This window comes from Gordionus sp. m RMFG-2023, chromosome 2 (assembly GCF_954871325.1).
Source record: "Gordionus sp. m RMFG-2023 chromosome 2, tfGorSpeb1-WG-v2, whole genome shotgun sequence".
Taxonomy (NCBI): Eukaryota; Metazoa; Nematomorpha; class Gordioida; order Chordodea; family Parachordodidae; genus Gordionus; species Gordionus sp. m RMFG-2023.
Genome location: NC_088776.1, coordinates 49,259,602 through 49,331,690, shown reverse-complemented (window position 1 = coordinate 49,331,690; position 72,089 = coordinate 49,259,602). Strand labels below are relative to the sequence as shown.

Here is a 72,089-nt window from a genome sequence, read left to right as displayed (position 1 = left end):
TAAAAATGCTAAAATTATACTCTTCAAAAGGTTCCTTCCAAGCTCCTTTGTAATAAAAAGAATTCACTGACATGAGATCTGTGTTAAGATCTACTGCTGAAGCCTTGATAAAATTCTTTATAAGTCCATTCGTGTTCCTAGATATTTTATCATTTATCATACGCACTACTTCTTCCATCTTATTTCTAAAATCTACTGATTCCAGAGTAGCCCCGAAAATATTTTCCACAACTCTCGCATAGATATCATTTATTGGTGTTCCGTCTTTGATATACAAATCATTATCCATTTTTAGGGTCGAATTCGCAGCCTTCATTCTTTTAAATTCTGGACCACTGTCCTGAGAGGTAAGTAATTTGTTTTACTTGTTAAACCCGGTATCAGCATGCTGCAACTATTAGTTGCAATGTTTATTATACCCAAAGCCATTTCTATATTGAACGGCGAAAAAAATGTAGTTCGATGTCTGATTTATGCCATCTAAGCTAGATAAATAGCTAGCAAATTCCATCTATTGCGAAATCATATTGCAATCAATGATGGAAAACATGCTCAACAAGCCCATTAAAGCCAAAAGTGTAACCATGAAGCTAATTTGCGAACCCATATCTGTAGGTATATATTATATTTTTAATTTCCTAAGAAAATCGTATAAATGAAAAATATTTATATTACTATATGAAATTTATCCAATTACCTTTTTAAAAATATTTTTCGTCTAAAAGATAAAATAATTAAAATGATAAAAACTGAATTATGATAAATTTAGTGAATATTCCAGGTGCATCCTATCATTATGAACCTTAAATTGAATTATTTCATTAATTATTTTCTTTAGATGTATAATGTTTATGTACACATGTGTTGTATTTCTTACTTCGAAAAATTACCTGATTCAATATCTCACTTCAGGTTTGAAAGTTTTTTAAAAAAAAATAATTAAGTTTTATTGGTAAAAAAAAATTAGAGGTTGAATGGGAAATGATAATTGATCAGGGTTACCGAATTTGTAATTTAGAGGAACACCCTAAGAAAAATATGATTAAATTAAAGCTGATTTTATATTTGCACTTCATTATTCAAAATAATATATAATTTGCAGGGTGTTTGAACTGAACCCAAATTAGGGGCTTTTAAAACATTTTTTGTTTCGAACATATACCGAAGACAGAACAAAGAAAGAACCCGAATTCGAGCCTGTTTTTATCCGTCCAAACGTTAAGGTATTAATTTCATAAATGATGTTATAAGATATTCAAATTAGTGATCGGCATCGGGCTTAATTTTTAAAGCCTGATCCGATTTTTTTTTATTTGCATGAAAAGGACAACCCAAAATAAAAAAAATTTTTTGTCTCGACCCGACTGGAATTTAACTAAATATAGACAAATAAAAAATATGGGTGCCTTATTTCTTGCAAAAGTTGAAATATATCAATTTATACCACTAAATTGACTGATATCATTATTTAAAAATCCAGCCCGATCCAGCCATGCCCGATTTTTTTTTGAATATTATGCCTAATCCAGCCCGAATCCTATTATTTTTCCAGACTCAGGCTGGGTATGGGTCCGACCGGGATTTGCAAATCTCTAATTCTAATTACCAGTATACCCATATCAAATTTGAATGTTATAAAAGTTTAAAATCTGATAACTTAGCCACAAAATTTAGATCCACTAGATGATAAAAACATCCTTGGATGATGATATCTCTACCTAAAAGTTGAAAAAATATAGATTAATTATATAGGTTTTATTTAATATTTACGTCTTTATTAATTTTCATTAATTACTACTCATAAAAAACCGTTTAAAATATTCCTAAAAACAACAGAAAAAGGAAAATAGAATTTAAAAAAATTTCAAGGTCCACGGTCCAAAATACATTTTAAAATCAAGGTCCTAACATATCTCGATAGTATATAGATGTAATTAAATCGTAAAAAGAAACCTAGAGTATTTTCGACGGCATTGATTGCGGCCTTTTCAAAATCCATATAAATTGTTATCGGATCTACGACTAAATTCCGTTCTTGGGTTTTTTCGAGTAAAATTTTAAAAATTTCTTCATACGTTGTATTCGTTTTTCTTTGTAACAAAAAATATGCCGCTGTAATAAACAGTGTTTTAAAGGGTATACTAATTACGTATAGCTGCAAAAATAATTGAGGAGCCAATTTAAAATTCCCGTCTATATACCAAGTTTTCGTTTCGGCTAACATTTTAAGCATATAATCGGTGGCAAATATAATTATTCGTTCATTAGAATCTCCGCCATTATCATGCAAAAGAAATCTCTCATTCGTGGGAGATCCGGTTGTAGCCCAATCCTCTAATATTGAAAGATATTTTCAATTAAAAAGTTATTTATAGACATAAATATGATTTAACCTGAAATGCTTAATTCTTCCAATGTGACCGGAATAGGAGGAAACCTTTTTATTTTGTAATTTCTAAGTGTCCTCTTGATACTATCTTCATTCGGAAGTTTTTTTCTGGATTCTAGAGACAATTTAGACATTTCTTCTGCGTATATTTGGCAAGTATTTTGATTTGTTTCAGAGGCTTTTCTTTTCATCGTGCTTATAGCATTTTCAATTTGATATTCATGTGGGTTTATAGGATGAATATGAGACGTATTATCCAATGTATAGTCATTTTCATTGTAATATTTCAAAATGACTGGGCATTTTTCAGCATTAAATAATGTACATTTGTATCTTTTAAAATTTTTCGTAGTTTTATGATAATTGTAGGAATAGCCCTCATGAAAAATTTTAGCATGCTTATTTAACGGAAGAATAAACATAAAAAATTTATATTTTATAAAAAGTAATAAAAAAACTAAATGAAAATCGTTTGTTTCAAAATTACATAGAATATACCACCCAAATGTATAAATTTATTTATTCTTGAGCATAACTTTCCTTTCAACGTTATAACTAGGCCTACAAAAAACGTATTCGATTCGAAAATTCGAATCGAATAATTGCGCTATTCGTATTCGTACGAATAATAAAATCATTATTCCTTTCGATTCGTCGAATATTCGATTCGATTCGAAAATTTTTCTAAAGCTTATAAAATATTTTGCAAAAAAAATTTTACAGATGTTTAAAGATGACACTTTTAAGGATTCTCTAAACTAATTGTCATTACAATATAAAAATTTATAGAAAATAAACGAAATAAAACCCAATGATTTCATATAACGTTAACCAAACAAATTGACCAAAATATCCGATTTTTAGAATTAGAATTGCTTATAAAAAAATATTTAGTGAAGGTGATTATGACAAAATAAAATTTTTTAAATTATAATCTATTTAAAATATCTATATTTTAAATATTTGCATATAAAATATAACAAAATTTTAGAAAGTATTTCATTATAGATTTTATTTATTAAAAATACTTTAGTAGCATAAATTTCCTTTATTTAATCATGTATTTATTTTTATTATTAATATCATTTTATTAGTTAAAGGTGAAGGTGATTATGACAAAATAAAATTTTTTAAATTATAATCTATTTAAAATATCTACATTTTAAATATTTGCATATAAAATATAACAAAATTTTAGAAAGTATTTCATTATAGATTTTATTTAATATATAAAAATACTATAGTAGCATAAATTTCCTTTATTTAATTATTAATATAATTTTTAGAGGTGATTATGACAATGTAATAGAGGATGAAGATATTATAATGCACTATCTGAATTAGATTGTCTTTAAAATTTGCCAAAAATAAGGTTACTAAATGGGAAAAGGATTTTCCTAATCAAATAATAATAACTAGTCAAAAAATTTTGGTTATTTATCTGTCAGGAGCTCGAGAATATGGGAAAGAGGCATACTCTATAAAAATGTTTTGACTTGTTCAATAACATCAAAAATGATTAAAGAGAAACAATCAAAATAAAATAATTATATTTTACTTTGAAGCTTTCCCAACTTTTTCAGCAAATATAACTTGTTATGATTTGATATTTGATAGTAGGAAATAAAATAAAACGAAATGATATCCACTAGGAAAATTTAATTACTTCTTTTTATTTTACTTGCAATAAAATATTTGCGAATAATTACGAATATTTATATATAAATAATTTCGAATAATTTCGAATAATACGAATAATTTTCCTCATTATTCATATTCGATTCGAAATTTCGAATCGAATAATTGTGTTATTCGTATTCGTAAAATACGAATCGAATCGAATCGAATATCAAATAACAAATAATTCGTTTTAGGCCTAGTTATAACTAATAATAATATCAGGGAACTAACTGGGATTATGTAATAACATTTCCGGAGTTGGAAACTTTCAAATAAAAAAAGTTTCTATTTTAAGATTATAGTCCCTCCTGTGTTTTCTTTGATGAATTAAATATATTAAAAATTATAATATTTATATTTATATTTATAAAAATAAACAAATATTATTTAGAATAAATAGTATATTTTTTGGTAGCGTTCAATTACTTGAGATAGTCTTTGAATTAAATAAGCTTTTGTAATCAGTGATTAGGATCAATACTTTTTTTGAAAATTTATAATCAGATACAATTTTTAAAATCAATAGTATTAAACATAAAAAATTTCTATTATGTTATTTTTGTCCGGGATTCAAACTGATATAAACGAACGGAACAGAATAGTGTCATAATATTTATTTTAATGTTATATATATTTTAACCTTATTGGCGTGTTAGAAATAACCCCCCCCCCTCTTTATGGTAAATATAATGTGGTTTAATTACCTGTTTTCATAATATCTATTCAAGTCTAGATGAAATGTGGATTATGGAAATAACCTTTCTCTTTCTAGGGAAAAATCTGCTTTCACATTTTTCTTTTCAATTTTAAATTGTAAAACCTCTTTCATAATTTTCATATATTTCTATAAAAATCTATCATCACAAATCTATAATTTTTATGCTATCTACTAAATTATAAAATATAAAAGCTACCAACCGATTTATCAATTCTCATTTAAAGATTGCCCTTTTGGAATTAAAATAGAAATACTCTCAACGTTCAGAAAATACTAATATAATTTTTTAGAAATATTTTCGTTATTTTAGCGGCGGGATTATTTTTTGATAATTTTAAAAAAATTATTCGGGGAATTTTTTCCGGTTTTTTTTCCGGGTACTAATTTTCCCCTATATTTAATTTAAAATCTAAAAAAAGAGGAATTTATTTCCGGGGAATTATTTTCTATGGGAATTTTTTTCCGGGGAATTTTTTCCAGGGGAATATTTTTCCGGGTAATTATTTTCCAAGGATTTGTTTTCCGGGGAATTATTTTCCCGGGAATTATCTTCCAGGGGATTTTTTTCCGGGGAATTATTTTCCTGGGGAATTTTTTTCCGGGGAATTATTTCGGGGATTTTTTCCGGTTTTTTTCCGGGGAATTATTTTCCGCTTACCCTTAATGGGCATGGTGTGCAAAGTTTAATCTATTAACTTGAGGTCGGAATTGGTTGTTTCTTATGAGAATTACTGTATTCCACATAATTTGCTACTAAACATGCTGTTTTTGCTTCTGAAATTATACTTAAAATATTTTGGTCATCACCACCTTGTAAAAGGGCTAATTTTTGAATTAAATCACACACTTCATTAAATTCACTACTAGTGAGATGTTCCTCTTGATATTGGGGACCCAAAAAATAAGCAACATTGTTTTCACATGTATTTATATCTTTTTCTCTTTTTTAAACCTATTTTAATTATTTTTCCATTCGATTTTTTTTAGAATATTTGACCTTATTTGACCAGGTCGAATACTCCTCCGGTCAATTGACTGAATTTGACTGGTCAATTAACCTACTTGCCAACCCTGAATTAAATCATCTTTTCTTTATTATGCATAGATTTGCATAGTGCAATCTTATAAAATCACCATTATTCAAGGAAATCCTTCTTTATAATTTTTATAGCTAAACAGAAGTGGTGACAATGCAAAACAATAATAAACTGCTAAATTTATGGAAAACCAACTGACGTTCTGCATAATGTTTTCCTACGAAATTTAGTGACAACCATATCATATACATCTTAAATAGATTTGATATAAGCTTCCCTTATATTGCTATTACTTAGGCTATTATTAGTTAACTGGATATACTCTTTAGAAGATGTTTTCTTGGTAAATAATTTGCATATGCTATAAAAGTCATTTTGTTCCTCTCTAAAAAATTTTTTTATCAATTTCAAAAAGAGTTTGAATCTAGATAATTAATTCGCCTTTTAATTCCAATTTTTTAAAACGATTCATCGGTTCTTATAAATCCAGTTTGAGGTTTCTAGGTTCTGACTCTATTTACAACCATTAATAAGCTTTGAAAAAAATATTCAAAAAATGTAATCACTAAAAGAGAAACCTTCTAAAATTCACAGAATTAAACAAAAGAAATTATAAAGTAGTTGTAAGCTTTTGTAAGAACCAGCCTCGCCTTTAAAATTTTAAAACGGATTACCTGATTTCTACTTTTCGATTATCTTTTCTCATCATTTCAAGGTGATATACTCATCAATTCGATGGCCGGGTAGAAGAGATATACTTAGTTTATTTTTTATTTATGGTCTATAGCCCCCTCTTTTAACGTCGAATTGACCTTAAACAAAATTATTCGATCCTATTCTTTTTTATTTTCTACATAACATGAATTATATATTTTTTAAAATAGATTTTTCTATTTTTCCCTAAATAACTAAACAAACTAAATGTAAATTTTCAAAATTCATTTTACTATGTTTTATATTAAGCAATGGATCATCTAGAATCAACAAAACATAAAATGGCGAATTTAAGGGAAGGTGTCTTATTCCCCTTTCTCCAATAAGTATATGTTTCTGTATATTTCTAAAAAAAAATTTCACTTTTGGGGTTTTTTTTGCTTGGGAATCCCAAATACAAATTTACGAAATCGAATATATTAGTCAGGATCATTTATAAAATATTTTATTTGTATATCAATTTACATACAATTTATAATCACTAGATCTTGATAACAAAGCATGAATATGTCCGAATTCTATATAATATTAACTCTTAAATGGCATTATAACATGTAAAGTCACATATAAATTGGAACCAATTATAAGTTATTCATTAGTTGTATAACGATATAAGGAAAATTAAAATGTAAATTTGGTTGAGGTCGCTTTAAATAATTGTATAAACGCATTATTGCATTTTTTTTTCTTCACTGAGTTTTGTAAATATATTAATTTTTTTTTTGAATCGTAATTCACTTATTTTGAGCAATTTTGTACTAAACAAATCATAATAGGAAATGTTTAATTCGTTTATAAAAGCCTATTAAAGATCGCGAAAAAGAGAATAGGCAGGTGAGCCTATGGGTGAGGGTTTGGATATTTACAAAAGCAATAAGGTTGAACATCGTAGTTTTTAATGCACCAGGATTGAGTACCATAAATGTTTATCCGAGTCACATCCTCAATTAATTTTATGTCTCCGTCGACGATGGACAAAGTACCCTCGAATAAAGCCCCTTGGGGGTTTAGAATTACAGATAAAAGGTAAGTCCCCGATTGTGATTTTTTATTGTATGAGGACTTGACCTTGTCAAATGCTTTCGCATCCATTAGGTTTAGCAAGTTTGTTATATTTTCTTTATTATTTATTGTGTCTCCTTCGATGGTAATATCTAAATCGGATAGCGCCATTTTCGCCGCTTGAACCTTTTTAAAGGTCCATTTAATACATAGATCGCTGTAATTAGCCAACTTTTGGTTTAGGTAATTAGCTATGGCTTTTCCAAATTTTTTGACCATGGGATCCTTAGTAGATAAAATCTTGTTGACGTTACAGGCGCAATGATGGATAGGTATACCGGCATCTTGGCAGCGTCTTTTAGGGCTCAAAGGGATAAATAAACTTTGTCCTAGCGATTCTATTCCTTTCCCTTTTTCGCCTCCTATCTCTTGATCTATATTTTGACTAAATGAACTCAAGTCCGATAAATGCACCAGAGTTTTATACAGATCAAAATGGGATGTCAAACGCTGTGTGTTGGCTTTCAAGGTATCCCATAGTTCGGGGTATTTCATTGGGAACCATCTAGGCATCAAAATTTTGAGGATTGGTAGTCTTTCTTCGAAAGCGCCATAAAAAGTTCTTCTAAAAGAATCTAATCTGCTCCCATGGTCTGAGAACAAGAAAACTACAGTGTTATTTAATACGTTGCCACGGGACATATTAGATATGAGATCGAAGTAAGGCTTATCCATGTAACCTAAGTTGGGAGTTTTCATGTGGGTGATCTTGTTGGTAAACGTGAAGGCAAAATACGGTTTTCCCCAACGGTGCATTTTGTTGCAGAAATCTTGCACCCAGGAGATTAAGTTGACAGGTTCCATTTCTCCATAAGCGCAGAAACTATCGCCATTGGATAATTGCCATTTTCTTATGTGCAACGACATAGGCCTGTAATAGTAATCAACTGGCACTCTTCTAAAGCCCATTCTTTTGAACCTCCTAAACAAGGCTTGCTGGGCTGTATCCTCTCCAAATAGAGTATAAAACCCCTTCTGTTGGAAATATTTCCACACTATATCTCTTCGCTCGTCAAACGTTATTCTAACTCGGGAAGATATGCATTCTTTCGATTTATTATATCCACAAGCTATTTTTTCGAAGTACTCACCAATCAAAAGAACCATCAAATTGGGCAAAGTATTCTCTCCTACTTTGTGGTGGACTTGAAACTCTACAGAGGCAAAATTTTTGATAATGAATTCTTCTGTTTTTATCATTTGTCGGTGATAATTTATCCGTGAAACGGAATCTATTCCCAGCATCAAAACGTTCATCTCGGGTAAAAGCTTAGCCGGATTTAGCTCTTTCGTTCCAAATATTATAGATTCATCGGTTAATTGTGTAGTTACCATATTCGTATCAGGTATTTGTTTCTTATGAGAAATTTTTGGAAAATATTTGGTGTTTTTCGATAATACATTTCCTATGGGAGTAGGTTTGTAAACTATTTGGGACAATATATCTTCGTGCAACAATCCTTCACCACTATCATTACAATACACATATAAAAATTCTTCTTCCTCTCCTATCGAGACCTGGTTGTCTATGAAAACGGGTCTACCTAAATACACGTGATTATCAGGGTCGGTATTATGTTCATCCCGTAGAATAGGCCTGTAAAAGCATCGAATTTGATTTTCGGACGCTAATGCATTGCTTATTATCGCGTCCTGATCAACCTATATATAGATTATAATATTTTTATGAGCTATATAAATATTTAGGTTATTTGCCTGATAAAAAAATATATGTGTTATAATGCGTCATTTCGAAGGGGTTTGGCAAATTCCGTGCTATACTTCATTGACCCATGCTTTTACCACATATTTTAAATTTCAATAATTCATCGCGGGCGTTAATTTTGAGGAGTTATTCTGCCGCAATCGTATTCCAGCTTATAGGCACCTACCCTATGAATTATCGACAATTTCGGCAAGAATATTTGTTTATTTTGAAAAAAAATTTACATTATAAAACTTAATATAAATTAAGAGTTATAGTTCAAAAGTTCACAGGAAAATTGTCTGAAATTCATGTGATAGATACTTTAATCTATTCATCCTGGAATGTGATTCTGTCAAAAACAGGTTCTTAAAAAAAATTCCTAAAAAACGGGAGCTATAAATTTGCTAATTACTCATATTTATTAAACCCGTATGACATTATAATATAAATTATTGTGGTTTGATAAATAAAACACTAATAATTGCTAACGTGATAGATTAAATAGCTTATTTATTTTATTAGAATCCAAAAATATTAACTAATTTTTCAGTTAATTTCTTATAAAAATTTTTACGAATTATGAATAAACATTTTTACTCTAAAAAAAATTTACTACTAATTTTAAAAATTCAACAAGAAAAACCAAATAAATTTTATAACAAATCCTTCTTAATTACAACTCTTGTCTGATTTATTCTCAATGTATCTTATTAACAAAGGTTTATATTACCTACGATTAGACTTCTTTGATAATTCTGGAGCTCGGATTGGTAAATATAGGAAAAACTCATATTTATAAATTTAACTTTTATATTTTAAAGCAATAATAAAAACAAGATGTGTAACAAAAATCAAACTAAAACAGGTAAAAATAATACATATTAATAAATTTGATCTAATAATTTTTTTTTTACATTTTATATAAAAAGAAAATAATATTGAAAAAGAAAGCAAGTTTTATTAAATATGAAATAAGTGAAACACAAAACCAAAAGTTAATATGATAATGATTTAATTTAAAATTTATTTTATGCATTAACACAAATGAAATCAATGATAAATATTATCATATTTTAAATTTATATGGCCATTTTCTTTATTAACTTACAATACTTTTTGAATAAAAATTCCCATATTTTATCAATATATTTTTTCCCCCACCCTGAAAATTTTTTTTCGAACACCTCTGCTAACATAACTATGCATTTATTTATGTTAAATATTAATGTATTTAAAAATTTAGATATTAATAAACGCGAATTGCTTTCACGAATTCGACCGCGTTCCTTTCATTGAAAATGAATTTTGAAAGCACACGTATTCGATTTTTTGCTAATGAATGACGAACGTAACGAATTCGTTATATTTATATTTATAGACCTAAATAATATACATATGGGATGGAGTTCTAGGATAGGATCACAAGTCTCTGTGAGTATAGTTTTCTTTAGATACATTCTATTCTATGAGATGAAGCGCCATACTTGATAGCCCTTCGATAAAATAAAAGACTAAACCGGGTAAATAAACATCTTAATTTTGCAATGGATCAGAGTGTCATGGCGATGAATTGAAGTATAAAATTAATTTGGATAGTCAGTGTTAGAAATACAGGAATTTGAAGTCGAACGCAATTAAAAGCTTACCATCCTGATTGCTTTTAAAGAACTGTATAGAGTTTCATAAGTGAAAAATCTCCATGACGATTACACTTTATTATAAGTATAAGATTCATTTAGGTACTGAAATTTGAAGCTGAGCATAATCAAAAGCTTTCCATCCTGATTGTTCTTGAAGAACTGCGTATAGTTGCATCTTGCATAAGTGAAAAATTATCCATGACAATTACACTTTATAGGTGAGACTATCAATCAAAACATAAATGTATATTTAAGCAAAGCTTTGATTACATCAATCGACACTCTTTTTTTTTCTTGATAAAAACTAGTTCGCATAGAATAGAGTTTTAGTCCAAAATAATAGTTAATTGGTAACAATAAGTATATATACTGATGAATAGCCAGCAGTAATTCTATAAACCCCACATTTAATTCGCCTCTGAATTTTTAGCGTTAAAATAATTCAATACTGATTTGTAAAAAGGCGACAAATATGTCAACTATTTTATAACAAAGTATAAACATATCATATACATTTCATAATGTAAAAAAATGTAATTCAAAGGAAATATAAGATACTTTAAAAAATTTGCATCTTCTCATATGGGGGGAGGGAGAGAATTTAAACAGGGGATAGCGTATTAGCTTTACCCACTGTAGTTACACCATTTCAGTATGGTAAAGGAGATGCTATTCTAATCTTATAATTAACAGGATCTCACAGAGCAAATGAAGGTAGTTAACCGGGTGGAACTTTTGTAACTAGGCTGTTCTATTTATGAATTTTACGAGCTAGTAGCCAACATCAAAAACATATATACATTTTGATGCGGGTTAAATATAAACGATTCTACCAAACAACTTAGGCCTCATATTAAGCCGAGAGCAATAGAATATTGTACTATAACAAATAACCTTTTCCCAAACGAACATCATTAAGTAATATGTCTCATGATCTCAGATTGGCGACGTGTCTATTAAAATATTTTTAAAATATATAAAAGGTTTTCTTAAATTTATAACTTGTAATTCCCTAAACTATAAGACAAAAAAGTATTCTTCTTAATTAAAATTTTTTCTAAATATTCCTAAGATTTTTCTCCTTTATAATAAAGCTGTATAGATTTTTATAAAGAAATTGCACCTTATAAAACTATATTAAAAAATATGTGACTTATATAAAAATTAAATTCACGGACATTTCTTGTCTGTTTTTATCGCAGGTTATTCGCAATCGCGGATTGTTATTAATCAACATCTCATTGTCCTCCTTTTTGAGTAAATAAGGAATGTATAAAATTTGTCCTTTCCTTTGCATACCTGAATTTTCAATTCAGCAATACAGTTAGAATTTGCACAAGTTCAAAAACTCCTACAATTACCTTATTTTGAGCTTCAAATTTATGTCGAATCAACATTGAACTCATGGAAGAACGGGGGACCAGTTCTTAAAAATTCGAGCCTAAGCTTATGCCAATTTTTTTCAAGTCAATTTTTTTGCTTAAACTATTTTGATATAACTTACACTCCCCCCCCCCTTCCAGATAAATTCAAAGTTTAATTTTTTTACGGGAGAAGAAAATGGACCTGATCTTCCTGATCCCATCAAGGAAGAAATAACAAATAATTTGAATGATACTCTAGAAAATATTGTGATGTTTAACAACATTACCATGACAGTGAGTAGTTTTAACATTAACCGCATTTTTAAAATTTTTTTTTTTTCTAATCATTGTAATTAAATGAAAATAAAAAAATTTAAGTTAAAAAATACACATGAACCTTAACAGAGCTTGGTTGAAATAAAGCATTTTAAAAAAAATTTGTCATCTACTCTCTTTTACCTTTAATATGCCATCATCGAATAGAACAAACTTAGTTTTTGTCGTTTTGCACGGGTATTCCGAATCGCCTCGGTATATCTTTATCTTGGATTTTATGCTGGGGTGAAATGGTTCTAGGATGGGTAGTACACAATGATGACCCCATTTCCTGAATTTCATGGATGTATGGAAATCATCTGCATCAATACTTTTTATATATTTTTTGTAAAGTTCCATCTCCTTTTCCCGGTACTCAAATTCATCGAAGGATACGTATTCATCCTTAGAGTCTCCCCTTATTGATCCATTCTCCAAAATTCCACCCGTATCGTATTTATAAAAAATATTTTCTAGAACTTTAGCACTTTTAATATTTTTATCAATATTATTGTCTTTCTCGAGTGTGCGTGGCCAAAACTTAATTTGCACATTTTCGGTGTTTTTGCTAAATTTTGATCTGATGGTTGCCGATAATTCATAGTCTTGAAAATTTGTCATGAAATAAAGCCAAATTTCTTTCGATATAACGCTAATTACGGTGCATATTATTATTAGCGGAATGATTTGTTTTCTATACGAATAATGTTTTCCCGGTTTCATCTTCAAATTTTACGTTTTTTTTTGAAGTTATAAAAAATTTTACATTTTTTATGAATAATAAATTGAATTTTAGATCTCCAATAGATTACACGATATTGAAAATCGATGTGGGTTGATTTTGTTTTCTGTTAAAATGTTTGCATCTTAAGAAGTTTCACTTTTTTTTAAAATAAAAAACAACATGTTATTTGATAGATCAATCAATATTGATTCACGAAATATACACCTAGTTTTTCATCTTTTTGAAAAAAAATGTTATCTTTTTTTAAGAAAAAAATTTAAAGAAGAAGAAAAAAATTGCAACTATCAAATTATTATAAAATATTTCATTATATAAAATGGCAAATTCTTTTTTAACCCCTCCTCATCCCCTTCATTATTATTAATAATGATTAATTATTGGAACCATAGAATTATTACATATGAATTCACCTTTTGACCTATATAATTAATATTGTGTAGGTTATATTATTACTGTGTTACTTCTGCCATTGCTATTATAATATAAATAATAAAAAGTTATAAATAGGTATATTTCTATACTTCTATGATTTGATAATATGCATTATTATTCTCTTTTAATCTTTATATATTACAAATTTGATTCAAAGCTAGAACTGGAATTGACCAGTGTATTTTGGTATATTTTAATTTTTTTTATGAAAACGGTACCAATCAAAATGTGATAATCTATAAAACAAATTTTTTAAAATAAAATATTACTTATAATAAATATGAAAGTTATTAGCTTTTGGCGAAGATAAAAAATATATAGGGAAGAGAAATAAGGATATATGATAATTATATATTAAACTTATTGGGTTCATTAATTTTCATATTAATTATTTATATTTTTGAAAGAAGGAAATGCTAATAGTTATACTAAAGATATTTCAGTTTTAACAAACTAAGGGTGCCTCCAAAGTATGATTTTTTTTAATAAATAATTCTCCCATTTATATATTATATGCGTTCAAACTCGATTTTGTAAATTACATAATCTTTCTTATACAATTTCCTATAAAGTTGAAATTCAGTTTTTATTTAAATTATGTCAATCTAAATTTCAACATAGTATAAAGGGGAGGGGGGGGGGGGGGGGTTGTAATAAATAAATCAAATTTCATTGCGCAATAAAATGATTCACAAACATTTTGACTCGTAAGAGGTCACAAAATGTATCTGATGTTATTTTTGTTATCTGTAATTTTCTGATCAAATAATTTTTGCACGTAAAGATAGTGATTATACTTGTAACAAAAAATTAACAATTGAAACTACTAGCCACGATTGGTACGAAAAAATTAAGTTTAAAGTAAATATAATAATAAAAATTTTCTGATGTTATATAAATGAAGGCGTAAAATTATAATTTTTAAATATCTCTTGCCCAATAAAAAGAGTTTTGCTTTCAGCCAAATCTTCATATTAATTAGTTTTAATAGTGAGAAATATTTTATAATATTTATGTATTTTTTTAAAAAAAAAATGAGTAAATTCTTTGAATAAGTTTTATTTAATATAATACATATATTATATTGTTAGAAATATTTTCAAACTAGGCACTAAATTGGATATCCTTTCCGTGGCCCCTACACTTACTGAGCAATGGAAGCAGAATACCCTCTGAAAATACCCCCTCCGATAAAAACAGTTAATTATTTGATACCCGTTTGCCAGTACATGAGTAGTTAATATATATTTATATAAAATTGATAAATTAAGGAAAGCAGAGAAATTTTAAGGTAAACGATAAGGTTAAATAAACGAATTCCAGTCTCAGTCATAAGTCTCAGAATCACCACCATATGAAGAGGAAGAAGCTAAATAATGTATTAATATAAATATTTTAATAAAATAAATTAATAATTTTCAGAATGTGACAAATCTTAAGATTCTTAAACCTCCAGGTTATATGTAATCATAAAATAAATATTTCGAAACATAGACATTTTTTCAAAAACTTGACTTGAATTTAAATGATAAAATTCCCACAGATATACTCAATATCATCCTTAACGAATGTTTTTTCCGCCATTCACTTTGATGTAAAAAATGATGTGTGATAAAAATTTAATCGATTCATCATTGAATCTTCCATTAAGCCGTATAATGATCAAATATCAAGTGCAGTATAAACTGGTTTTATAGCTTCAATAAAATATTATATTTAATAATGAAAATATATATCTCCTTTTTGGATTGTAATGTTTGAAGTCTCGAATTTTTCCCCGTCATATATCTTGTGCCAGGGACGAAACGTCCATAGAAGCAAAAATTTTTTTACAAAATTCTTAGATAAACTTAATATAATCTTTATACTATGCTAAAAAAAAAAATTACTTCCTTAAAATAATTAATATATTTTTTATAACGTTAAAAAGATTTATAATATTTTACTACGATAAAAATTTACGTTAAAAAATTTACTATTATTTTTACTACGTTCAAAAATTTACTATTATTTTTACTACGTTCAAAAATTTACTATTATTTTTACTACGTAAAAAAATTTACTATTATATTTACTATGTTAAAAAATGATGGAAGCAAATTTAATATTGCTTATTTTCCTATAATAAATATACTAATAAATCATGATTCATACGATATTTTTTTGGTGTAATTTTTTTATTACGTTAAAAAAATATACAAGAGGGAATCAAATCTAATATTGCTTATTTTTCAATAAATAAATAGAAAATCATGTTATGATATTGTTTAATTTTACGATTAAAAAATAAGCATTGGGGAAGCAAATAAAAAATTGCTTATTCTTTTATAAAAGAAAAATAAATTTTTTTTCTTACTTTTTTTAAAAAAAAATTTTTTTCTTTAAATTAATGTTTAATAATTGTAATTAGGGGTGGGACCAATACCAATATAATATTGGTTTACAATACCAATACCAATACCAATATAAACCAATATATATTTAAATATTGGTATTGCTTTTACAACCAATACCAATTACCTAAATATATTGGTTTTGATATATTGTTTATATACAATTTTAACCAATACCAATACCAATATTAAAAATCATAATTATTTAGGTTTATCGTGGATAATTATATCGTGGTATTTTTTTTACTTTCATTGCAAAAACTGATTACATCTGTTATTTCTTCCAAATACTACTGTGATATCAATATTTCTGTTATTTATAATTATAGTTTATTTTTATTATGGAAGTAAATTTTTTACATGATATCTATCAATTTTATCTATTTATTTAGGATATTATAATAAATGAAGACCAAATAGAGTTAATAAATATAGATGCTGTTGGTACTAATAATAATAGCGATAATGAACAAAAAGAATTATCAATATCTAATAAAAGACGAAATTCAGCAAAAATCTGGGAATTTTATACTACTTGTGATAATAAAAAAAAGGCAATTTGTAATAAATGTAAAAAAAAAATATCACTTCTCAATTTTGGAACCTCAGGATTATGGATACATCTTATATCCATCCACCCAACATTATATAAGAAATGTGAGCAAATAAATATTGGCAGTAAAAAAATTAAGACAATAAAATCATTTTTACTTAATAATATAAATAATAAAGCTAATTTAAATAATTTAATTATAAACTTTTTAATTCAAAATAATTTAGCCTTTTCAATAGTTGAGGATATCACTTTTAAAAATTTAATAGCTTATTGTAACCCTTCACTAACATTAGTTTCTAGAAAAACACTAAAAATAGAAATTATGAAACATTATCATAGTTCTTTTATCAATTTAAAATCTGTACTTTCTAACATTACATCTAAATTTTCCTTAACAATGGACATTTGGTCCTCTCCAAATAAAATACCCTTTGTGGGCATAACAATTCATAATATTGATAATGATTTTTAATTAAATAATCATTTATTAAATTTTATTCCTTTTAAATCAGCACATAATTCTATTAATATTTTTAATTCTGTATTAAAAGTAAAATTTGAAATTGATTTTTTTTGCATTACATTAGACAATGCAAGTAATAATTTAGCATTTCTAAAAATTTTAAAACAAAAAGATAATTTTGATAATGTGTGCAAATGCTTTTGCCATATTATACATTTGGCTGTCATGGCTGCATTGGAACCCTTAAATACAACTTTAAAAAAAATAAGAAATTTTTAAAAATTTTTAAACTTTCTATATCTAATAATAAACTCGAAAAAATATATCTTGAAAAAAATCCACACTTAAAATTTCCTCACCCAATTTTGGATATACCACCACGTTGGAATTCAACATACCAAATGCTTGAAAGAGCAATATTGCTCAAACCCTATTTGACAACATATACCAATCATTTACAAAATACCAATCAAGAAAATTATATTAGTGCCTTAGCCTGGAATAATATAGAAATATACCGAGAATTTCTGGAACCATTTAATTTTGCTACAGAGATGGCCTCATGTGCTAATACTCCAACAATTTCAACAATTATTCCTCTATATTCCAGTATTTTTGAGCATGTGGAGAGTTATAATAATAATCCTAATGCTATTTTAAAGACAGCTTCTTTAGCTGCCTTAACAAAACTTAATAAATATTATAATTTTAATAAACACCTATTTATTATTTCAACAATGATTGACCCAAGATTTAAACTATCAAGTCATTTATTAAAGCATAATAATATGTAAACTCTTATTGGATATCTTACTAATGAATACAATATTTATAAAATAAATAATAACAATTCAGCGGAACTTACAAATGAAGCACAAAATAACAAAAAATTGTCCTTTTATGACAAAATTTATCAGGTGAAACCTCATAATAATAACAACTTAGAAATAAGTAAATACGTAGATGAAGCCACAATTTCCAATGATACAAATCCATTAGATTGGTGGAAATTAAATAAAAATAGATATCCAGTATTATCAAAAATTGCCAGAGATTATCTAGCAATTCCGGCCACCTCATCTAGCTCTGAAAGAGCTTTTTCAGAAGGACGGTATGTTATAACAGACCAACGTTGTTCACTAGATGAGCATACTATACAAGCTTGCCTGTGCCTAAAAAGTTGATGCGCATGCAAGATTCATCTTAAATACATAAAAATATTTCCTCTTATTATATTAAAATTATATCATTCTTTTGCATTATATTTTGTATAAATAGACAGTTATGTTACATTTTTAGTTTACTTATTTTGCTATGTTCTTTGTGATAAATAAAATGGTTCAAAATCAATACGTTTATTATTGTTGATACAAAAAATACATGATTAAATCATAATTTTTTATATTCACATCACCTAATAAATTCCTATTTTAAAAAAAGAATTTGAATTCAGTAAAATTTTGAGTTGGTTCTTAGCTCTGATTTTATGGTATTATGATTTTTTTTCCCATGTTTATTTAAAATTAGAAATTAAGGGTTTTATAATCACTATTTCTATTCTTTTAATTAGTAATTTGAATTTAAAACAATACCAATATAACCAATAGTTACCAATATAAACCAATACCAATAGCAATACCAATACAAGAAATAGAAAATATTGTTTAATACAATACCAATATTTTAGACCCAATACCAATACAATATTTTGTTAATATTGGGTTTTTACTATTGGTTCCCAGCCCTAATTGTAATTGTATTATTGAAAATTTATTAATATTATCATTTAGCTCAAGAAATTTTGATACCAAAAAATTAATTATTGAAAAAGGAAGACCAAAGCCAATTTTAAGAAATTTAAAAAAAGAAATAAAATCTTGCATTCGTAATTTTTCTATCGATAAATATGATAAATATGAATGGCTCACTGGATGTGAATTTTCTAATTCTCTATATTGTTGGTCATGCTTATTATTCCCAAAGGAAAAATATGTTTGGAATGATAGAGGATTTTCGGATATGAATAATTTTTCAAAGGCAGTTAAACGACATGAAGAATCAACAGTTCATTTGCAGTCGATGATTCAATTAAAAACATTTGGCAAAATTCGTATTGAAAATATGATAGATTCGATGCGCAATATATCAATCGAACAGCATAATTCGAAAGTTAAATCAAATAGAGAAATATTGAAAATTTTAATCAATTCTATATGTTTTCTTGGAGTTCAGCAGCTCGCATTCCGTGGTGATGATGAATCACCTAATTCAGTAAATAGAGGAAATTATATTGAATTAATTTATTTGCTCGCAGAAGAAAATTTGCTATTAAAACATCATTTAGAAAATAGTACAACTTTTATTGGCTATCAAGTGATATCCAAAATGATTTAATTAATTCCATTTCATATGTCTTACACCAAAAAATATTAGATGAATTGGAATTAACGGAATTTATAACAATAATATTAGATGAAACAATTGATATAAATAATAAATCCCAACTAGCTGTAGTTCTTCGATATGTTTTAAATAACGGGACATTATATGAAAGATTTATTGAATTCTTTGATGTTACAATGCATCGTGATGCTAATTCTTTATCAAAATTTGTCATTCAATTTTTGAATGATAAGAAAATTATGAAAATATTGATAGGTCAAAGTTATGATGGCGCAGCTGTTATGTCAAGTAATTCACATGGACTGCAAGCAAAAATTAGAGACGTCAATCCTTCTGCACTTGATATTTATTGTTTTGCCCACAAGTTAAATCTTATATTATCAAAATCTTGCAGCAAAATTAAAGAATGTAAGGTTTTTTTTGCAACTTTATCTGGTTTAGCCAGTTTTTTTAGTACATTATCTAAGCGTACAGCAGAATTTGATAAATATGTTAAAAAAAGATTACCACGAGTAGCCCCAACAAGATGGGAATACAATGGTCGGCTGGTTCAAACAGTTTTCAATTATTTGAAGGATCTAGTCGTTTTTTTTGAAAGTATGATTGATGAAGAATCTGATATTGTTTGGGATAATGATGTTCTAATAACATCTCGTGGCTATTTAAATATATTAAATGATGCAAATTTTCTAATTTTGTTATATTTTTTTCAAGAAGTTTTTCCAGAATCTGATTTATTATTTGATATACTTCAAACTAAAATTAACGATGTGTCATATTGTCTTAAAAGTATTAACGATTTCAGAAATTCAGTTAAATCTAACTTAGAAAACTTTGATATTTTTTGGAGAAATTTAAATGTAAAGGAAAATATGAAGACAATTTAGATAAAAAACATAATAGATCCGGATTGCCTAATACAAGAGAATTTTATAAAAATTTGATAATTAAAATAATAGATACTATAATCAATGAAATTGATTTTCGGTTTGATACATTAAAAAATATCAAATTCGTCGAATTGTTAGATATTAGTAAATTTCAAATATTTAATCAAAATTTCCCAAAATATTTATTATACAATTTAAATGACACTTATTCTCAATTTTTCGACTTACATAAGCTGGAAACCGAATTAAAGGTAGTGTTTCGTGATGATGAATTTAGAAAGAAAAAATGTTTATGAAATACTTGAATTTTTAATTAATACCGATTTGATGAAAAGTTTTAAAGAGTTTTTTAAATTATGCAAATTCATTTTAACTTTTGCTGCAACAACAGCAAGTGCAAAACGGGGGTTTTCATCTTTAAAAATAATCAAATCTTATTGTAGAAACAGAATGAGTCAAAATCGATTATAGAATCTAGCTTTGATTTCTATTGAAAAAAAATTATTGAAAAATTTAAAATCTAGTAATAACTTTTATAATTCAGTACTTGATCATTTTACTCAAAAACAAAGACGAATTCTGCTTATTTATAAATCTTAATTTTTTATGGTTAGACTAATAAATAAAATAAAAAAATTTTTGATTGCTTCCCTAGTAGTAAACATGACGCCTCGTCACTGTCTTGTGCATTAACATTCACAAATTCAGTGTTATTATCTATCTATTAGAATTAAATATTTTATAACAATAATTTAAATTATATTTCTCAAATTAATCAGGCAATTGTCAATTGAATTTGATATATATTGCAAATCCTACTCCGAAATGGTAAGCAAATGCCCAATTTTATCCAAAGTACAAAGTGATAAAATAAAATCAAAATTTTCTATTCTAAAAACAATAGCCTTAGTTATGGTAGAAGTGGCTTTGTCAAAACTGCCCTCAAAATATTCTAATGTAGGAAAAACTTTACAATAGCAATTTTAAAAAAATTCAAGTAAGATTAATAAAAAGTCTAAGAAAGTTAATTCTAAAGATAAAAGACTAGAATTTGAATTGTAATTTAAAAGGAAAATGTACTATTTCATTATGTAATGGGTTATAATTGAGATTTTTCCAAAAAAATATCTAATAAAATAAAAACCCAACATTATTTTAAAAACATTTTATCTAGAGATCTGCATAATTAGGGGCCCGGCCTATTTTTTTAAAAAAAATCGGGTTCGATCTGGGTCTGGCCTTATATATTTTATGAAGATTCGGGCAGGGTTCGGTTGGGCCTTGAAATTTTTTTAAACATATTAAATTTATCAAATTTTATGTTGAGTTATTTATGTAAAATAAAAATATTTTATTTTATTTATAGAAACTAGACCCTATATAACATATATCTTATATTTTGAGTAATTATAAAAATTAATTTATATATTTAAATAAATTCAGGCCGGGCCGGGCTGGTAAATTTTTTTTAAAAAAAATTCGGGTTCGGACCGGGTCGGCAAAACTTTTTAAAAAAAATTACGACCCGGGCCGGGCTTAAAAAATTAGGCCCGATGCAGATCACTAATGTTATCCGGCAAAAATCCTACAAAAAAAATTATCTAATTTATTCATCTAATTTCTATAAATCAAATGGGAAGAGTGGGAACAACAAAAGACCCTCCTCCTCGGATTTTAATTATGCCTTTTTCATAAATATTTTTAAAGGATAAGACCTAAATTTCATTATTATATTTATTCATTTTTTTAATGTAAATAAACATATTTTTATACGATTTGATTACCTTTTAACAGAACAAGCTATATAATTTTGTTATCACAAATGACTTAATATTTTGATTGACATTCAATACAAAACTAAAGTTAAAATTTTGATAAAAACCTTTCGTCTTTTTGAAAAAATATTATATACTCTCAAACACATTTTAAATAAAAAGTAGTTGGTACCATTATAATTATTGAATTAAATATATATCTCGATAGAATCTATTTCTTTTTTTATAATTTTTTATAACACTTGTATATTCAATTTATCATCGTGTGTGTTCTCTATTCTTATAAGGCAGATTCTCTGTCAGATAGAGAATCTCACGATAATCTTAATAAATATTTTTTTACAATGAATGACCATAGTATTAGGATGATTTCTTTAAATATAAGATCGCCAAGTGACAAATTGACTACTCTTAAGCAAACTATAAATGATCAACGGTACGATATCCTCCTTTTTACAAGAAACTCATCTGAAAGAAACGGAGGTATGAAATCTCTTAAGATACACCTTATACTGCAGCTCGAATGCTAAACACGTATTGGTAGGTGTGACAATTTTAATCCATAACAAGCTAATTAAATTTGTAAGCTTTAATCTAATTTCCAGTCGCATTTGCTGCCTTACCTTGAATATAGGTTACAAGAAAGTTCTTCAACATTTATGCATCGCACAAGGATAAAGTATTTTACATTGAGCTGGAAAATATCTTAAAAGAACTGCCTCATCGAGATAGTATTATATTAGCAGGCGATTTCAATGCCTTGGTCGGAAGGCCTAACAATTCTACCTGTGTCGGGAACGCCACACTAGTACAAAGTACGAACACTAATGGCAAGAAATTAATAGAAATCTGTGAACACTTCAATTTGAAAATAGGAAATACCTTCTTCAATCATCCTAGTCATCACACCATGACCTACAGAAGTCCCTCCTTTGGCACTACTCACAAATTGATTTCTTTGTAATTTCCACCAATATCTTCAAGTGGTTGAAAGACATAAAGTCGTCAGCAAATTAAACTTCACTTTATTTACAGACCATTATCCACTAGGATGGGAGATAAGGATAAACAATAGCATTTTTCCGAACCGTGATCAACAGAACCACCTTAATGCTAGGAAAGACTTGGCAGCTGAACGATCCGGATATAAGAGAAGAGTGCATCACAAAGCTAACAACATGAAGAAACACCCTAAATGGCATGATCAACCCTAATATAACCTGGAAAGATATGAAACTAAATTTATCAAGCTGTATGACTTCTGCTTAAGACCACCAATTAAACGTGAAGAGTGGCTCTCCCCTTCAACAATACAAAATTATTGAAAATTTAACAACAAACATCCCCTATAACCAATATACTATACACCACAGAAGATTCATAACTCACTGCATAAGAGCAGACAATAGATCTATTGCCAACTTATCTAGATCCATACAATATAATTTTGATAACAATAATATTTACAAGGCTTTCCAATCTCTCAAATTACTCATTACCTTTAAATCCAATCCTCTACCAAGATTACACATTGAAAACAATAAAATTATAAAGGACCCCAGGAACAATTAGCTATATGGACAGATAATTACATGAATCTTTACAGAACGAGGTGGCCCAAACCAACGTGTGATTATCCTTTCCAACCACCCAATCGGAACGAACAAAATAGATATAATCAATGCCATTAAAAGACTAAAAACCCATAAAGCTGCCGGAATCGATGGGATCTTTGCGGAACTCTGGAAGATAGATGCTGATCTAAGTTTAATCTACTGCTTCTCCTCTTTAATGAGATATGGAATACGGGCAATATACCAGAGGAATTGATGACCTCGATAATACTGAATTTCCCCAAAAATAAGAACCCGACTAGCCTGAAGGGCTACAATGGGATTGCACTGATCCCAGTTACCCTAAAAATGTTCACGTATATTCAATGATAATCATTGCGTATATTATAGCAGTCAGGATCAAACCAATCATCGATAGGAACCTCTCAAACGACATCACATCGTATAGGAAGGGTAGAAACACGATGGAACTAACCATAGCGCTTAAGGTTATTCTGGAGAAAGCTAGAATGCATAAGTCCCGGGTATTTGCCCTAATGATTGATTTAAGTCAAGCCTTTGACTCCATTATACAGCATAAAATCTGGTCCTTACTGGAGGCATAGGAATAGATAAACATCTGATTTCGCTAATAAAAATAATATACGACAATCATAACGTGGTACCACAACATCTGAAACCTAAAATCACAACCATTTAAGGCCAACAGAGGGCTGAAACAAGGTTGCATTCTATCACCTATGTTATTTAATGTTATAATGATATTCTGAATAAATCCTTCAAATAAGAATATACCCTTAACCCTCGATATCTGAATTACAACGATAATTGCTATGAATACGGATTAGAAGTCAATTACTCCAAGACAAAGTTAAGCATCCAATACATTTGCATCTAACACAGACCCCTTTAACTTTGATAATAATGTGGTAGAAACTGTTTCAGATTTTAAGTACCTAGGAACCACGATAATGTCATTAGCCACAATATTGGATACTAAGTAGAGGACAAACAAAGCCAGATCCCGATACCATCAGCTAACGAAATTATGGTCGTCCAACCAGATATCCACGAACCAAAAGATAAGATTCTTCAAATCCTTAATTCTACCCATCTTAACATACGGATTAGAAACATGGCAGGACTCTAAAAGCAATATTAACACATCTCAGACCTTTATAAACAAATGTCTAAGAAGAATTACTAAAACATACTACCCATACAACACCTCAAACTCAACTCTCTGGAATAGGTACGACATCCTACCTATCAATCGTAAAATTACTTAGTCATTGCTTAAGACATTCATAAGAAAATATGATATTTTTGTTACTATTGGCTGGCAAAATATCTAAAGGACATGGACTTGATCAATCTTTTGTTTACAGATTTTTTGGCACTCAGCAAAAACAAAAAACATTTAAAGGAACATCTACAATACATGCTTAAAATGGTCTAAACTAGAGCAGCAACGTGGAAGTATTCGAATATTCTCGCACCGTCTTATTTCCAACCTCATCTCCCGGGTTGAATGACAATTTATGTTTCGGCACAGGTTATATTGGAATTATGGATTGAATGAAATAAGATGAAGATGATGATAATTATTATCTTATTAAATTGCCCCCCTCCCCTTTATAACTCCTTTCCCTACTGGATAAACGATTTTGACGAAGGCAATGATAATCTTAGAACCGTGAATAATAATAATGATAACGATTCCGGGTTCACTATAATAATGATAATGTGGTAAATAATGAGGATCCCGAGCATCGTTTGCTTAATACAAACAAGGATTTAAGGGGATAATATTGGCTCTAGTGAATGACAAAAATTAATGAAGGTAAAAAGAAGGAAGATAACATGAAAAAAAAAATCAGACAAAACGTTAATTAAATCTTTAGGATAATGGGTTTCAAGGATTGAGATTACAATTACAATGAAGTTGGATACCTCCGGAATATGACACGCTATATAGACATAACGTTATCATCCAAAGATTACTTAACTAACATAAAACTTACTTTTTTTTTCATATCTTAAATATCTAAACAGGTGTCACGTACATAATTATTAATATTGGTTACAATTTCTTAACACTATCTTGCCGGTAACGAAACTAATAGATCCTCTCTTTCTTACTCCTCTCTTCTTTACTATGCTAGCTGACTACATAGTGGTACCGTCCACTATAATAAAACGGGTATACATCATGTATAGGACCTATATACTAGTGAATATACATGGTGCACTTGCAGCGTCTACATGACAGGATTTTCACAGGATGCAAACCCCCTTCAAAAACCTTTGCCTACCCCCCTAAAAAATTCACACCGCCTTCGGCAGCGGTGTTTCTATTATTATTCTTTTCACCCTTTAATTTATTGATACTCTTTTCAGATAATTTATAAAGGATAACTTAAATTAATCTATCTCTACTACCAACTATCGATATTTTGTGAATATAAATAATTTATTTTTTAGATAATCAATTCAATTAAAACCTCTATTATTTACTAGGAATTAATTATAATGGCATTATGTGTTTGCTGAAATATCGAAACCTTTTAAATTACATTGCAAATAGCAGAATGTTTTATTTAGAAAACAAGTATGATTGTTTTCAATATATAGATTTGGTCGATGAATTGTATTATAATAATTTAATAATAAAAGTATTAATTTTTACAGCAAAAAATTTTGTCCTATTTGATCTCCAAATTTAATAGATAACCCCCCAAAAAATTTATCCTACCCGCGTTAAAGCAGCCTACCCTCCTCAAAAAAATAGGATGCGAACTGTTACCTCTCCCGCTCATGAAGACCCTTTGCAGGCACTTGTGATGAAATTTGCGTGCAATTTCTAGCGTGGTAATAAATGAATGAATGAATTTGATGGGAAAGAAAAAAAGTATATCTTACAATATTCAATACTTACCATTATAATTTATTAGATAAACATAATAAGGAAGCAAACTATGATGAGTCTTCTAGGGATATAGAAGGGGGTAACATTTTTTTTACATAATATTAAAATTTTTAATGTTTTAAATATATGTTAAACTTAAGCAGTTTGCCAACTTAATTTTAATAAATACTAAATTAAAGAAGATGAATCCGCTATCATCAATAATGACACTAATGAGGGATCCAATACCACTACATCAACCATACATGATTACAGCAAGACCATGACATTGAGACCCGATTACTCTTCTCGGCCACTCTGGGTTACCCCTAGTGGGAGAATATTTTTGGAAGCATTTTCACCTGCTTATGCCACTGCACTAGATTTCCTCATTGCCATATCTGAGCCAGTTTCCAGAACAGCTCTAATCCATGAGTATAGGTATATATATTCACATTTATATCAGTGGCCTCACTGGCTCTGACTTATAGAGTTGTTGCTAAGCAACCCTTTTGCTTACCCTATTATTCAATCATTTATATAATCTACAATTTATGCAACATTTTTTAGCCACTAAATAATTTTTGCCTTTATAAATATATACCCTTATGGTTTTTGAATAGAGGGGTAACTACACAAGTATAAAATGAGCTAAAACATTGAAGGAAAGAGGAATAAATTCACTTGTTATGTGAATTAATATTCACAAAATATTTATAAATATTTTTATGCACTATTAACTATAAAATATATTAAAAATATTTGAAAATAACCTATTAAAACTTAAATTATTTAAGGTAAGAACTAAATGAACTATATATAGACATCTATGACACCCATATCCTCTACATTGTTTTTGCAAAAGTCAGTCTATCCAAGCACTTTGCCATCAATTCAATCATCAATAGAATTGAAAGCCAATACATTCTAACTTCACTGGAACCCTCTGGTCTCTGATCCAAAATCAAGGCAGACTGGGGACAATGCTATATCCCTTACCTGGGATTTTATTTCCTTATATCATTTTGCTGAATCATTTTCAACCAACTCCCTTAAAGTTTCAGACACTTTTAATTTATTTGTATCTCAGGCCTTAACCATTTTCAAAACAATCAGATATTTGTAACTAGAGGCATACAAGCCTGCACTGGGCTTTGACATTGAAGACTTTTTTCTTGAAATTGGGTTGAACTATAAGAGGTTAACCCAACCTGAGAATGACCCAAAAATCAAATAAGAGTGCTCAATAATCACAATAAATGTTAATCAGAATGACATCCTTTATGTCTGTGTTAAATATACTTTAGATGGCAATACGTTAATAAATACATATAATTTTTCTTTGATATTAGAATATTTAAACTAAACTCAAATTCCAAAATAATTTTAATTGGGTCAAGGAACAAAAAATTTGAATCTGGCTAGAGAAGCAAAGTTTTTTTATAGTTAGGCTTGGGTCATGAAAAAATTACTTTGCAACAGGTGATATTAGTGAATCTGAATATCATCAATTTTAATGGGTTTTTAAAAAAAATATATATTTTATTTTTTATATATTTTATAATATTCACAATATTATTTGCAAATATTAATTGAATAAATTAAATTAATATAGCATCACTTATATCCATATCACCATATTTTTGTGATTTTGCCATAAGATAAGAACTTGATCTAACATTTATCTTTGAGATTATCTAAGTATTCTTTTAGGAATAATGGGGAGGGGGGGGCAGGGTTATAATTGAATATAATCAAATAAAATTTCCCTTGATATCGTTTTTTTAATTTTCCTTTTTATAAAATAAATAAATTTTATGTCTTTTAGGTTAACACCTTATTCTTTATATGCTGCCGTATCTGTTGGAGTCACATGCCAAAGGGTCCTTGCCTATTTAGATAGGTAAAAATTATGATTATCTTGTTAAAACTTTAGAAATTGGGCACCTCTAGTACATTATAAGAAACCATGTTGAGCAAAAAAATTGCCTTTAGATGCCCACTTTTTTTCATGTCAGCACCAGGTGTTGGAAATATAATAAAAAAGTCAAATTTCCCCACAAATAAATAAAATGTATGTTAGTCTACAAAAATTGTGAATAATTTAATTTGGATCCTTATTTTTAAAATGATGTAAATTACAAAGTTTCAGTCAGTGCCTACATTTCATAGTGAGGAGAAAAAGGTTTAGCACTTTATAATTTCACTTAACAATGCTAATTCCACTAGGTTGGATTTGAATCTAATTTTTCTATTTAAAAAACAACATAATATATTATTTTTGCAAATGTTTTTAATAGGTTAAACAAGGCCACTAAATTAGACGATGGCTTGGTTAAATTTATTGAAGCTTGTACCAGCAGTTATGGCAAAATCAAGCTTGTGTTGAAACGGAATAGGTTTTTTAAAAATAGTTATACCATTTTCACTATATTTTTTAGAAATGGGGAGAAATACTATAAATATTAAGGTTGTGATTTTTTTTTTCCACAAAAATATGTTGATAGATAGAACCATATTTGATCTTAATTTTAAAGAAGAATCCTTGAAAAATATAACCTTGTATTTTCTATTTCTTTTTTTGTTATTTGAGATCAATAAATGATAATTCTTGTTTTTCTCAAAAGATTTAACCACAATTTTACAAATTTATATTAAAATATAATATTTAGATATTTTATAGAGAGTCAATATGCTGAAGTAATTCAAAAATTATTAAAAGACGAAATTATAAAAGAATGCTGGAGAAGAGGAGAACAGGACAATGAATTTTCTAAAGATGTCAATCAAGTGCTTAATTCTTATATATAATTTTTTTTTTAAATGATCAATTTAGTTTGTTTAATTTGACTCAAATTGGGCAATTAATAAAGATGCTTCAGTTATTATGATTATGTATAATCTTTCAATTCAAAGTATAGAAATAATATTCTTTTTTTCCTTTTAAATATCCTGCTTTGATTTAATAAAAAATAATAATTAATTCAAAGAAGTCTTTCATATTAACTTATATTTTCTCTATATAGGTGTTTCTGGCTTATATCCATCAAAAATATAAAGATTGATATAGAATAAATAGGAATGAAATAAAATTTAATTTCTTTTTTTAAAATCAGAAACAATCTTCTCAACCCTACAAAAATATTGGTGATGTAACGAAAAACGATAAACTGGCCGAAAATCACACCGAAATACCGGAAGATATCCTGTCATATTACAAAATGCTCGAGGAAGATGAAGAGGAAGGCAATGAAAGGGGGTTGGACGGTTCGGACAATATATCCTTTGAAATTAAACAAGAGAAAATCGAGATTTTACAAAAAAGGTTGTGATGACTAATACCTTAAATCAACTAACTATTAACTCTGATACCAAGAGGCTCAAAACTTAATAATATTTATTACCATACCATTTTTACAAAATTTTTGTATATTTATAGATTTTTTTCTCACTAACTCTTTTTATCAATTTGTAATCTTAGCTGATAATTAATCTATTTTTCACTTTCAGCACATCTTTTTTCCTAAATTTTTCATGGCTATCTTCGATTTTCTGTATAGTATATAACCTTTTCTCTTTGTATTTTTAAAAAGTTTTATTTTTTTGAAAAATATCTTATCCACTTGAAAATCTTATTGGATTTATCTTACTGAATGCTTGAGATCCATATTTATTGTATTCACTTTTATTTACGGTTACGGGGAAATGGATGAATTGCAGAATGGCATCATCAAGAAAAACTTTTATTTATTTTTTAAGAGTAATAATTTTTTTTTTATTATAATCTATTTTTTTATGTGCTAGGTGTATTGAACTTGAATTGCCTCTCCTTTCTGAATACGATTTTAGATCCTCCACTTCAAACACCACGAATATACCCCCATTTCGTTTGAGACCCACTGCATGTCTCAGACCTTACCAAGAAAAGTGCTTGAAGAAAATTTTCGGGGGAGGTGCCGGCAAAGGGAGAGCCAGATCAGGAGTGGTAGTTCTTCCCTGCGGTGCCGGAAAAACACTGGTGGGCGTTGCAGCTATATGTACCGTGGCCAAACCTGCTCTCGTTTTATGCACGTCGGGTGTGAGTGTGGAACAATGGAGAGCACAGGTTTTGTTCTTGCTACTGTATTATTTCGAAATGGGGGAGAGAGAAGGATGAGGGGACAAGAATGCTACTACATTATTTCGAAACATGGGAGAGGGGAGAAGAGAGTAAGGGAACAAGAATGTAAGGAAAAGATCATTCCATGCCAAATCGACCAAAAAAAGGTCATTTTCGTGGACCTATTTCGAATTGAATGATACTCTGCGCGATGATAATATATGGTGAGGACCTATGCAATTTAATTTAACTTAATTAGTTCTGGAGGTATTAGCGGGTTAATGTCAAAAAATGACGTCCTTCTAATTTGGAAAACACGATAAAAATAAAGATTAACTTAAAAAATATAAGTGATAAATAGCCCTCGATCACTTTCTTAAAAAATTATTTAATTTTTTTTTTAAAAAAAAATCTCAGGTGTTTTTTATTTCCAGAAATGGTAGAGGTTGTTTTTAATATCTAATGGAGCTAAAAATTTTCTGAAAATTTATATGTATGTTTATTAAATATCAATTTAAAAAATTAGGTTGAGAAAACCATTATTTTTTAGAGTTGAATTTTTTTAAAATAGATGTAAATAGAAACACCGGTAAAAATTTTTAAATTATGCAAGCAACTGTTATGTAATCTTAGAATAAAAGGGAACTGACACAGTTGCAATAACCCCCATATTAATTCTAATATTGTTTTATATTAATTTTATTTTAAAAAAATATTTTTTTAGATTTTTTTAGCACATCGCCATTTATAATGACTTTTTTATCGATAAAAATTAGAAAAAAAATTAAATAACTAAAAAATAATATTTTCAAAATTTAATTTTTTTTTAATATAAATTTATATTGATTTAATAAACATATATACAAATTTTTAGAAAATTTTAAGCTCAGGAAGATATTAAAAATCCAACCTTTTCCGGAAATAAAAACACCTGAGATTTTTTTAGAAAAGAATAACTTATTTTTAAGAAAGGGATTCAAAAACTATCTATTGATACCAAATATAGGTCACTTATAACTTATATTTTTTGAGTAATCTTTATTTTTAGCGGTTATTTTAAAATTAAGAAGGAGGTCATTTTTTAGCTTAGACGCGCCATATATCCGGAACTAATTAAGTTAGAGCTTAAAAAATTAAATCGCATACTCACAACCAAGCTTGTTAATCGATTCTTTTAAAAAGATCGAATCACGATCTTTTGAAAAAAAGAGGATCAAAATCCAGGATCGAACTTTTTTTTGATCCTTTTCTTATTTAAATTTTGATCGATGCAAAATTAACTAATATAAAAATTAATTAAATATGGTAGAAATTTATTGTAATTGAATAATATAATATAAGTATAACAATTAGAATAATTTATTTATAATTAAAATTAGCCTTTAATAATAAAAAATTTTCTAAATTATCATCATTTAAACAACCACGTTTTTCATTAAGTACATGTTTAGCTTGTTATATTCAATAAAAAAAAATTTTTAATTAATATAATTATTAAAAATATTCACTGAATCATCATTGGAATAAAAAAATTATTAATGGAAAGAGCATTTTGTGACGAATTTTTTCAAAAAAAAAGGTATCGATTTCATCCATGCATTCATTTGAAGCATCTGCATGTGGTTGACCTTGTATATTTTCTAAATGGGCAATCAACCTTTTAACTTAAATTTTGGGTGAATTATTGATGCCAATATATTATTGTCATCATATAGTGAAGGAAATCTATATTAATAAATGATAATTAATTTATTATTAAATAAGTGTTGTGAATCCTATTTGATCACAAACTTCTTCTACTTCTGAAAACTTTTCATAGAGCATTTTGTCCATTAATTTCATTGACTGAAAATAGAGGTTCCATCGTTGGGCGCTATAAGGTATCTTCCCAATTTCTCCAATAGAATATCAGCCATCTTTAAGGACATATTTTGTTTGTTAATTAAAACAAAACATTTAGCAAATATTGTTCTTGATATTCGCTTATAATTAATATCATTTTCTGTCTTCTCAACATCTTTGGTTGCATTAAGGTTAAGATTATGGCAACAACGTTGATGTTTTGGTTGGCTGATGGTAGGATTATTTGAGTCATCAGCAGATAATATATCATCTAAATTTATTAATTCCATATCCTCACTATCTTCTTCATTTTCTCCAAAAACTTTAAAAAAATGAAAAATTTATTTTAGATAATTTTTTTTGTATATAAATATTACTTGAATGCCTTTACAAAGTTGGTTCCATTATCGGTCACCATCTTCACCACCTTATTATGAATTTTATAAGTCTTGTGGATATCCATAATCTTCTTAGCCAAAACATCATATGTTTGCTTTCCAATTATACGCCTCAGTGCTAAAGCAGCTGATCTTCTCTTGATGGTTAATGGGTCCAGCCAATGGACAGTAACTCCAATAAAAGCCCTAAAATAAAATATTATAAAATTTATATAAATATAATATACCTTCGATGACCACTCCAACAATCAGCAGTGGTGCATACATACGAGACTTCAGACAAATCTCTTAGAAGATTTGTTGTCATATCTGTAAAGGCAATAGATATTTTTTTGCCTAGAGTTTGATGACATATAACTTTTGTTGTTGGAGAAAAATTTTTAATTATTTTCTGAAATGAAGGATCATCAACCAGTGAAAGTGGTTGAAAGGTGTCAATAATAAACACCATTACAACTTTGTCTGCTGTTTCTTGCGATATTGATGATGTTAAGATTATAAAAATTTAATTTGGTTTATTTGGATCTGCAACCAGGACCACTTTGCTTTTGTAGAGATTTATTTGTTTATGTTGAGAATTCATTTAAGTGTTTGGCAAATACATTTTTGAATTCACTGTGCTTTCTCTTTATATAAGAAAAATATATTATGTAACAGAGTTGGATGAAAATAACTTCCCCTGAATCAAATCTCAATTTTAAAATTTTAGATGTAATTTTTTAAAAATGTAAGTTAAAAAATGTACAGACTGAATGTAAAACCTGTATAAACAAAAATATGATAAAGGGTTCAAAACTTTTGTTATATATGATTATGTATATTATTTATATGTGGTTAAAAAGGTCATATAGGTTATCTTAAAAATCCAAGTTTACAATATTTTCTTCTACCATTATTAAAAGCTGTTATGATATGAATAATACTGAGGCTTTTTATGTATTTAAGAACTTATGAATTAATGGTTCAACACAAATTTTGTTATACACAAAGTATATTATATATGTGTGGTTAAAAGAGTCATATAGGTTATCTTAAAAATTCAAGTTTACAATTGTCTACCATTAAAAGCTGTCGAATGGGCAAAAGATTTTGAGAAAATATTTTATGAACATTTATTTAATAATAAATTAATTATCATTTATTAATATAGATTTCCTTCTGATGACAATAATATATTGGCATCAATAATTCACCCAAAGTTTAAGCTAAATTAGCCTTATATTAATCTGCCACAAAATCTGATGCTAAAAAAAAAGGTTAATTGCCCATTTAGAAAATATACAGTGTCAACCACATGCAGATGCTTCAAGTGAATTGCATGGATGAAATCGATACCTTTTTTGGGAAAATTAGACACAAAATACTCTTTTCATTAATAATTTTTTTTATTCTAATGATGATTCAGTGAATATTTTTAATAATTATGTTAATTTAAAAAAAAATTTATTGAATATAACACGCTAAACATGTACTTAATGAAAAACGTGGTTGTTTAAATGATGATAATTTAGAAAAAATTTTATTATAAATAAATATATTCTAATTGTTATACTATATTATATTAGTTTTTGCATCGATAAAAAATTTAAATAAGAAAATGATCGTGATCGCTATCCTTTTTTTAAAAAAAAGATCGATCCTGAATTTCTATCCTCTTTTTTTTAAAAGATCGTGATCGGGATTCGATCTTTTTAAAAGGATCGATTAACAAGCCTGCATGCAACAACAACAACTTAAAATGATAATAAAAAAAAATTAACATGATCGTTTCGACTAAAAGGCCAAACTTTGGAGTACTATAGAAGACGCCCAAATATACCGGTTCACATCTGACACTAAAATGTCTCAATCCCTCCTAGCCACCAGTATATCTAAGTGCTCCATATGTATCACCACGTATAGTATGATAGCTCACACAAACAAAAGGTCTTGGGAAGCCGAAAGAGTCATGGAACAGTTAACATTGAGGGATTGGGGTATCATGGTTTTAGATGGTAAAAAAAGCTTCTTTTTTTCTTTCTAAATTTTATTTTTTATATTGAGTGAGTATCATTAAATACCTTTGAATAGTGTTGTTTAAAAGCCCTACTTTGGGTCGATTTACCACCCCGTTAAGATTTTAACCAAAATAAAATATAATAAGCCTCGAGATTTAGCAAATAAATGTCCAAAATTTTCTGCCATCTATGAGCAAAATCTCCAGGTTTAATATTATTTTGGTTATAATCTTAATCCGGCAATTCTTAAAAATCGACCCTAATGGGGCTTTAAACAACATTCGTTTTTAGACTAATTTTGAAAGTGAACGTGAACTTATTTATTTTTTTGACGAACGGATACTTTTTACGTTCATTTTAATTTATAAAAAATTTTTTAAAAAATTTCATCACGCTTTTATCTTCTGACTAGTGTGCTGCTTGTATATAGTACCCTTATTTAAAATGGTTTATATTTATTTAATATTTAATTTTATAGATAAATTATATTTATCCACTATTTTATCTTGAGAATCGCTGTGGATATTGTCTCCACAAAGCGAAATGATTAAAAGACTTATATCATATTTAAATAAATCTGTGCAATAACCTAGGAAGAAATAAACCTGAGGAACGGGACATAAATTCTGATTTTTTAAAAAAAAATTAATGTACTATAAATTATTGGGTAATTTAGAAATATAAAACTGGGACCGACTTAAATCGCATTTTAAACGATCTAACGCATACAGATTGATTTTAGAAACCAGTTGGAAGTAGATTTATTCTAATTCGGTCAGGCCACAACCGATAAAAATAACCCGATTCCATTTGGGCTTTAAGATTGACCTGCATACAGCTAACGTCTCTTTTTGAAAAAATTTTTAAACAGCTGATTTGTCGTTCACTAGATAAAATAGGCATATCAATAATTATTTGATTTGTGTGATTCAAATATTACACGAATGATAATTTTTGAAAATAATAAATTTAATAAATATTATAATATATTTGTTGAATATTCTAATATTATTAATTAATTAATATTTAATTTAACTCTAAATCAAATATTTTATATTTTCTGGCACTATTTTTAAAATTAAATTAAAACAAATGTAATTATAAGAATTTTGCAATCAATAGGAGAGGAAATAATAGCTATTTTTTTTTCTTATGAGTTTCTCTTTTTATAGATGTTGATTTCTAAGAATGGACCGAGATTACAGTTTGTTATTCTTATAATGATTGTATTTTTTAACTTACGATTATAAATTTTGCGATAAAATGTAAAAAAGAATTGAATAAAAAAAATACGAATAATACATTATTTGTCAACGAATATACCAATATTTCACTATTCGAATTCTATTTTCTGGAGGCTTAAGATTAAATATAAAATCTTTATTCATTAAATACAACACTTAAATCCAGCTCTCTAAGAAAATGTTTTCCCATAGTGAAGCACAGTGAATTCCGTTTTAACTACGAAAACGTTCTCTCCTGCATATCAGACGAAAATTTATAATATTTTAAATCATGCTTTATCGTTTTTTAAAAAATATTTTTATACACTATTCTCTATACAAATGATATTATTAGACATCCATTTATATCATAAAAAATTATTTAAAAAAGTGTATATTTATAGATTTGAATGAACACGAGTTTGAACGCGTTGATTTTTTTATAGTTGAACGCGAACGAACTAAACTGAAAAGGGAATGACAAATTTTTTGAGATTTTTTATTGCTTTTGCTGCAGAATTTTATTTCACAGATGAATATTTATGAAATTCACTTATTTTATTTATATTTAAGAGGTGCACACGATTCCTGCCAAGATGTTTCGGCGTGTGCTCACTATAGTCAGATCTCATTGCAAATTGGGTCTCACGGCCACGCTCGTCAGGGAAGATGATAAGATAAGGGATTTAAATTTCCTCATAGGTTATAACAATTGAAATTATTCTTTATTTTTTAAAGAGTTTGATATTAATAATTATTCGAGGGTAGTTAATAAGATAAAAGAATATATATTACAGTAATGGACCTATAACAATTTTCCCACTTTTAATCCCATGTGTCCTATATAATCTACAAAATGGTTCTAGGAAGTTTCAAATATAAAATGTCTTAATTCATTTTTTTTATTAATTTACCTGTTCGATACAAACGATTAAATTTCTATTTTTAAAAAACCGCAAAGGGGAGGAGAAGGAAAAGGTCGTTTTTTTTAATATTAATTTTTGTGACATTATTTTTAAAATTGGAATATAATAAAAAGAAATACTTTAAAGTAATAATCTAATCACATCTGAATTTTGATCAAAGTATTAATATTTTTTTATTACGCATCCACAAAAGCTTAAATTTAATCCGTTATTTTGGGACGTATATAAAATAATAAGGGACATTTTATAGGTTAAAGAAAAAAATTAATTATATAATGCACATTTAAAAATTGTTTTCTAACCTTACTTTTTGAAGGTCCTAAACTATACGAAGCTAATTGGCTTGAACTTCAAAACAATGGTTACATAGCGCGTGTCCAATGCGCCGAAGTGTGGTGCTCTATGAACAAGGCTTTTTTCGCTGAGTACTTATCCATGTCCAGCATAAAAAAACTCGTGAGCTTTTTTATGCTTTCTATATCTTCATATTTATCCATTATTATTCCTTTTATATTTGTATCACTGAGAACTGATCAGGCACAGTCCGAAAAATGGTACGATTTGTTTAAAAAAATTGACGCCAAGCCTATTTTTTGTTAAATAAATTTAAATTATATCAATTAATCAGTTGAAAAATTTAATATTATTTTTTTTACTGTTTTTTTTATTCAAAAGTAATAAATATGCGACCGTGTGGATATGGATGGAAATTTTTTGATGTAATAATAATTCAAAGTTTCATTACTCAAAAGTTTTAAGAATTCCATAGTTTTTTCTAGTGAAAATTTTCACAATTCTTTAATTTTACATTAAAAATAGAGTATATTATTTATATTTTTTTAAAGGGCGTGTGCTATATTGGATGTTACTAAGTTAGGACTATTAAATCAAATACTAGATAATTAAGCAATTTATTTGAATAAACATAATATACAAACTGATAATATATAGATATATATAATTTCAAGGAAAAACATAAGTTCTATATAAATTTATATCATTTAAAAATTTAATTAATTCTCTTAAATTTGACATATTTTTAATATTACGAAAATAAGAATATTCACATATGTATAAATGAGAGGAAGATTTTCTTCAAGTTCTTGAGATGCTCGCCTTAATTTCACCTATATCCAGACAGAAAAAAAATAATCTAAAATTACGCTAATTGAACGAAGAAAGTATGCAATTCTTAAAAATTTTGAGTAATGAAGTTTGAATTATTATTACATCAAAAAATTTCCACCAATATCCAGACGATCGCATATTTATTATTTTTTTAATAAAAAAAATTTTTTTAAATATTTAAAAAAAATAATAATATTATAAATTTCCCCGAGTTTCAGTGAGTTACCGAAAAATCATATAAAGGAGGGTTTAATATTAATAAAAATTATGGGGGAGGGCGGGTAGGGAGGGGCAAAAAATGATTTAAAAATAAAAAATTCATTTAGATCATGTTAAAAAAATTTCGGTTTTTTTTATCAAATCTGAGCTGGACCTAAAATTTTTGCCTCTGCGGGTCTCCCATTTAGATAAGATTTACGCAACGATAGATTATAATATATTTTATCTGCCAAAATAATTACTAAATTTTTATTATTTTGTAACTTTAATATAAAAAAACACAAAGCTATTATGTGTAATGAACCCGGAGAAATTTCGGGCTTGCCAATTTCTCATCAATTTTCACGAGGCCCGTAAAGATAAAGTTATCGTTTTCTCCGACAACGTTATGGCTCTGAAACACTACGCCCTTACTTTGGGTAAACCGTACATATATGGCCCTACGAGTCAGCAAGAGAGAATACACATCCTGCAAAATTTCATGCACAACCCTAAGATCAATTGCATATTCGTTTCCAAAGTTTTTTTTAAAATATGACCATCACCTCTTTTACGTTATAGTTATGAAGTTTTTATATATGTTAGTTCTTATACTGAGATCATTTGAATTTTGGCAAATGAAGATAATAATTGTTTGTCCTACCGATTATTAATTTTAAAAAATCTCCACCCATATTTTGATTTTATTCACTTAGTTATTTTGAAAGATAATTCATTTAAAATCTAAAAGAAGGTGTTGTAAAATAATTTAACATGAAGAATATTACTAGTAATATCCACGAAATAGTCTACTAAGCCTACCTTAATTTTTATCCAAAAATATTATTTTTGTCAATTATTTGGGTAGAGGATAGGCATAGGGATTCATTATTATTAGTAAAAAAAATTTAAATGGCATTCTCCTTATGACTATAAAAAATTTGTACCCCATTTTTAAAAAAATATTATCATTATCCAAGGTGGCGGATAATTCTTTCGATTTGCCAGAAGCGAACGTTTTAATACAAATTTCTTCTCATGGAGGTTCTAGGAGACAAGAGGCCCAAAGGCTCGGTAGAATTTTGAGAGCTAAAAAAGGTTTGGTTTTCTTTTTTTTATAAAATTATCACTTTAAAACTTTTAAAATATTGTTTCTAAGAGAACCAAAAGCAGTTTTTTATAAAAAAAAAACATTTAATATAAACTTTAAATACTTAAGACTCTATAAATTCGCATTTTTTTTTCTATAATAACGTGTTTTATTATTTTGAAACATCAGGAAACTATTAATAGGTCATTTTAAAAAAATATTTTGAAATTTAAACATAAGTTTCTTATAATTTCTCTATTAAAAAAATTCATAAAAACTAATGTTATTCCCTTTATTTTTATATTGTATTTTGTACATAGGTACAACAAATACAGAGGAATTCAATTCTTTTTTTTATAGCCTAATTTCCCAAGACACCTTGGAAATGCATTACGCCATCAAGAGGCAAAGATTTCTCATCAATCAAGGCTATTCTTACAAGGTTGTTACTCACCTTAATGGGATAGAAAAGGCTGATCTATTTTACTCTACTCAGGTAACTTATTAATTCCTTCTTGTTTTTTATTATTATAGAAGTGTGGAAAATATTGAAAGATAATAGGGGAGATATATAGAATAAATAAATTGCGAATTCTCTATAAAATAACCTTTTGGTGCTCCAAAATTAAACAATCTGCTATGAAGTCAAATTCTCCCCTATTCATTTTTTATTTTTAATACGGGAAGCTATACATATGGAGCCTAACGACGCTATAACGGCATTATATCAAATATTTGTGACCTTATTTATTTTTTTTATCACTTTTAAATTTAATTTATTTTAAGCAAGAACAAAATCAGTTATTGCAAAAAGTTTTAACCGCAACTGATGAAGATCTCGTGGAAGAAAATACGAATGATCCGGATGATATCAATGCTGATACAAAGGTTTATAAAATATTTATAATGAATTAAGATTTACAGGAAATGGATGTTTCTTCAAATTTTTATAGTATGGTTTTTTTATGATATAAATTTTCTATTTTGGCTTGGGCGCTTATTTATAACATTTTTTTAACTTTACTAATGTTTTAGAATTAGATAAACAATTTTTGGGTTTTTTGAATGTTTTTTTTTTATTTTTATAGTAAAATAATCCTATGTTTTATATAAAGTCATATAAAAAATTTTATTTAACAATAAATCTTCAAGATTTCTATATTTATAATTAAAAGGTTACTTCAATAAGTGTTTAAAATATAAAAGCTTAATTAGAAATATGAATGACTTATAACATTTTTAGGGGGGTAAGCTTTGTCCCACCTTATGGCGCCCGTTATTTTTTCCACACTTACCTTTTAAGGGATAAATTTCATGTAAATTTAAATGTTAGATTATTTGATTCTAAACTAAAAACGGCTAAAAGCTGGTATGTAAAATATATATACGTTAAATAATTAAAAGATATGTTTTTAATACTAACCACACACCCCCAGAGAGAAACTGCTGGTAGGGGTTATATGGTTAATAGATTCATTTTTTGCTTGATTATATTGGCAAACTAAGTATGAGTAATGGCTCATGTAGGTGGGGAAAGGAGGGGGGCATATTTATTTTTAAAAAAAATTTTGTGGACATTTTTTATGAGTTTTATATTTTTTTATAAATGCACGTATATTTTTGAAAGTATAAAAAAATTGTCATTATACCATCTAAATATTTTTAACATTTTTTTAAAATAAATAATAAGGCTACTTGGAGAACCGGAAAAATAAGTTCGTTATCGGGTGCCGATGAAAATGTTTATAAGGAATATTCCACAAAAATGAATCGCAACAACAAAGACAAACACATACACCCTTTATTCAAAAAATTCCGCAAATGAGATTCTATATAGATGAATTTGTATACAAATTAACTCAAACAATCTATAAATTTCAATTTAAAGAATCCTTCTACATAATATTATTATTTTATAAAGATTTTTATTTATTTTTTACAAGTGTCTGTAAATATTTTATAATTTCTAATCCAGGAATACAAATAAAGTGAATTAGTGAGTTTATGAAACATTATTTTTAATTGAATTAAGCATGCCAACGTCATAAAAATGATTTTTAATAATAGAGTTATATAAATATTGTTTGAGGCTTATCAAAAAGTGCCGACAAATATCCAATGGTGTTAAAAAATTAGAATTTCGAATCCATAATCCTTCATATATGTTTAGATGGGAGGTGGTCTATGCCAATCCACGAGAAACGCCACTAACCTCATTATTTGCTTGGGTATTCTTCCTAATAATTACATCAGGAGCTTAATATGAGCAAACCAAAAAGACTCAAGATTATGGGAAGCTCCTAACTTTAAATTTCGTGGAATTGTGTTTCATGCTGAATGCCTTACGGATTTAAGCATATTTATATATAACGTTAAAAAAATAAAAAGTTCCATAAAGAACATGTTGCAAATAATTTTAATATTAATTAAAAAAAATTGAATAATAAATTTGGAGCGGCACCTAATACTGGCTACATATACTATATAAAAGATATGAGTTATTTAAAACAATAAAATAATGTTCATTGTGTATTGATATTGATAAAAAATAATTATGTTTGGTTTAGTTTATTTTGGAATATGGATGCATTTTAAGTTTTATTAAAATTTTCAAGATGTTGATAAACTCATTTTATAAGATACCCCCTACTCTTTAAAAAAAATCAACTTATCTTAAATCCTAACTATAGTTGGGTAATGGCTAATTCGGTTCAATCTTCAGGCGCCAAAATACGTTAATATTAGAGCGTTTTAATGCATATAAGTTTCTTCCAAATTTGAGCTGCTATCTTTTTAAGAAAAACCCCAAGAGAAAAATGATAGTTTTTGGCTTAAAACGTGGTTTTAGCCGGCTAAAAATATAATAATTTCCCAACTATATTCTTAACACTTTGCTTTCATATTAATCATTTGCTAACATTCTTATTCTTCTGTTTTCAATTTCTGTTTATTTATATATAATTATTAATTCTGATTCCAATTTTTGTGTCTGGCAAATATTTCAAAAAAAATAAATGATTTTACGTTTATTGTGTTGGTATTAAATGACAGAGTGGGTAGGACAAAAGTTAGTTAGAAAAGATTCTCTTATTTCCACCTCACGATTGATAAACATTTAGGCACTATCTAAAAAAATTTATGATTGGTTTTAAATAAAAATGGTCACATTATTTTGTGATGATAAGTATGGAAATCTGAAATGGCCGCCAATATACTTGAAGCGATGAATTCGTAACAGATAAATATTTGAAATAATAAAATGGTCATCATTCTAAGGCCTGCTGTGAGCTTAGTATTGGATAAGACTGATATTTACCGTTTTAAAAAATAATTCGGATCAGGCCAAAATTTTGCAAAAAACCAATCCAATAGTATTGTTTTTGGTTATTATGTTAGCGGCAATATGTTTTTTCCGGCAATGTGTTATTTTTTCAAGGTTAAATCATTTTTTGAACGTGTTTTTTAAATATAAAAATGTGATTTTTTCTAAAATGTAATTCAGCATGTTTAGAATATCTTCTATAAATTGTGGACAATTTTGCCCTTAATCTTTGAGACATTTATAATTTATATAAAAAATTTAAGAAAAAATGCACACATGACAAAATCGTCTGAAATTCACGGTTAGGTTTTCCACACATATGGAATACATTTCCGGTAAAATCAGATTTTTAAAAAAAACGCTCTCAAAAAATGATTTAAAGTTGAAAAAATAACATATTGCAGCTAACATATTTAAATAAAATATAAATACCATCATTTTATTAGTAAAAAGTTATCGAAATCAAGTGTTGGATTTGTTTTAAAAAATAGATATCGTATTTGTACATATCAATGGCTTTTATTTAACAATCGGCTTTTTATTTGATAAAATATCAAAAAAATTTCCTCACAGAAAGTAATATTATACTGATAATAAAAAAATCATATTATTTTTCAATCTTACCCCATGATTTTCTGATTATTAAATAAATTATTTAATTTAAACCAAAATAAATCCATTTTTATGCCAAACCTAGTTTGTATAATTTAGAAAGGGCCATCTAATGTGGGTTAGAAGATTAATTTCTCAAAATTTTATAATATAAGATTAATTAAATTATTTTGAGTCAGTTAAAAAGTGAAGCTTCTTTATTTATTAATTACATTTCAAGGAAGGTTGATATTAATAATATATTTGAAATTAAATTTGCTCAAATACTAAAAAATTAAATTATAACATAACAAAATAAAATTGATTAATAATAAAATAATAAATTAAAATAATTGGCTATATTTTTTAGCAATTGTAGACTGGTAATAAAATAAAAATTGGCTATATTTTTTAGCAATTGTAGACTGGTAATAAAATAAAATTCTTATAATTTGTTTATTTTATAACATATTAGTTTTTATGCACTTTTTTGATAAAAAATTAGTATATTCTTTCCATGTTAATTAAAATTTTTAATATAATTAAATCAAAACCATCTACTTATTTGCATCAAAATTTATTTGTATTTTTTAAAAAAATTAAACTCCGAGGAAAACTTGAAAATATAATCTTTATTATCATTATTTTTTTTCTTCCAATTTTTGTGATATAAAATATAAAATAATGAAAATAAACTATAATTTTATCATATATTCAATTCAAAAATCTTATAAATAAATATGAAAAATATATTTGATCCTGGGGCGGAATCTTCTGTGTTTTCGCCCCCTTAGTTAAGCTCCTATGTATGTTTCATTCAGCTATATATTCTGTTTTTATATTTATGGTAAAATCGGAAACAGTTTCCATTGTTTCATTTTCAGTAGTTTTATTATCGAGAGCGTTCAATTCCGGTATTTCTGTTTTGATATTCAGTGCGTTTTCCTAGGTTTATATTAAATATAAATAACGTTGATCCTTTTTATTTAGAATATAAACTTATCCCTAAAATTTTATTACACCTCTCTTATTATATATGAAATATCAATAAAGATATCATAATATTTATATCAACACTCACAACTTCAATATTCTCATTGAGATCTTCTTGGAGTACAGGCTTTTCTTCCTCCCAGCATGAAGGGTGATATAACTTTTCAGTTTCTAAATATCGCATGGCATCCTTAAGAACCCATTCTTCTCTGTCCTCGTCCCAGGCCTGATCAAATACTTCTCGGCATATTTCGCAAGCCTAAAAATTATAAATTATCCAAAAAAATTTAAGATATATTGTTTCCCTAATGTATTTGTGAAAACAAGAAATAATATTTAATATTTTATTACATAATAATTGCTAGCAAAATATATATTGATATTTTTATAGATGATTTAACAAATATATAAACTACATCGTTTTCCCCTGCTATAGGGTTGGCTTCAAATCGTTTATCAGTTTCTTCTTCCAATTTGGCTTGGTTGATATATTTGTTTTGTAAATCATTGAGCATTAATCTATTTATTTTTAAATTTAAAATATATACATATATCATAATGGGATATAATTTATGGGTTATTATCTTAAAAAAAGGATCTAATTTTAAAATTGAATATCAAAATGCATTAACAATAATTTCCTTTACAGAATTATGTTGAATATTGATTAAAATATATCCAATCAAAAATATAAAAACTTGAAATTATCTTTTGTTTGATACTCATTGTAATGAGTGGAATCTGATGGACGAAGGATAGATGCCACTGATTCGGGAATCATTGGGGCAGCACTAAGTAACGATGAGTCTGCTTTATGTTGTGTCAATTTTAGCTGTTCGAATATTTCGCTCCGGGCTAAAAAGAACATAAAAACAAAGTTTTAGCAAGGATTAAAATGTTAGAATTTTTTTTAACAAAAAATGCTTAGTAGTTTTTTTGTTTTCATCTCAAAGAAAGATGACCTTTTTTCGTTACCGAGCTTAAAAATATTATTATCTTGCATCCAATATTAACCAATTATTAGAGGCAATAAAAAAATCTAAATAGTCAATTCTATTCATTTCATAAACTAAAGTAGATTAATTATCTAAATAAAATTAATTAAAAAATAGGCGGAATGATAAACACCTTGAAAACAAATATCAAAAAAGGGGGAATACCGTTTTCTCCGCCTTGAGCGCTATTTTCCAGGAAATCACCTACCTCCTCTAATTGGCACCAATCGGTTACAGGGTAATACCAAGCTCGGACCGCCATTTTTCGGGCGATAGAACCCATTCCACCTCCTATTTCCTTGAGTTTTCTGTTTTTCCTAAAGTGGTAATCCAAATGGTCGGCATATCTTATTTTATATTTTTATAAATAAGGTATCATTGAAGTGAATGATTTAATATGAAATCTAAGTTGTAATATTTAACTAAATTGTTATTCTACAAAAAATTTAACTTTCTTTCTCTTGCCTTTTTGGTCATGAATATAACTTTTAAAAAATAATAAAATGGATAAACATAAACAATCTCATATTAAAAATTGAAGCCCCCAAAAATGACTTTAAAAAAATATTGTTTAAATAAAGGAGAACAGTCCAGAGGATTGGATGTGATGGAACTCTAGGGATATTTTTTAGTTGAAATGCCCCCTCATTAATCACTCGGTAATTTACGAGAACATCATGGATAAAACAAAAGGTTAACGCTTAGTCAAACAAATAGGGCAAGCAATACAAAAATGTAACCTTCTATTTTGGACATCTGAGTCGGAATTGTAAAAACGACGTCCACAAGACGCGCATTGAAAACCATTGTACAGTGAGTTTATGACACCGGGATATTTGCTTTTATGTAAGTAAAATCCAAGGAATCGAATAAAATAAAAATGTATTAAAAATTAAGGAATGTGCCTCTCACCTTACAATCTTAAGTAATATGTCTATTTTATTTATAGTTAAATTGATCCATTATATAATTAATTTTATACATATTTTTAAAATAATAATTTTAACTTATTGCAAGTTTTGTAAACAGCAATATTTATAAATATATTTTTCCAAATGCTCCTTTCTTTCCTCCTTCCCTTCATTATTATCTTAAGCCGTCGCTCTCTTCATTTAATTATTCCCAATAAACTTCAATAAATTACTTACACTTTGAGGGCCTTAACATCGCAAATATCTAATTCTGGTATCTCTAGAGTGAGTCCTTTATCGCTCAAATCATTCATTTCTTCGTTTTGTCGGGAAATGTCCTCATTCGAAGATTTATTGGCGTTTATTATACCAGAACGTACTAGATTTGACAGGATGCCATTCAAATCTATAGTATTTGCATTTTCGGTTGCTTGAGGTGTCGATGGAGGGTTGAATGTGTCAGGAGGGTTGAATGTTTCAGGAGGGTTGGAATGTAAAGAAGTTACTGAAAGGTTTTTTTTGTGGGTTAAATATTAGTTTGCCATTTAAAATGTAATTAATACTTCCTATAAGGTTTTAGAATAAAAAAAATCGAGGATACCACGAATTAAATATTACTTTTTTTAATGAAGCCATATTTCTCCACAAGTTTGATTATTTGTTCTGAATTATCAGTTACTATATAATATTTACAATGGCTAAAATGACCTTTTACAAGCCTTCGAGTTTAAATTATTTATATTAAAATCGAATATTATATCTAGAAAAATTAATATTTTAAATAAATTTTTAGGTCATAAATTTAAGTTTTCAAACCTCCCACACTGACAGGAGGAAGTGTAATATTTTGGTTGAAAGACGAATTTTGAATATTACGATTTTCGTAATTGAAGTTTTGGGCTATGGCGATTTGAGACATTTGATTAAGGTATCCTGGTTGGAGAGGGCCGAATTGAGCAAATGAATGTGTGTAAGGACTCGGGAAAGAAACTGAATAGGGTATTTTAATGAATTTAAGAGAATAAACAAAAAAAAGAAAGTGAAATAAAATGAAGTATAAAATTGGTTTGGTAAAATGGAACAAAAAGTTATAAAAAAAATTAGAATGAGCGAAATTTTAATAAAAATTCAATAGAAAAAAAATGGTAATCTTGGCGAAATGAGATAAAATGTAAATAAAAATGTGTAAGAAAAACGTAATGTATATTATATTTACCATTGTTCATCATGAAAAATGGCGGCGGGGGTGGTAACAATATGTTATTAGGAATTTCGTCCACACGGTAGTCGCTTAATTGGATACAGGTTAAAAATTATATGAAATTCATAACATTGAATAAGTTACCGAGCATAAATAATGTGTGACAAATAAAAGGAATTAAGAATAGATTTTATATATTTTTAAATACACATGAAATGGACTTAGAATATGAATATTTAAGAAGAAACCCTATCATAATGAGTGACCAAAAAATGGGCATAATTTTAAAAATTTAGGGAAATAATATATTCTCGAATTTTTTTAATCCAATAGAATCTTATTTTATCAAGGAATCAAGGATTAAAATCGCAATACATGTTATTTTGGCAGGAAAATACAACAACAGGCGAGGGTTCTGGGATAGTGACCTTGGAGTTGCTTTCGGATATCTGATCATTTTTATGTTTTTAAGTCATATTTTTAAATATTAAAAAAAAAGTAAATTATAATTCTTCATTATTTGGGAAACATTATTTTATATTTCATCATAAATAAATCAAACTTTGAGGAAATAATTATCGAGGTAGGATTTGCAATGGTTGCAGGATACGTTTTCGAATGTTTCGTTTGTCATGTCATAATAGGGATCATCATCTATTTCAACTTCGGGAGGTGGTCCTAGTGTTCGAAAGTTTTCAAAAAAAATTTTTTTAATATTGTAGAAAATTATAAGCGCCCACGTGGTGCTTGAGATCATCTTCACACCCGCATCCACTCCTTACAATCCAACATAAACTTTTTAGGGGGCAGAAAAAATGCTTATAAATTATTTTGTAAAAAGGTTCATATTTATGTCCAAAAGTAACAATTACAAATATTACATTTAATACTATGTAATATTGTATATAAAAGGGTAAATTTTGTTTGAAATCACCTCTATATTTGTGCCAGAAAGTGTAGCAATTAAAAAAATTTTAAATGGATAAAAATAACTTAATCTAAAAACCTAATATTTTATCTTTAATATTATAATTTTAAATATTGGGGAGTTTAAAAACCATAAATGCCATAATTATTGAATTAAATCCCACTTTGAAAATATAAGATACAACTTCTCTATTAAAATATAAATATTACTTTAAAAAGTCTTCATTTATTTATAATAGTTAGATTGCATTGAATAAAATGCTCTGCTTTATTAAACCTAAATTTAAGGATTAATATAATTCTAGCCTTTTGAATTTATTCCTAAATCTTATTTGTAACTATTCACTACTTTTCCCTATTCCTTCATTTTCAATTTATGAAGACATCCAGCAATCGCTCAGTTGTCCTATATCTTGATGCATTGGGATCAAGGAAATGTCAAAAAACGTTTCAATCTAATGCAGATGCATAGATCTTATGTTCAATGAGCATACTACAGGTGTGTAAAATCAATTTTAAAATTGTCTAAATTATAAATAAATTGAGCTTATACTTCTTGGCTTTCACAAAGGTGAGATAAAGGCTGTTTAGAATTCCTAAGATTCCTTGTTCAAGGGGGAATCTAAATCTGGGTATGTTACCTGCATAATCCTTAAGTGGTGGTGTTTTCAAAATCTCACGAGGATTATAGCTCTACCATCTTTACCCATTTACACCTATCCCTTACTCATATCTTATTTCTTTTAGTTAGTTGGACACTATTTGAATTATTGGATCCAGTGTTGAAGTAGCGAAGTAGTGATATTTTAACTCTTTTAAATATGATTAATAATCAGTTTTAATTGACTGATAGGTATCAATAATTAATTTTATTGTTGTTTGACGGTGCCACTACCGATGTTAGCATATATATGTAATATCAGTCCTAAAATTTATTCTTCCTTCAATTTTACATAATAAATACATCTAAAAATTATTAAAATATATTTTTTATTAAATAAAAAATTATAATCCTTTTACTTTATTTAATTTTGAAATTTAAATTTATATTTAAAAATATACATTATAAATCTAGTTAGCCATATAAATTTAGTTATTAAAAATGTGTGAGATTGTTGAAGATAGTGAAATTTCTTTGGTATATATATATATTATCCTTTCCCAAAATTTAAAAAATACTTTAATCATGAAGAAAAAATTACTACTGGTTATCAGTTTCGATGCAAGAAAATTTTGCCAACCACTGGTAGATTCTATGCTAAAGGGCATTAAGAAAAGGTCAAAACTTTATTTTTATTTTCTATTATACAATTATATAAAATGAATGATTGATTAGCCATAATTTAAATTGGCTTAATTTACAACTCAATCTATAATATTAATATAAAATTCAAAATTAATATATTATTAATTACCTTGTGTATAATATTTCTTTTTAAATCTTTATTTACCATAATTTAATGCTATTTTAATATTTTTTTATAAATGAATCTAAATCTTAGATAAATTTAAATTTTGAAAATTAAATAGGTATTTTTCTTATTTTATAATTAATACAATCGCTTTATATAAATTAGATTTCCAGATCTGTATGATGATGATAATGTAATAGCTGCTATCGTTCATCTTAGTTTCAAGTTAAATTGGCTATACATTAATTTGACTGAATCTAAATGGCAACTTGATAGGCTGATGGTAACATTAAAAAATGCCAAGCCTAACCACGATACTAATACTATAGCAAGATCGAAACCGTGGCCTTCCATAGACGATTTTTTTTAAATAAATAATAATAATATTATTAAACCTCTAGATTATTTTTTTAAATCTAAAAATACTCATTTAACTATCTTTGATGATTTTTTTCATATAAAAAGTGTGTTTATTAAATTTAATACTGCGTTGCCCTCAAGTGCTAGTGCTGAACGATTATTTAGTATGGCAAAGCTTATATTTTCTGATCGTCACTCTTGACTTGGGGATGACAGTACAAAATGTTATTATTATAAAGTGCAATATTAAATAAATTATATATATATATATGTAACAAATTATAGTCATGTTTTTATACCAATATTTTATTTGTGGAAATAAAGTTATGTAAAAAAAAATTTTATAAAAAATCAAAATAACGTAAAAAGTAGCTAATAGCACGCTACTCATTTGAAAACGATAGCGATAGAGCGCTATTTTTTTATAAAATAGCGGTAGCGCGCTACTTTTAAAAGTAGCGTTTAACAACACTGATTGTATCCAACTATTTTAACATTTTAGTTATGTCATTCAAATAATTTCTCCATTTTGCTTCATTATATATATTATTTCTTTTGGAATAAAAAATTCTAAAACCTAAAAGTTTGATGCTATGAGCTTTCCCGTCAAGTAAAACATTAGCATTATCGCCGTCAGAACTAGATCCGAAATGGATTTGATAAGGGAAGGAATCTATAAACAATTCTTTCGAAGGGGCGCCTAATTTAAAGGAATGTCGTCTGCCGTTCAAATATATCAGATTTTCGCGGTCTTTGTAGAGCTGTATTATATATATATTCACAAGGTTATTTATAAGAAAATGTATAAAAATGAGAATTATAAATAGACGTATTATTAAAGGTTGTAGAAAAACTGAGTTCCCCCAAAAAGGAACAAATAATTATTATATCAACATATATGTTCATTAATATAATAAGGAATAACCATCTTTTTAATAGTTATCTTATTTTTTTATTGCTAAATAGCTTTCAAAAGGTAAACATAAAAATACATATAAAGCATCTTATACTTCCAGAGGCCCCTTTCGAAAAAAAAAATATGCAACCTTTTCCCTGATATCTCCCAAGAGTAATGTTTTGAAGGTAGGGTCAGGTGACCTCATTTTAAAGCTGATAACGTGGGGTAAATCGTCGTTCATTAAAACTAGTCCAGTCGATTCGTGAAAATGAATTTCTCGTTCGACTCCATCAATTATAACCATTTGACAATCTTTATTAGGCTTGGGAGCTTTTTTTAAATAAAATGAGGAAATCATGTAATAAAAAGCGAAATCTTTATTTCTTATTTCAATTTTTTCCCCGATGATCCTTAACTTCCTTTATTATTAAATCGATATAATTTATTTCATTCCTTTTCTAATTTTATATCTAATTACAATACATGGAGAGGATTATCCCTTCAAATCTCTTTACACCTATTATACATAAAAATTATGAAAAAAATAAATTACATAATATGGATGGAGATATGTTTGTTCTATTGTCAACGTCACCCTGTTAATGTATCAATTTTTTTTATAATTTTTTTTAAATAAAATTATATTTATTCATTTCTTCCATAACAAATAGTTGATAAACTATTAAAGTTCTAGATCGATGTAAAAGAGTATAGTGGGCTAAAGAGGATATATTTTTTATTCTAATTAAATTTCAAAAAGTAGTTAGCATAAGGTTGCTTCTTATAATAATTTTTTGTACTAGTTATAACTAGACTATCAAGTCAAAAATTAAATTTTTTAACTTAGGCAAGATTTTTTTTTGATTTAAATCAAGGTTTTTTTAAAGGTTAAATATTATATGACAAAAACTTTAACGGGGAATCAAATTTTATACCGTTTAATTTATGTAACATTATAAATCATATTAAAGAGAAAATTAAATTTACAATTTGAAAAAATAGGTCTATATAAAATACAAATGATTTTAATTGCCCGCTTATAAGCATAGTTATAGAAATGAAAACATGTTAAATATAAGAAATACCATTAGTATACTTTCTAAATTTCGAACTCATAAATGTGCATTTAAAAAGTGTAAAGGGGCAATTTAGAAATAATCTTCTTGCTACTGCCCTAAAGCATTCTAGTGAAGGCAGACAGAATAGATAGTAACCACATATTTAAGCCTAGCCAATAGGAGTAAAAATTGTGAGGAATAAAAAAAAAATTTTAAAAAACAATTCATCAAAAAATTATAAATATCATTCTCAAATGACCTTCATGATATATATTTAATTTATTATTGTTGATTAAATTTTAAAAAGAATACTAGTTATATATTTGGTAATTGTTTATTAATACTAAAATTTAAAATATAAGATTAAATTGATTTTAAAAAATTCAATATCAGGAATTTTTAAGCATAGAAAAGACAAAACATTTTCCACTTATTAAACTGCTAAAATAATTTTAAATAATATTCCAAAGTATTTGTAATAAATTTCAGGTGACTTGTAAGAGAAAAATTTATAATTATTTTATTTAGTTGAAATAAGAAATGTTTGACAATACTTTTTTTAAAAAAATTCATTAATTTTTACCAATCTTGAAACTACCTATAAAAAAACCGTGCTCGAAAAATTAGGTTTAAATTTTAAAAAATCACTTTATGGTTCTGCTCCTTCTTTACAAAAGGAATTCTGAAGGCGTTATTCCTGTTGAACTTTTGATTTTGGATGATGTTCCTGCCATTATTACCACTGGTTGGCAAATGTGGTGGAGATTTCTTATTCGCGTTATTGTGATTACCAAAATTAAATCTTCTGTTGAAGAGGTCAAAAATTTGTTGAAGTTGCTGAATGAGAGTTTTGTGCTGCAATGAGCTCAATTTCCCGCCTTCCATTAAAGAGGCCGCCTATAAACGTTTGAGTGATAAAAATTATATTTGAAAATATCATCAAAAATGCAATTAGTAATTTTTCTTTATAATTTTATTTGGATAATCTTTCTTTTTTAATTTGTATGTCCCTTTAATCAATGAACATAAATCCACATAAAAAGTTCTCCATTTGAAATTATTTTTCCCAAATTTTCCTATTTTTAAGTCATATATGCTGATTTTATTTCTATTTTGTATTAATCATCTTATTCTTCACTTATAATTATTTCAATTAATTTTTTTTTACAGATTTAAGAATTTGAGCTTGCTTTTCCGTATCTAGCGCACCTTTTCTTCCCTGCATTGACGTCTCTCTTATAAGTTTGGAAATTGATATTTCCATTGATTCGATTGAGTCACTGTGGGTAACCTCGAAACTTTTAATGATTTGTTTGTGCAGAAATAAATATTAAGTTGGCAATTGTTTCTTAGAACAAGAAAAATTTATAGCTGTGAAAAAGGTAACTGTTGGAAAATTAATTACATCTTAAGTTTTTTGGTTGGCTTTAAGTGAACTATTTCTAAAATGGTAACAAAATGTCGATTTAAAACATTTAAATTTATGATTTTAAGAGATAAAAAAATCAGCGTTTGTAAAAAATAAACAATATTTTCGAAAATTGAAATTCAAGCAATAGAGCTGATTTCATCAGGTTCTCTCAATAAAAATAACAGAGATCAAAAGTTATGATTATTATTATTTAGGAACCAATAAAAACACAAAAAATTAGCTATCAAGCTTCTTGCAAATTTCCTATTCTATATAAATCTTATATTTTACAAATTCTGTCATTTTATTCCCTCAAGGAATGTTTGTTATTGTATAATACAATCAAATATAACTATGTACTAATTTTTAGGCATACCTATTATTTTTCTTACCAGGACCTGGCAGTAAAGTTTTCTTCAAATCGGCCTCCTGTCTCTTATCCACGTCAAGAGGTATCAATGAAAATTGGTTGGATTGCACTTCGTTATCCCTGTAATCCACATCACTGATATTGTTTTCTCTTTAAATTTAAATCATGAATAGAATAAAATAACTAACAAAATTTAAAGTACTCTACTATGAATCATAAAAGACATAGGAAAATAGTTGCCTTTTTCCCAATAAGCAAATATTTGTCATAAATTATTTTAGTTGTATCAATTATAGTTAATTCAACCATTAATATGATAATGGGATGAGTATCATATTATATATAATATATTCAATATGATAGGTTAATTAAAATGGCCATTATAATTTACATAGCAATCATAAAAATTACTTCCGAAATCGTTTCTTGGATTCGATTTTGCCTTCAATGAGGACTCTTTCATCTATAAAAAAAAATTTAGTTTTTTGTTTGGTCAACCTATACTTTTTCAATTTGAATGATATTCTATGTTTCCAAAAAAAAGCTATAAGTGTATATTAGGGCTGTGCCAATATTAAATATCAGATATTTAAGCCGGTAACGTTTTATTAAAGAATATCATATCAGGCTAATATTTTTTTTAAATCAATCTAAACTCATATTTTATTGTTTTTGGTTATTTATTTGATACAAAAAAATTTATTTGATACAAAATTTCATAATAATAAATTAATAGGCTATTAATTCAATTTATTTTTAATATTAAAAAAAAACCTTATTATTTCAAAAGACGATGTAGCTAAAAGATTGATATAATTTTTTTGTTATATTATTTGGAAAAATAAGGATTTAAAAATACAAACAAATCACAATCAACTAGTGTTGTAATTTAGCCAATTTTTAAAAAAGGTTATCTCTCAAAAGTAAATTATCCAAACTTGGGTGGCAGAAAAGTTTGGACTAGTGTTGTTAAAAAGTCCGATTTGGGTCAAATTTTCAAAATGACCCGATTAAGATTTTAGCTAAAATAATATTGTGTAAGCATCAAAATTTGGCAAATAGATGTCCAAGCATTTCTACCAGTAATGAGCAAATTTTTAGATGTTATTTTGGTTATAATCTTAATCACACCATTTTTTTTAAATCATCCCGAATCAGGCTTTTTAACAACACTAGTTTGGACTTATTGGCAAAATTTTGAACTTAGATAATAATACTTTGGGGAAATTCTTGATTGGGCTATTTTAAAAAATCAGGTAGATAAACATTGTCCATAAAATACACAATCTTTTGTGAAAGTTAATTTATTTTTTTGAATAAAGAGTATTGATTGGCATTGGTTAAGAGTAGATATAAAATAAAATCTATAAGATTTGTAGTAATAGTAATCTATTAATCAGCACAGCCTTAATTTAGATAAATTTTGCAGGCAATTATCAGACGAACCAAACCAATATTTGTTATATATCATTGGTATTGGCCAATATGTTTCCAATATATACATTATTTCCCATATATCAACCAATACCATGTCAGTAACAGTAGTTTTAGTATCAGTTAAAAAAAGTGCCATGGGTAAATCTCTATAATATAGGTTTTTGGGGGAAATAAATAATTCAAAAAATCATTTCAAACTTTTTATGTATATTAATGATTTAAGTTAGAGGTTCAGTTAACAGTCAATCCACATGATCAAAGGGCCTGCAAAATCAATCTTACAACTTGTTTAAGGAAACTATTAGGAGTAAATTGTGGGGTTAGTTTAGATAAGTTGAAAATGTATGTTTTACCTTTATCCGAAAGCCTTTTATTGTTGATTTTAATATCTCTCAAGACTTGTGCATTAGAAACAATTGATTGTTTTGATAATCTGGGATCTTTGAGTTTATTTGCAGAATCAATAATAACTTGACTAGTTTTCTATATAGTGATTAAACAGTTTATGTATATCATTTAAAAAAAAAATTAAATTACAATCATTTGAGATATTATAGATTATTAATTTATTCAATAATAAAGTGAAAGAGAAAATCTATATATTCAAGGTTACATGCATTATGTTTAAATAAGACTATATCAAAAACAACAAATTTATACCTTTGGAAAAAATTTTGGATTAATATGAATAGTTGTATTCTTCTTTTCACCAGGGTCCTTAAGTTTGATGGGTATTTCAGGTGGGCTAATCAAGGTGGAATTTGTAACCTGAGCTGTGATAGGCCAAGCAGGATCTAATTTTTGAACTGCTTTATCTAAGGTATACATAAGTTTTTGTGGAAAAATATCTCCCCATGTTTGTCTTAATTTGTACAACATTAACCTTGTTTTTTCATCAACCTTTGCAATGGTATATTTAAATGTAAAATTCAGAGTAGAATATTGATTCCCCTATTTTATTTTAATGCTTTTTAGAACAGTTACATTATAGTCATTTAAAAGAATGGAAATCAATTATATTTAAATTGCATTAATAATTACTTCAATTAAAATTAATTTTTTATGGCTTTAGATTTAAATTAATCTATAGTTTTTTCAGGCCCTATATTAACAATAAAGCCTAATTATTTTATTTAAATTGAAGGTATATTTTGTATAAACTTGCTAGAAGTTATAATTTGACTAGATGCCTATGGCATTTTGCTTTTATAAGGCCTAATAATTAAATAATTCATATTACTTTTTCAAATACTTGGCAAAAAATGTTCACTATATTAGGAATGCTATATTCTAAATAAGGTTGTTTTACATTTTTTATAATTGAATCGATGAGGTACAGAAGAGGTAATTTGTGAATTGGATTTGCCTTTAGATCATATGATATAAATCAAATTTTGTTTAATAATATATTATTAAAATTCAAATGAACTATATAAACGTCTAAATGAATTTTATTATTAATACTAATTTTAAAAAATATACATATATATATATAGATTTCTATATTATGGATCATTTTGATAATATATTTCGCGATATAATATATATATAAGATATAACACACTATTATTTCGATTTTTTATTAGATTTTTCCACATTCCACATATAAAACATTATAAACATAAGTATATATATTATAATAATTATATTTATGATATGTACAAAACAATATGAAAAATTGTAAATGTAAACCTTATGCAATTGATCTTCAATAACCTTTAGTATTTGAGGAGCAATTTGGGTATTTTCTTCAGCTAACATTGTTAACATATTTATTAAGGGTTTGCTATTGATTGTAAGATCCCCTAAAGCAGCTTTATATTCCTCGCATATTTCATTTTCATATGTTGTCATTTGGTAAATGGAATCTAAACTGAACCACAAACTAGACTTGCAATCGAAATTAATATATTTAATTTTTCGTGATTTTTTTTTACCTAATTAAGTGTATTGAACCTTTATATTTTATCTAGCTTATTAAATAATAGTATTATCATTTTATGGTTTAGTATACAAGTTTTTAAACTAATCAAAAGAATTATTTTTTTATAAATTTAAAGTATTATTGTAATTAATAGTAAATAAATATATTTTATAATTATAAAAAATAAATTTATTGAATATATATAATGTATTCTAACTTCTTACCTTTATGAAGCAGAATTTATAAAAAAAAACTTTTTGTCAGATATCTTGAACAGGGTTGTCAGATCAAAGATTTCAAAAAGTTGGATTTTATTAATATCAGGGGGTGCATGACGAGGAGAACTGCCAGAGCTAAGTTCATATGCTAATTTTTTAATTTTTAGCTCCCTTTCTAAATTTTGAAAAGGGGCTGAGCCCCCTAACCAAAAAAGTTAATATTTTTCCAAAGGGTTAAATTTGAATCACTTTTCTCTTTATTATTGTTATAAAAAAATTTAAATTGTGTCAAAAATAAAATTTTTCTCCTTTTTCATATTATTTTATAGCCACATCAAATAGAAGATAGAGAAGCAAATTTTTATTTTAATATTTTTTTCATTATTATCATTTTATATAATGATTTGGGTCGATTTTAAAAAAAGACTATTAAGATTATGAGATTTGTATTTTTTGCTTGAATTAATATATTTGATTTAAATTAGTTCTCTATATTCTTATAAATAATCTCTGAATTTATTTTGATGTGAAATTTTAACAATTTAAATAATTTTTATAGCCCTCTATGTTATTTTTCATCCTTGGACCCGTAATAAGATAGCGGCTTCAAAATGCACGATTTAATATAGCCATTGGGTTAATCCATATTTTAAACATAAAATTAATGGTTGAGAATTCAAATTGTGAATTCAAATCTAACCTTTTATTTTTAATTCAACTTGTATTACTTTTTATGAATTCAAATTTATCTTTTCAATTTAACTTTTTATTTTTGTAATTCAACTTATATTACTTTTTATTTTTCGTAACCTTACTTTTTGTTTTTATATATATTCTAATTTATATTTTTAGAAAATATATATATACCTTAAGAAAAGAAAAAGAAAGGGATATGATAAAGTTAATAATAATAAAATATATTTTTACATACTTGAAAGTTTATCATGATTCTCTTCTTAATAAAATCGTATAACAAATCTATTATCCACAAGTTAATCATTTATATATGTACTATAAATGCATAAATGTTTGTCTATTTTTAGTTTTTATAATTTTTTAAACATGTTATTCTTCTTATACTTCCTTATATTTTATATTAAAACTGTTTAGTTGTACCAATATCTAATAATATTCTCACAATCGCTATAGAGTTGAGCCTAATGTTGACTCCTACATCAGTGCATAATTGTTTTTTATTTTTTTATATAATATTTTTATTTTAGAAAAAAGTCCCTCTCAATCTCTCTTAATAATTGTACAAATTTTAATTTATCTGTGGTTTCCAAACAAAAATAGAGATGGCTGATTAATCAACATAACAAACGTTCCAAAGATCACTAATTCAAACAAATTCTATCACGGTTAGTTATATTTATATATATTAAAAATGCTTAAATGTTTATTTATCTTTATGCTTACAATATTTTTTTAAATATGCTTTCATATACTTTCTAAGATTTTAGATATTATCTATTTTAACTATTTACATACATCTATTGATATTCAAATATTACTTGAAAGTTGAACCTAATATTGACTCTTCTGTAAGTTCAGTGCATTATTTTATCAATTTATTTTGTTTTAATTTTAGATAACTGCTCCCATCTTATTTCCTCTTTATAATTGTTCGAATATTGATATGCCTATCATTAAAAATGAACAAATACAAATTAAACGTTCACTAGATTATGATAAGCATGATAAGTTCCTAACTAGACAAAATATTTTTTTGATATCCTCCCATAGAGATATGCATCTAATATTGATCCCTCTACAAGTTCATTCTAGTATTTTAATGTTCGTTTGATTTCAATAATGTTTATTTATATTTTCGCCTGATTTCTTTATTTTTCTAGGCTAACTCAACCTTCACTCACATTGCTACAAAACATGACAAATCTATTATTAAAGATAAGAGAAGAAAATAATGGGGACTTAACAACTCTTTACCCGTTCTAGAATTATTGGTAGTGGGATAATAAGAACCTGCCCCTGATATTAACCCCCTGCAGTTTTATTTTGTTTTTTAACTTTATATCTATATGTTTATTTAATATTAACTCAGTTGCCACCAAATGCAATCGTTATGCCACCTCTACTTCGCATATTTCGACATATATTTGATAACCACCACTCACCCATGTTAGATATCAGCAATAACACAGAAATATGCCTCTTCTGAAATGCTAAAATGTGGAATGGTAAAAAATTATCGAAAAGCTCAAATAAAAAATTCAATTTTCTACAGCATGAATGGGAAGTCTATTTTATCATTGTTCCCTTCTCTTCCATATTTTATATGTTTATTTAACTGGGAGTATTGTTTATCATCCTACTTTTTAACAAATATAAGCATTTAATTCTGTACTATCATTCACTTCATTAGGAGTTAATATAAATAAAACTTTGTCCAATTCTCGCTCCGGCAATTACACCTTTCAATTATGGAACCTAAATTTTCTTAAATATATATATATATATATATATATATAATAATAAATGAGATACAAGACAGGCATAATCAGGTTCCTTTTTTTTGATGGAAATTCAGGTCATTATTCACAGTTATAATATAACCCCTTTAAATTCTCAGTGATAGGCTTTTATAATCACTAATGGGTTTTCTAATGTTATAGATGTTAAATAAAATTACATTTTTAAAATTAATTAACATAAATAATATATTAATTAAAATAAAATATTAATTAAAAAATTAATTATAAAACTAATTTAAATAATTTAAGCTAAAATAAATTCTAATATTATTTAAAAAATAATATTAATTAAAATAATAAACTATAATATTAATTAAAATAATTTTAATAAAATAAATTTTAATTTATAATAATTAAAATATTCGAATAACCTTTTTTAAAATATATCGCGAGTTCTACTTATGACCTTTTGTAAAATATATCGCGAGTTAAACTTATGTAATTTTAATATCGCGATTTCTACTTATGATCTTTAATAAAATATATTGCGATTTTTACTAACTTATTTTATTTTATTTTATATTCAAATTTTTAATATTTTATAATACTATATAAACTTAGCATTTTAGATATATTGTATTATAATGTTAAAATCATTTAAATAAAATAATTTTCTTAATCTTAGCTTTCCATTAAGTGTTTCCATCATGGTGGCAGCGGATATAAAAGATGGTATCTTCTGGTTGATATAACAATGATACTTAAAATTAAATATAACTTAAAATATATAGAAACTTTAATTAAAACACATGGACACTTGGCAAACTATAGATGAAAACTATTTAGAAAAAAATGAATTGAGTATATGCATTTGCTTGGAATTTTTCTATGATAAAAAGAAATAAGGGAATGCGAGATAATTATAAGGTGGGGATATTTCGGGAAGGAAGTCACCATGGATATCCTAGCCATATGATGTGATAAATTTTATCAGAATTCAGATTAAGATGTAACTTATCATAGTCTAATAAGAAATCACGGGTTCTACGATAGAGATTATATTCTATCTAAAGCTAATATTTCATAAGAATAAATTTTAGATATTATAAATTTACTCATTAATTTCAATTTTATCATAAAAAACTCATATTTGTCTCATTTAAATATATCACTCAATTAAAAACCTATCAAGGGTGTCACTAGCCTTTGCAATATTAGGGAGCTCAACTAAAAATAATTTATGAGGGGTTTCGCCCCTATTTTCAGGTTTTATATTAATATAATAACTTTTTTAATTGAAATTTGAAAACTCTGGAAAATTATTCTGAATTTCATCCTTTGTCACTTATTATGCTTACAAATAATAAAAGGAAAACAATACAAGACATTTCTAAATATATTTTTTAATACAAAATTTTTATGTTTCAACAAAATATATATATGTTTGTTTGATATTATGTATCATTTATTTTCTATCAAATCAAAAACAATATCTTCTAAATCCAAAAACTAAAAAATAAAATAATAAATATTCCGTGATCCGTGATATATAGCGCATATGCCCTCTGGCGTTGAATAAACAGCAGAGCTACGCTAGGTATTCCTCATTTTCATCTAATTGGAACATAAGTTAAATTTGGGAGAAAGTTTAAAAAAATATGAGGAGCCCTCTATATGTTTGTGGTCAAGCCTTACGTACTTGTCCGCGCAACATTTCGAAAAAGGTTACAGACATCCATAGGCTTTAAGAAAAAGAGCGGGTCAAAAAAAGAGCCTATGCCCAAGAACTGCAGTATAAGTTAATTACTTTAAAGGTGGGTTGTGGCTGATTTTAAATTTAATTTTTCATAATTAAAGCTGTAAATCCATACTAAAAAAAATAAAAAATAAATAAAAATAGAAAAATAGAAAAATAGAAAAATAGAAAAATAGAAAAATAGAAAAATAGAAAAATAGAAAAATAGAAAAATAGAAAAATAGAAAAATAAAAAAATTTATGAGCATACCAATTCCATTATGGTTTGTCCTGATGTCCTGAAAAGGTTTGGAAAATACTAGTTCATTATAAAAAAAATAAGCCCAGATATTTTTTATTTAAAATATTTGTCTTTGATTCTGAAAAGCTTCTTTATGGAATTTTTGCAGTTGTTTAACTTGATAAATTGTTTGTTTAGTTCCGTAATATCTTTTATGGTTTTATAATACTATAAAGATTTATATTTTGTGTATTCTTTCCTGTTATGAGTGTAGAGCCATGTAATGGCGTCATGAACTAGATTTTGATCTGAGTTCCTTATAATGTGAGCTAGGAATTGAATGCGACGTTTTTTTAATGTAATATGAATTGGAGTGTGTTTTGATATTCTCCATAAATTATTATTAGATATTATTTTTGGGTAGAAGATACCATTTATAGTACGGAGGCAGTTATTTATGAAGGATTGTAATCTTCTATTTTCTGTTTTATTAATTTCCTATAAATCTCCGCCAAATAATAATTAAGAATTATAATAGAATTGAAAATTCTTAATCTGGTGTATACAGAAATCTCTTTCGTTTTCCAAATTTTTATATATTTATAAAACGCATCTCTCGCTTTTTGTATTCTAATTTTCAATTCTTCTTTACAGCAGCCCTTGTTTTCTAACAATATGCCTAAGTATTTAATTTTATCTACTATCTTAATAATATTACCACCATGATATTTGGATTTTGGACTGCACTTGGGAAAGGAAGAATGACTGTTTTGTTAAAATTTATTTTTATACCCAATTTTAAACTTAAATTTTCTAGTAGGTATAACAGATTTTCTGTTTCTTTGATGCTTAAAGACACAATAGCGATGTCATCTGCATATGATATTTTCTAGATGTAATTTTGCATTTAAGCTCAGATACATTAAACTCGCGACTCCCGAGACTTCATTTATAATTTTATACATTATGATATTAAACAGAAGAGGTGAAAGTACACATCCTTGTTTCACACCTTTCTTAATCCTAAAGGGGGGAGGATGTCTTATTGTTGATTATGATACAACCGGTAAGATTCGTGTAGTGGTTTTTTAATATGTGAATTATATTTGAATGTATGACTTCGATTTCCCTTTTCTTATTTCTTTTTAATACCACATATAGAGAAGCCGCCAACAGAGTTAAACCCTTCTCGGTAGGTAGAATTACAGTGTCAATTTCTATATGTATTTTCTCATCTGTTTTGTCATCATATATGTCATCCTCCCTCTATATTTCGCCTTGTCCACGTCTTTTGATTCGTTTTCCTTTCATCATCTACTTTCAGCTTCCATGTTACTCTTCACAAATTAAATCTTTGTAATCAATTGCTTCCATGTTATTATTTTTTCAATACTTTCAGCATCTGACGTATATATCAATGCTCTGTTTCTATCGTAATATTTCAGCTAACACTATTCATTTGTTCCACCCTCCCCATTTATCTTATCCGTCATCGTTATCAATTTTTTTACTCACCATTTTCCTTTCCAATCAATTTCTTGACGTTTCGTTTTTTAACGTCTCCTTTTCTCGTTTCGTTTAAATTCTCGATTTTCCATAAGGAAACATGTCTCAAATCATACATTTATTTTCAATTTAAAATATATAAAATGTTTGATGTGAATGATTTACTAATTCTATATTTTATATTATTTGAAAATAATCATGTTCATGAGTGCCAAATTTAAACACTTATATAAATCCTCAGAAACTAAAATTACTAATACTATACAAATTGTTAAGGCTGACTGCTTATTTTTGATATTGAGGGCAATCATTGTACACAAATTAATTATGAAACCCTTATTCCAAAATTTTTATATACATTTATTTTTTAATTACCTTTACCTTATAATTCTTATTAGTGTTTAAATTTGTGTTATAGCATTTATTTATAAATATTTAATAAAAAGTGTTGTTTGGATTTGATTTATATTTAATTTTATGAATACTGCTAAAATGACAATCACATTTTATAAAATATTAAACATAATAATTTTTATTATAATAAATATGCAAAATTATAAATATGAAGATAATATACAAAATTATAAATATGAAAATAATATATAAAATTATAAATATGAAGGGAAAATTTCATTTTAAATTCAAAAATTTGTATCTGATTGACTATATCATTCATAGGCGTAGCCGGGGGGAGAGGGCATGGGGAAATTCCCCCCCCCTTCAGAATTTTATCACTTTTTATGAATATCTATTTTAGCTAATAAAAAATATTCACCTTAGTCCTTCTCCCACTTCCTGACCCTTAAAAATGTATGCATATATCTTAAACAATAATTTGAAAGAAAGAATGTAAAAGTTTATATTTTTTTATAAAACCATTCATCATAATTTATACATTTTTGGAAAAATAAATTTATAAATATATAAAATGAACCAAAAATGTTTTTTAATAAATGGAATATACGCTAAAGATAAGTTTTAATACAAAAGTGAATTTATCTATATTTAATTTTCCGATGTCCTCACTACGTCATCGTGACGTCATGTCATCGCTACGTCATGTCATCGCTAAGTCATGTCATCGCTACGTCATATCATCGCTACGTCATGTCATCGCTACGTCATGTCATCGCTACGTCATGTCATCGCTATGTCATGTCATCGCTACATTATGTCATCGGATATTTATTTTTATTTTTTTTATTTGTTGATTTTATTTATTTATTTTATGCAAACAGCTGAATGGAATTACGAGAATTGATGGTGTACATATACCCATGGATTGAGAGATTTGAAAAATCGTCTTTGAATTGATAAAAACAATATTCCCTCAACTTTGTAAATATGAATGAAACTTTTTATTTCACTTAATCCTTTCTTTATTTTTTAGATTACCTTATCAATTTTCATCTTATATTATCAATTACACATTAATGAAATCTCTACAAGATACTCAACTTGTATATTTATTTTGAACATACTCACAATTTTTGTCAGTAATTATATTACAATTTTTTATACTCATATTTTTCTTTCATAACCAATAATTAAGGAGATAACCAAGTATATTCAAATATTTAAATATTCTTATCCTAACCTATTTATAATCTCCAATCCTTATAAATAACTCTTTCTTTATTTTTTTCCCCTCCCTTAATGAATTTCACTAAATTTTATTATCTCATTCTTTTCTTTCTATCTCTATTATCTATTAACCACTATTACTCAAAACCTTATCAATTCCTTTAATTTAATTTTTATTATTTTTATAATATAATAATTTATACCTTCTTTCCCCCCCCCTTTTTAATCACATTTTTTAATTACCTTACAATTAATTAACCTTAATCTTAATAACATTACATTCATCATGTTATTTTTTAACTTTTAGAATATAATAGGCTTGATAAGTCCCCCAAAATTTTTTTTTTGATGATAGCCCTTCAACTACTAATATGCATCTAATATTGACCCATCTACCGGTTTTACATTATTTTAATGTTTGTTTAATTTCAACAATAGTTTATTTATATTTTTGCTGATTTCTTTATTTGTAATTTTATACATCTATATTTTTAAACATTTAACACTAACACATACTCTAAAATATAGAAACAAATATATGCATCATAAAAATTTACTTTATTCACATTAATTATATTAATCTTACAATCATAATCATAATATAAACATATTAATTATAAACTCTTGAACAAAAGATCATCTGATTTTAACTACAGCCCAACTCCTTCAAAAGATCACTTTTGATTGGCATTTCATACATATCATAATATTGACATTTCATACATATCATTAGTGTTGCTAAAAGGCTCGTTTTGAGACTATTTTTAAAAACGGCTAACTCAATATTTTATCCAGAAAAATATTATGCAAGCCTGTAGATTTTGCTCATAGAAGTAAGAAAGATCTATACATATATTATCGAAATCTCCAGGCTTAGGCAATATTTTTCTAACTAAAATATTGAGTTAGCCGTTTTAAAAAATTCTCAAAACGAGCCGTTTAACAACACTACATATCATAATATTGACATTTCATACATATCATAATATTGACATTTCATACATTTCATACATATCATAATATATATATTTAAATATATAACAAAACTACAACAGTCTGGGCTAACCCTAATCCCTCACATTGCTACAAAACATGATGAATCTATTATTAAAGATAAGCAAAAAAAATAATGACGAATAAACAAACGCCTTACCCGTTCTAGAGTTACTGGTAGACAAAATAATAAAGAACTACACTTGAAATGAACTCATCTGGAGGTTTATTTATTTTTTTTTATCTTATGTTTTATATCTATGTTTATTTTATTTTCACCCAGTTCTCCAAATTATACTATCACCACTACCACAATCCCTATGCCTCCGCCTATTTTTAACAAATATAAACATTTAATTCTGTACTATCATTCACTTCACTAGGAGTTAATATAAATATTACTTATCCGATTCTCTGAGAAACTTTCATGAATATTTAGAGGAATGTTCAAACTTGAATGTACAGTACGGCCAATTTTATCAACTTTATTAATGGAAAAATATGCAGTAGTTCTGTCGTGGCCTTTAAAACAATACTTACGACCGTTTTATGGTTGAGTTAACATTGTCGTTCATGATTCTATTTTAGAAGGGGATACAAATGCTGACATTGACAGAAATATTGTTTTGTGTGTTCAAACTTGAATGTACAGTATGGCCAATTTCATCAACTTTATTAATGGAAATATATGCAGTAATTCTGTCGTGGCCTTTATAACAATACTTACGACCTTTTTATGGTTGAGTTAACATTGTCGTTTATGATTCTATTTTAGAGGGGGATACCAATGCTGACATTGACAGAAATATCGTTTTGCGTTCAGGTATAGGTATATCATCTTTATCAGGACGTAATGTGTCTTGTACACTGCTTTGTTAATCCGTCATCACTTTCATCTACAACCCTAAATGATATAAAATTATACATTAATTATTTCCTCTCCACACGACCGCCCAGATTTATTTTGTCGCTTTTTCCATCAAAAATTAAAATGTCAACAAGGATTTGCTCTTAATTTTATCAAATACACAATAAATAATCCTCATTATTTTTTCAAAAAATTATCCTAAATTTATATGTCAATAAAAAAAAATATCTTAAAAAATATATAAATAATTTGCATATAAGTTTCATTAGTGTTTAATGGCATTTTTGTAATTTAACTAGACAGCTTTTTTTTTTACTTAACATAAAAAAATATATATCCCTTATCAAATTCTTTGACAAATAATTTCAAAAATGCAAGACATACATTAAATTTATCTGAAAAACAACAATAACCCTATATAATAAACAACATATTTTTTAGATATAATTTTAATTCATCATATTACAAAAAAGTATAAGAGTCGGTTATTTTTTTTTTGTCATGATTCTCTAATAAGTGGTTGCCCAGGCCTTCCCAGTTTCCCCTAATACGGAATTTACATGTTATTTTCCATATTAGACTAATTGGTAAATCCGATACTTCCCGTTCATCCGAGGGGGGAAAAAATTTTCAAAATTATAATGGGTAGGACTGGGCTTGGAACCTCAAAATTAATATTAGCTTGCACCTGACTTGGGAATATCTTTTACAAATTATCAAGGGTTGAGCTGGGCTTGAAACTATTTTAAAATTATAAGATCTTGGATGCTTCCTAATATTGTGAGCTTGAACCTGGCATGACATCTATCGTAAAAAATGAATAAAAATATCATTCCCCGTCATTTTTGACGGGCTTTCTATTAGTAATTATTAATAATAGATCCATAAAATTACTAAATAATATAATATATCAAAAATAATTTTTTATAAAGTGAGTAATTTTAATTTATTTATCTTAATAAAAGTAAAATATAATTATAAAACTATTGATAAAATTAAATCATAAATTAAATAAAAATATTAAAGCACAATACAAATAGTGAAATATTATATGTCTTAGATTTACAGTATATCTAATTTTATCAATTATCATATGATAATCAAGTAATTTTTACCAATATAGCGAATTATATATTTTACAGAAAACTATAAAATATTGATAAGGACATCATAAAATATCTTTTAAAGACATTGTGGGATGAATAATATGAAGATTAAATTTTAATATAATTTTTTCTTAATATAAATAGATAGTGTTAAATAATTGAATGCAAATTGTTGCTATATTTATTATTAAGAGCATTGATTAGTAAAATTTGTTAAATTATTAACTGTAATATATTCTCTAACTGTCAAATATGTCTGTAAAAGTGAAATTTTACCTAGTATTTTGTAACTAATTCTATATAGAGGAATATCAGCTATATGTCTACTTACTTTTTATAAATATATTTCTTATAATTGTTTGGAATAAATTATTACCATGCTTTTATATTAATGTATATACTATATAAACTAATAAAAATATATTTTATATAAACTAATAAAAGTATATTTTATATAAACTAATAAAAATATATTTTATATAAATTAATAAAAGTATATTTTATATAAACGAATAAAAGTATATTTTATATAAACGAATAAAATTTATTTTATATAAACTAATAAAAATATATTTCATGACTTATTTATTTTTATTAAAATTTGAGGGGGTCTGGGGGCGAAGCCTCCAGTAATTTTATAACCCCCCCCCCCCACCTTAGGAAAATCCTGGCTACGCCTATGATATCATTTAACATATCTTGTATGTTTAGCTCCAAATCCTAAGATATAGATCATTATATAGTTCTAATTTAATGTTATAATACTTGTGATGATATTTATACATATAACATATCTTGTGTGTTTGGCTCTAAATCCTAAGATATAGATTATTATATAGTTCTAATTGAATGTTATAATACTTGTGATGATATTTGTACATTTAACATATCTTGGATGTTTGGCTCATAATCCTAAAATATAGTTATAAAGTTCTAATTTCATGTTATAATAGGGTATTGATTAAATACTGCATTGCTATAGCAATGCATTTTAGGAATCAAAATTTGTTTATATAATATTTTAAAAAAAAATTTTTTAGAAACATTTTTTTATTTTACATAAATCAATTTTTTACTAAGTAAAAAATTGAGATTAAATATCAAATAATTTATAATTCTATTTTTACGTAATATTATTGGAAAAAAAATATATTTATTAGCTTATTACAACTTAAATTTTATTTTTCAATTGCAAAATTTAACAAATATATATCCATAAGGGGGCGTTAAATAAATAAATATAAAAATATATTATTAGGAAACCAGAATAATTATTGGATGGCGCTTTTTTTATATTTGGGTGTAAATAAATGTGAAAAAAGTAAAAAAATTTAAAAAAATAGAGGTTTCTTTGACATTTAATTAATGAGTAGGTTTAGAATCGAAAAATAGTAGAAAATTTGTAAGGAACATATTACTGGCGTTATTGATCAAAATCTCTTCATTTTTGGTTCATACATGAACAATAACATGTTAATCATTATCCTAAAATATTTTTTAAAAATATTATGATTTGACCTAATAGCAAGCTCAAACCCGACCACTTAATAAATATTCGATCGACCAAATTTTTTAATTTGGAAAATGATCATTTTTGGTTTATTCTTCTATAAATACGTGTATATCATTATCCGAGAAAATATTTAAAAAATATCGTGATTTGACAGATAACCGATTTGAAACCGGGCCAATGACTAAATACTGCATTGCTGGTGTTATCCATGATAAATTCTTCATTTTTGGTTTATACGTGAACAACAACGTGTTAAGCATTATCATGAATAATTTTTGAATATATTATGATTTGACCGAATGGCGAGCTCAAAACCGACCACTTACTAAATATTCGATCGACCAAATTTGGTAGTAATATTATTTGTAAAATGTTCATTTTTAATTTATTTATCTATAAATAAGTGTAAAACATTGCCCCAAAATATATTTTTAAAATATCGTGATTTGACCGTTAACCTATTTGAAACCGAAATACTACATTGCTGGCGTTATCCATGGAAAATTCTTCATTTTTAGTTTATACGTGAACAATAACGTGTTAAGCATTATCCTAAATATTTTTTTGAAAATATTATGATTTGACCGAATGGCAAGCTCAAAACCGACCACTTATTAAATATTCGATCGACCAAATTTGGTATTAATATTATTTGGAAAATGATAATTTTTGGTTTATTTTTCTATAAATACGTGTAAATTCTTATCCGAAAAAATATTTTAAAAATATCGTGATTTGACAGATACCCGATTTGAAACCGGGCCAATGACTAAATACTGCATTGCTGGTGTTTGGAAAATTCTTCATTTTTGGTTTATACGTGAACAATAACGTGTTAATCATTATCCTAAAATATTTTTTAAAAATATTATGATTTGATCGAATGGCGAGCTCAATCGACCACTTACTAAATATTCGATCGACCTAATTTTGTATTAATATTATTTGGAAAATGCTCATTTTTGGTTTATTTTTCTATAAATACGTGTAAATACTTCTCCAAAAAAATATTTTAAAAATATCGTGATTTGACAGATAACCGATTTGAAACCGAAATACTGCATTGCTGACGTTATCCATTGGAAATTTTTCATTTTTGGTTTATACGTGTATAATAACGTGTTAAGCATTATCCCAAAAAATATTTTGAAAATATTATGATTTGACCGAGCCGAGCACAAAACCGACAAAAAAACTAAATATTCGATTGACCAAATTTGGTAGTAATAATCATTGGAAAATGTTCATTTTAGGTTTATTTATCTATAAATACGTGTAAAACATTACCCCAAAAAATATTTTTAAAATATCGTGATTTGATCGATAACCGATTTGAAACCGAAATACTGCATTGCTGGTGTTATCCATGGAAAATTCTTCATTTTTGGTTTATACGTGATCAATAACTTTTTAAGCATTATCCTAAATAATTTTTTGAAAATATTATGATTTAATCGAATGGCGAGCTCAAAATCGACCACTTACTAAATATTCGATCGACCAAATTTGGTAGTAATATTAATTGAAAAATGTTAATTTTTTTTATATATACCTATAAATACGTGTAAAACATTACTCCAAAAAATATTTTAAAAATATCATGATTTGACCGATAACAACATTTTATGACCTCGGCCTGTAAATTTGTATAATTCATTACTATGAAAAATTTTCTTTGAATTTTTATAAATTTTGAAAATATGATCCGAAAAAAAAATTTAAACCCTCTATTATATGATTTTCCAGTTATTGAATTGATATTTATTAAATCCATCTTTTAGATTGGCAAGGTCAATGTTTAATTTAATAAGATCTTAGGATCGGGGCATTTGACTCAGGACATGGGTATCTTGTATAATATTATAGAAACGATTAATAAATCATGTAGTTTGAGAAAATTTAAATAATATAATAGAGCATCAAGTCTATCTAACAATGAGTGAGGGGGTGTGATCGATTTAGAAAATATTAAAATTGGTATAAAAATTCTTGTTTTCATCCATAAAGATAACCTTCAACTAAATTTTTATTAAAACGCCTTATGTTTGCAAGAAACTCAAGCTTAAGAGGAATTTAAATAGTTTCTGTTCGAAAACAAAGGATGACTATATAACAAATAAAAACAATATTCTATATATATATAAATTATATTTAGTCTCTCTTAAATAAACACTTTTTGTATTTTTAATGTATTTTTTGGTTTCTCTTAAATTTTGGATATAGCTATGTTATTCCTTTCAAGCAAATATATCTTTTATAATTTGTTAAAACGTAACATCGTGTTTAATTAGTTAATAAAATATTAAAATCATAAAATATACAAAGATGCTTACTACAATTTTTTTATTTTTTTTAAAAATTATAAAGATTTAATTATTGTCATTAAATTTTATAAAGTTTGTGGCTAAAGTTA

General features: G+C 26.7%; 3 protein-coding genes across 5 annotated transcripts in view; 1 reads left to right on the top strand and 2 right to left on the bottom strand.

Annotated features, from left to right (window-relative positions):
* LOC135924413 (serpin B10-like) overlaps positions 1–316 on the bottom strand; it is a 2,372-nt gene extending 2,056 nt beyond the window's left edge. Inside the window, exon 1 of the mRNA XM_065459470.1 lies at positions 21–316. Coding sequence (XP_065315542.1) covers positions 21–316 — 296 coding nt within the window. The remainder of the gene's footprint in view (positions 1–20) is intronic.
* Positions 317–26,685: 26,369 nt separating this feature from the next.
* Positions 26,686–41,632, top strand: LOC135925199 (general transcription and DNA repair factor IIH helicase subunit XPB-like). 2 transcript variants are annotated; one of them, XM_065460414.1, is made up of 16 exons: positions 26,686–26,769; positions 26,813–26,866; positions 26,967–27,207; positions 28,595–28,669; positions 29,067–29,165; positions 29,439–29,556; positions 29,883–30,091; positions 30,571–30,871; positions 34,886–35,099; positions 36,899–37,027; positions 37,568–37,707; positions 38,885–39,118; positions 39,558–39,675; positions 39,988–40,163; positions 40,454–40,555; positions 41,358–41,631. In XM_065460414.1, exons 1-16 carry the CDS (start codon positions 26,745–26,747, stop codon positions 41,490–41,492), a joined length of 2,370 nt encoding a protein of 789 aa, XP_065316486.1. In that variant the 5' UTR covers positions 26,686–26,744; the 3' UTR covers positions 41,493–41,631. The 2 variants fall into 2 exon arrangements, with proteins under 2 accessions (XP_065316486.1, XP_065316487.1); XM_065460415.1 differs by having other exon boundaries at positions 26,730–26,769; positions 26,970–27,207; positions 41,358–41,632.
* A 2,583-nt stretch (positions 41,633–44,215) lies between these two features.
* LOC135923188 (pre-mRNA cleavage complex 2 protein Pcf11-like) lies at positions 44,216–57,460 on the bottom strand. Of its 2 annotated transcripts, none has more exons than XM_065457802.1 (22): positions 57,246–57,460; positions 56,794–56,919; positions 56,214–56,453; positions 55,907–56,036; positions 54,528–54,579; positions 54,123–54,266; positions 53,504–53,633; positions 52,984–53,232; positions 51,831–51,873; positions 51,426–51,607; positions 50,957–51,140; positions 48,243–48,358; positions 48,056–48,129; positions 47,696–47,769; positions 47,296–47,469; positions 46,717–46,984; positions 46,309–46,407; positions 45,734–45,915; positions 45,272–45,428; positions 44,990–45,092; positions 44,665–44,832; positions 44,216–44,525 (listed from the first exon to the last, which is right to left on the bottom strand). In XM_065457802.1, the coding sequence occupies exons 1-22, from the start codon at positions 57,405–57,407 to the stop codon at positions 44,394–44,396; spliced, it is 3,189 nt and encodes a 1,062-aa protein (XP_065313874.1). In that variant the 5' UTR covers positions 57,408–57,460; the 3' UTR covers positions 44,216–44,393. The 2 variants fall into 2 exon arrangements, with proteins under 2 accessions (XP_065313874.1, XP_065313873.1); XM_065457801.1 differs by having other exon boundaries at positions 44,217–44,525; positions 44,662–44,832.
* Positions 57,461–72,089: the final 14,629 nt, after the last annotated feature.

Coding starts and splice junctions, on each gene's coding strand:
- LOC135925199 (XM_065460414.1), top strand. CDS start 26,745: ATGAATTTGATGGGAAAGAAAAAAA. Junction 30,092..30,570: donor ATCGAGATTTTACAAAAAAG/GTTGTGATGACT, acceptor TTTATGTGCTAG/GTGTATTGAACTTGAATTGC. Junction 39,676..39,987: donor AATTTTGAGAGCTAAAAAAG/GTTTGGTTTTCT, acceptor TTTTGTACATAG/GTACAACAAATACAGAGGAA.
- LOC135923188 (XM_065457801.1), bottom strand. CDS start 57,407: ATGACAACATATGAAAATGAAATATGCGAGGAATATAAAGCTGCTTTA. Junction 48,130..48,242: donor TCGATAATTATTTCCTCAAA/GTTTGATTTATT, acceptor AAAAATGATCAG/ATATCCGAAAGCAACTCCAA. Junction 45,429..45,733: donor CGCTCAAGGCGGAGAAAACG/GTATTCCCCCTT, acceptor TGTTCTTTTTAG/CCCGGAGCGAAATATTCGAA.